Source organism: Numida meleagris, chromosome 19 (genome assembly GCF_002078875.1).
Source record: "Numida meleagris isolate 19003 breed g44 Domestic line chromosome 19, NumMel1.0, whole genome shotgun sequence".
Classification (NCBI taxonomy): Eukaryota; Metazoa; Chordata; class Aves; order Galliformes; family Numididae; genus Numida; species Numida meleagris.
Window position 1 is genome coordinate 4,322,272 of NC_034427.1, and position 72,089 is coordinate 4,394,360.

Here is a 72,089-nt window from a genome sequence, read left to right on the forward strand (position 1 = left end):
TGTTGGAGCCCGTGCTCCATCCTCCAGATCAAGTTAGGACAGAGGAAAATACTCTATTTTTTCAATGAAGAGCCTTCTTGTCAGACATGGCCAAATGCCTGCACAGGGCCAACGCTCAAAGACCTTGCAGAGGTCAGAAGAGCAAAAAGCAGCACTGATGGTGGTGTGGCTCCAGGATGTGCTCAGGCAGCCCTGGTTCCCATGTAATAAGCAGAGCATCTGTTGTGGTCTAAGTAAAGAGATACCCCGCAGAATAAATAATAGATAAAAGTAATAAAATTGCATATTTCTATATCTAATAGCATGGAGAACTCTAATTGATTTTTAACTGCATTGAGAAATCTCCCTGGCTGTAGTGCTGTAAAGCCGAGTGCTGTAACTTGTACCTGACAAACTGAGGACCAAATACTGCTCTTCATAAACAGCTGAAAACTTCCTAATGACTAAAAGCAGAAGGGCTCAGGCCCCCTGTAACTAAAATAAAGTTGCATAAGAACCTCATTAGAAGAGTCAGCCTGACGCAGGAACTGGACACAAGATCTGGAGAACACGCAGCACGTATGCCAGCCGCTGGCTTTGTTTATCTTGGTTTCAGCAGTTTGCTTTTTCATTCCAACTGGAACACATATATATTTTATATACACAGAAAATATAGCTTTCAAAACGATCTGGAGCACCATGATTAGCGTCTGCCCAGGTCCAGCGTGCCAGTGTCTGCCAGGCTCCTCCTTTCATGGTTTCTTGGAGCCAGCGACCTATGGGTGGGCAAGGAAAAGAGGTGGAGGGAGCGGGGCAGCAAACAGACAACGGCATTTCCTCCCACCCCCAGTTTCATTTGTTCATTTTACATTTGTTATTATACAAATTCATTTTGACCTCCCAAAGTTGTTGGTACTGAGTTTAGCGACAGCCCTACCTTCCTTCTTTGGAAAAGCTGGAAGGTTGGTTCTGGGCTTTTTTATGCTGATTTTATTATTACTTTGCTTTAAAAGACTCTTTTCTAGGACACGTACCTCATGTTTGGAGGCATAATTGTTCCAGATGTGCTTGAGATAAAACCCCGGGCCTAAATTAGTCTGAAACTTGGAGAATTTGAGATGTCACTTTGCAACCTGTCTCTGAAGAGTCTTTTTTCCCCCAAAAGGAGAAGCTGTTTTCCAGATTCACTTCTGCCTGATCAATCTCTTAGTCTTAGAGATGACCCAGGTCAATATGGATAATAAAGTCACCAGACGCTTTCTAAGCCAAGCTTAGACCCCAGCTAGCTGAATACACAAGAGCTGGACAGAGAGAGGTTAAAGGATTAAGGAGGTTAAAGGGTTTGTCCTGTCCTAAGGGGAAATGGGCACAATCAAAAAGACATTAATGTCTTGGGTATTATGACCTACAGCCCAGTGGTCTCCGTGTGCTGTTTCCGACCCAAACAGTCATTTTACATCACTGGCAGCCAGAATGTCCCAGTAGATCCCATCTCTCCCAGGGCACCACTGTAAATAACTCTCAGTTAGCACTCAAACACTGAAATTGCGGGGGTAAAACTGAGGTCAGAATGTGGGCCGCACTTTCAATATTATCCTAAACTGGACATCTGTATACTGAAGGACGAGAGTGTACAAGCTCTCTGTTCTGTAATATGTGGATACTTTCTGCTTTAAAATTAGGAGTCCTTGTGTTGACGGATTCTTGGATCTTCACCGCACATGTGATTCACATGTTCCCATGTAACAGGAAAAAAACTCAAGATTAATTCATTTAAGAAAATAAAGCACACAATAACGGCATGAATGAAGGGGACGTAGCATTGCTTGCAGATGACTAAGAGTCTATAGTTAATTAGTGGTGGTTTACACAGCCCCCAAAAATAATACCTACTGCCTCCCACAGAGAGAGACAATAGATGTGTGGTCTGCACCCTGACCAGCAGGAGATGGGTTCCCACAGTGTCCAATGCTTTTCTCTGCAAGGGGAAGCAGATCCAGTGGCTATGTCTTCTCTGAGGTGGGGATGCAAAATTTGTGTCAAATAACACTTCCTGCGTGTCCATGCTCCTAGGAGTGGCAGAAGTGTTCTCTGGTGGGATGGGATGCAAAGGGGTGGGGTGGAATAAGCAGTGGCGGGCAATTGTGCTGGCATCTGATGGGCTGTGTTAAGGTCAGGTGTAGCTTGTCACAGTGACAAGCCCCATGGTTACAGGACAAGCAGCATCCACTCAGGGCAGCACACAAAGTACCACTGAGCTTCATGCCATCCTTCAGGCAAGCTTTGGGGAGCTACGGTCTCAACAGCTAGTTAACAACTAGTTAAAAGGAACAATGCTGTTCCTTCAACTTCCCCTTGAGAACAGTGTTAAATGCGGACAAATGACCCAGCAACATGCTCAGAGACATGGGATACCACCAAGAAGGGCTGGTTGTGTGTCCTTCCTGCTCTGACAGACTGCGGTGCCTGTGGCTCTGGGGGCTTATATTTTCATTCCAGGTATTTGTGTTTACTTTTTATTTGCTCTTTAAATCACTTGGGGAGCCTTTTGTGGGGCTGCAATAACATCACATCAGACCTTCTCACGGTTCTCCAGTTCCCCGGGAGTCAAAACATGGTGGAAAGACCAGATCTCACGTTATTTTTGACCACACAAATTGCACCCAGGGGAAGGAAGACTAGAAGACTATTAAAAAACATAATCGTAAATAATGGAATATTGAGGTTTGGGGGAGTTTCTGTGGAGCCTGAGTGTACAGGTTAAGGATCAAAGGTTGATTACAATTACTTTCCTGGTTCTATACATCCTACCTGCTGTTCCTCAGGCATTGTACTGTGTAGCTAAGATCATGCTCCACCTCAAAACAAAACCCCACCAACACAAAGCCAGATCCCACTTACGCGTTAACCCATGTGAAGCTGTGTCACTGGGTGGCTCTAGGATATGTCCCAGCTGTTAGAAAAATACAGGCTCACAGCTGACCTCATCCTTCCATTATTCACATGCGTGTATAACATCACTGGCAGTAGCCAGACTGGTGTTCTCTCCTACAGAAGAGTGAACCACTGTGCTGGGTACATCCAGAGAAAGTCTCCAAAATCCAGCGGCTTTTCACTTAAAGATCTTATACCCACACCCTGAGGGATATCTTTCTGTGTCCAAGCTAGCGTCCTTCTAAGCGTAGTTGGGGTACAGTACATCCCATTAAGCTTCAGATATGTGAAGATGAGATAATTGCCCTGGGCACCATTATAACTCAAGGGAGAAAGATGAGCGTTTCTGGGATTACCAAAGCTTTTGTCCCTCAGGGAGGTCAGAAGAGCCATTCTTCAACACTACTCTCCTCTGCCCACTAATAACAAAGCCACACCAGCCGCCTAGCTCAGGTGTCACATCTACGCAGAGGCTAACTTAAGTTGCTCAGACACAGAGATACCTAAAGCCACGACAGATATTTCCCATACCATATGACCAAGCACACAACATGCTTAAAACCATGGTTAGCTTGCAGTGTGGCCATGCCCCAAGCAGTCCATTCCTTTCTGCTCGCTCCTGGCCCCAACACCGGTGTCCCTGTCCCTCTCAGGCATTCCAGTTGGTACATGAGGGCTGGGAGAAGCACAGGCACAGCCTGGTTCCTCTTTTCCACATCCCTGTTAGGAGCTCACTGAGTGCAGAACTGACCTCTAAATATGGCAGTGCTATTTTGGACAAGCCATGTGACCCAGGAGGCAGCTCCTGCACAGCATTCAGCATGGGTGCAAGCGCTCATCATTCATGCTGAATTCCCATTTAGAGCAGGGATACTCATAAAACAGAAGCCAGAGAGAGTATTTTTGCTCGTGTAGGCCTTGTACCTTCAACATCCCGAGCTTCATTAACATTGTTTACACCCCAAAAGCACATTGAAAGGTGTTAATTGAGTAATGTACTTCCACTAAAAGCATACATGCAGGAAAGATGTGATGAAACCCTATAGCTGACAGGACTGCTAAAGAGCAGCCTTAATGTAGATTTCTAGGAAAAGCCATTATTTGTTCATCTTAGCTTAAAAGGAGAGCTGCAATGGTGTCTAACTTCTGCTAAAAGAAATGAGCTTGCTTTGTCTCCAGTCCTTCCAGGGTTCTGTTGCTGGATAAATACAGGCGAGGCTGTGAGAGGATTCTGCTTTTCTGGTGCATCCTTGGTTGTGCAAACCCTAAAATAAATGGGGGGAGCGGAAAAAGAGTGTAACACAATGGAAAGCACATCAATGACAGCAGAGCAGCGAAGTCCTAGGCTACAGCAAGTGAGGATTTGCTGAAATGCAACAGCCATAAGCATAGAAATAAAGGAAAGAAGCTACTTGCTTTTAGAAGGCCTCAGGTATGCAGGAATAACCAGCAAGATCTCCTTGCTTCCCCTGCCAACCCTTAAATGAGTTCTGAGAAGGGTGGCTCCTGGCTCTACCCCTCCTGATCACTCAGGTACATTGCATGCACCTGAGCTGCCCTGGCTTGGCCCTGCCTTCCCACCAGGTGCTCCATCACTGGTTCAAGCCATGACTTAGCATTTCTGCTACAGAGGGTTTCCAAGTAATGTTAAGGGCCATATGCACAGATCTATCGCACTAGAGAAAAGGGTAGGGAAGCAGAGGCTGAAGCAGAACAGAACACTTCGAGCAGTGGTGTCCCCAAACATCTCCTGAAATGGAGCAGCTGGAGCAGAAATAGGTGATGGAAGAGGCAAATAGGGAACAAAGGAAAAGAAAAAGAGAGAGCTATTATAATATCAAAAAAATCAGCCATGGAGATACTGGAATTAAAAATGTTTGTGATTTAGGTGCTTTTACACAAAGTGAGTGAATAGGAAATTTTAAAAAGCACACGGAAGTAAATATTATGAAGAGATTGATGATACAAGCTTGGAGGAAATCATGGAAGGGAAAGGAAGGTGGGGGTGTTTCAGCCTGCAGAAAGCTACAACTTGGAATCAAAGGTAATTAATGGTGAGGACCCTTCAGTTTTAAACTGCTCCTTCTCAGAGAGATGCCACTAAATTCTGTGACAGTCAGCCAGGTCCAAACCTTCAGTCATGGCACGTTCATTTTTTCAAATTCCATTATTCTTAAAGGCTTTGGTAGCCAAAACTGGAAAGCTTTTGAATGTTTTGTCAGTTCTGCTGTTGTCATTGAAGGTGTGAGTTAGTTCAGGAGTGCTCCTGTTTATGAAGAGTTTTCCTTGACTTTTCCTGGGGCCAAAAGCACTGCAGCTCTTAAGGGACTCCCACTCGGATTTGCCCTTGGGTTTTGTAAGCAAGGTAGCAATTGAAGCTGCTCACTTGGAAGGCACTTTTTCAGGACATGAACTGAAGCCATAAATTGTTTCCTCTCAGCCCACTGAGGAGACATCTTCAAATGGCTTTTGACCTCTGGTGACCTGTGGCTGCAGGCTGAGAAGAGGTCTGACTGGTGTTTGGATCGTGCTGTGAAGCCACCCAATTCTCACTTCTTAGCATTGTGACATTGCAAGCCACTAACTCTTTACAACACTGCCATAAGAAACAAAAAGCAAAAGCACCACAGAAGCTAAAAAATATCTGGTCTCAAAAACTTCTACTGCTGGGCAGCAATCCCCTCTGCCCTCGTGCTATGGTCTCCACAGAGAGCCCAAAGCCATGCCAAGCCAATTAGCGATGTGATGGAATCAAACCTGGGGTGAAACTGCTACGGCTGGGAACCTGAGTGATTTCAGTCAAAAGGGAATTGTGATCAAAAGTAAAATGCCAATGCATCTGTTGTATTGAGAGCTGGTTAAGAATATGACCCAAATAAGGTTAGAAAAGGAAGGGCTCCTATTAAGAAATACACAGAAGTCTGATCTGGCTTCCATACCTAATGAAAAAAGCCGCCTTCTTTAAATTACAAAGGTGTGTTTGTGACACAGCCTCATTCAGCACATTCAGGTTATGAATATAAGTGTGAATAATCATCCGAGTCATGCTGACATGACCTTGACTATATTCTTCACATGCAGAAATGATTGTTTCACGGCCCCATTCAAACTATGAATACACCCTTGGCGAATAACTGTTAGCTGAGTTGTTTTCCTAGCAATAAATAGAAAATAGTTTGGTCTCTTCCCTGCTTACTGAAACAAGTATTTCCATGGGCAAGAGAACTGATGAATTTTGGTTTCTCATGATTTGTAACATGCAGCTTCCTGACTTACTTGAAATCTAGGAGAGCTGCAGCATTGATGCTTTCCTCATTAAGCGTGTATGTAAGAAGGAGAGAATTTTAAAGCCCTTTAAACATAGGAGATAAGCCTTTGGATACCTGTCAGGGATAGAAACCTTCTCTAAGGAGAGGAGTTCCAGTTGTCTAGGATTAAGACTGAACCAAGATCGAGGCTCTTGACATCAGCATAGGCACTATGAGTTTTTATCCTTCCTCTACCCTCTCCCCACATTTTTACAAAAACCGTGCAAACTTGAATCTTTTTAGATCTCTACTGTTTTATCTAAGTCAGTTCCAATACACCAATAAGTTCAAAAGTCATTAAAGACGGCTGACAAATGGGTACAAGTACAGAGCAAAGACTGCACGAGCTTCATATCCTTAGGGATGCGGGCAGCAAATAAGCCTGATGTTTTCAGACATCTGGTGGGAGCTAGATTCCCTTTTCCTGGAGAAATAAGCCCTTAACTCACTTTGAACAACTTTAGAGATTCCAGCTGGAGTACGGCAGCCATCCTGCTGCACAGAAGCAACACATTTGCCCCTCTGTCTGCCCATTGCCATGGCACCAAAAATGGAAATTCTTTGCTATAGCCTCATGTGTTGTTACACACTCAGCGCAGCAGCAAAGTGTTAGCAATGCCTTCTCAGATATGTGGATCAAAGCTGAAGGTCAGTGCGGTCAGCGAGCAGCCTTGGTTACCACCACACCCAGCCCAAGCATTCTTCCTTCTCCTCTGCTGACAGCCAGGGCTGACTCCCCGCATGTGACTCCCCCACCATCCCCTCCCCGCCGCAGGTTTCTGGTCTTGCACAACTGAGACTACATATTGCATGGGCAAATTTGTCACACTGCAGGCCGAGAGTGCCAGGCCACATTTCCCCTTTTCCCCATCCTCTCTCCGCCTCTCCCCCCAGCACACACACGCACCCAGCCCACTCCACTCTGCGTTGATTCCAGGAGCTTTCCTCCGGCTTGCGTCCTCCAGAGCTGCGTGCTAAGAGAGAATTTGCAAAGTTCAGGGGGTGAAGGATGCCCTCCTAGACTTGTCATAAGCAAAGAAATGCATTTCTCCGGGACACCTTGAAAGCTGTGATGAGATTATATATCATTTAAAGAAAAAGAAACTCGGTGAGAAGCAAATAGCTCTTTGGAAAATCCTCAAAACGCAATGGATCTCAACAGAATGTTTCTACCACTCTCAGGAAGTACTGCCAGCCCACATCTTTCTGCTAACTCCTAATGGGTCCATTAACTACTCCTAAATAATGATGGAAACCATATGGGTGCACAGGTGGTCTCTCAATAAATACCAAATGAATTCAGTATGATCACCATTAACACAATTAATACCCAGCCAATCTACAATGATGGAACTATTAAAATTAAGCGCTACTATATTTCCTCAGTCCCGTGGCAATTTTACAATGGAAACAAACAAAAGCTTAGAATTAACTTTTTTTTTTATTTTTATTGCAGTTATTTGATTTTATTTACTTACAGGCAGGTTTCAGGCTTCTGTGTACTTTGCAGTGTCTTTGCTCTGCTCTGTGCATCTTGAGGTAGATTTTGACACTGAGAAGAAATAATTTGGAGAAAAATAATTAAAAACATCAAACTAAAACAAATGTTTTTTACTTGGGGGAGTGAAATGTATGAATCTGGGTGTGGAAGCTCCCTGCTTTCTACAGAAGGCTGTAAACTTGAGCAGTGAATATGAGATTGCCACAGCTGCTCTTTTTATCATCTACACCATGAGTTCATCTCTGTTCCCTGATGGAACTATTAGCATGGTTGGGGTTTCATTTTAATTTTTTTTTAGATCAGTACTGTTCCAACTTATATGGTGGTCCATCCAATTGTCAAAGGAAGAGGAACACATTCATAAGCGACCTTCTGTAATGAAATGCCTGACATCACCCCAGCTTTAGCCCACACGGTTGATACGATATTTTGGCTTTCAAACCAGAAAGAATTAAGTTTTTAGTTTGTAGAACCAGACCAGTGATCTAGGTTCAGGTTCAGTTTCCATTTTCATGTTTCCCTTGAAATCAATAGCAAAGCTCCCCTGAGGTGTATGAAGCAGTATCAGTTCCAAAGTCTGTGTGGTCGAGAGTAGGTCAAACTGAAGGTCCTGGCTTTTATCCATCTTCTCAGCAGATGAAAAAGGGGTGCTTTAAATTTTGCATAATGTTGTCCATTTTGCTCCAGAGGCTACTTAATATGAATCACTGCAGTCTTGACTGTGAGAGATTTGGAGATAAAGATCTGGGACCCTTTAAGCCCTAACAAAGTTGGTCCTGCTCTGCAGGTCACTGGGGTCAGAGGGACACTGTTGATGCAGCAGAAACTGAGTATGGCAAAAGCATTACTTGAAATCAGTGCATTTCACCACTGGGGCTTTGGTTGGAAAACTCGTGTCTCATCAGTTTCACAGGGTACTTGCTTGGATTAATGGCAGTTTTAGGCTTGCTGCAGCTCATGCCAAGTTAAGGGAGAAATTTCTCAACACATGAGTGCAAGCTATGTTCTGAAAAACACAGAAAACTCTTCTTTGAGACTGCAATGAATGAGATGCATCCTTTATTTTATGGCTGGAGAGATCCCAGTGCATCTTGAGTTTCAGGACAAACTTTTGGATCTGCTCCTTTCTGCTGGACCAGGATTTCAGCCTCCAGCTGCCCCTGTAATTGTTGATTTTCACAGCTTCTCAGATTGAACCTATCTGGCAAAACCAAAAAGACACGTGCAGCCTGGAACTGACCACAATTATATTGTGTTTCATATCATTCGTGTCCTTAAAAAATACACTTCTTTCTGCCCATTACACCAGCTTTATACCCAATAAATGTGTTACTGAGAACAATCTGTATGAGGTTTGGGTAGCGTTGCATTTGAAAGTTCCCTAAACTGTGGTTCTATGAAACATGTTGCATGTGGAGCACAAAGCTCATTTCACAATTCCTTGCTAACTTTTTGTGTCAGCTGCCTTGCACATAGATTGCTCTCAAGTGTTTCTGATTATCTCCAAGTATCAATGCTCTTGAATAGAAGTCTGTGTTCCTAATTTTAATAACGTAATTTTGCAGTGTGCTAAGGTAAACAGGGACAATGCACTCTTGTTTCAGAACTCAAATGCCCATGAAGTTATTCATCAATCTCTTTTTCATTTAAATTCACGCTTTACCTTAATTTGTGTTTCAAATGCAGATGAGGCCTTAATTAAATAAAAATTCAGCAGATGGTTTCACATTCTCTGTTCAATTTACATTTCTTGTACCTTTCTAAATGCTGGACTTTATCTCCAGATACAGAAGTATTACCATTAGACCTCTTCTTTTAAACAAATACGTAATAATTGGTAGGCTGAAGCAGGCTACACAAGAATAAATTAAATATTGATTACCAAATCTTAAAAGCCTCAAGTTTGTGCGCACATTTGGATAAATATCCAAAGCCTTGCATGAACCTTCAGAAATGAATCCAAATTCACGTATGTACCAGAGGTTTCATTTTCTTTCAGTTTAACTACAACAAAAAGAGCTGACAAGAGGAGGCAGCCTTTCCTCTTATGTTTCTTGACATCTTTGTTCCATCACCCAGGGGTCTGAGAGGTTAATTTGACACAAACGCCAAATGGGGGGAAAATTTCACTAATCGTTGGTGATCTACAGGAAAATCTAGAGTGTAGTTGTACTCGAACTCAGAGCAGGAGCTGAGGGGCTCCGAGTGTCTTTTGTTCCACCTGATGTTGGTCATAGTCACGAGCTGTTATGCAGCAAGTGAGAGTGATGAGCAAAATGACAAGAAAAAAAACACAGACTGTTTTCTACTATCTCTGATTCAGGACTCTAACTAGTAGATGAATAAATATATCCCACCTTTCTCTGAGGAAACATTAGGAGAAAACATTTTCTGTACTGGTTACCTCCATCAGAGGACATTAAGAAGCAAAGAAGGACCCTGCTTGTCCATTTCTGTTCCGTTTGAGGCATATTCCACGTGCACAGAGTACAAAAAGCAGCCTCGCTTCCCTCATTCCCTTCATGCTATCCATCCACTATTGCCCACATCCTTACGGGGTACACACTGATAAAATTAGGCTGCCTCTCTTCTGCTCATATTAGTTTGCTATTCAGCATTGATTTATAAGCCCAAGTAAATCTACTCTGTCCTACAGGCTCTTCTACCTTTGCATTGCTAACCATATCACTGCATTACTCACAGCAAACTCATAAATTGTTTCCTTTCAACTTCCTTCCTTTGTGTGTTGTGCAAGTGGAGTGGCCCCGCAGCATGTTGCTGGATGGGGATTCCAATTTTACACCCCACAGCTGTAGGTCTCCATCACCTCCCAGTCTGCCTGGGGGGTTTGCTTATTTATTTGGAAGTAGCCTCAGCAAATGTGACAATATTGGTGTATTTCAGCAGCCTGAGGGAAAATAAATCTATTCAGCTTCTCCTTTTAAAGAGATATTCCCTTCTGGCTAATAAAAACTTTAATAAAAATTCTGTTGATGCTTTGCAGATGTCCCCAAGAGCTGAACACCGGGTGGGCATGGCGCAGCTAGCAGGTACAGAGAGACAAAATTTGGGCCCAAGAAGTGGTTGCATGGCTGCTAGAATTGATGGTGAGTGAGAAGGGTGGCAGGCGGATCCAGGTGGGGTGTGAGGTCAGGAAAGATGCAGCTCTTCAGTGAGGGGCTGATGCAGAGCTGTGGCTTACACTTGCAGTTACAGAAATGTCCTTATTTGTTCTGACTGCAGAAGTATTCCTTCTGAACAGTGGAAATGTTATCAGCTTGGTCATCCTCGTGAGATCTCTAGTATCTGCGGGGACATGCAAGAAAACACTTCACAGAGCAAGTTCCTCTTTGGGCATCATGGGATTCGAAGCGCCTTCTGGGGCTCTTGATGTTCACATCTGTTGGTTGTATGTTTGAAGTTCCAGTTTGGACCTGCTCTTGGCTCAGAAAAAAGAGGAAGAACACGATATTGTCCTAAAGGAGGGTGCTGGCATGAAGCCTTGAGCGGTCACTTGTGACAGGGAGCTTTGCTTTGCCCCTGTCTGAAATGGGAGGAGGAGGACAGCACCACTGGGGAGCTGCAGGACTCCAAGTTGCTCAGACGACTGCTTCCCAAGCCACAGTGCACAGAACAGTATCACCACCGGTTTGGTGATGGAGGTGGGTGATATCAGCTCTTGGTAGCACATTGATAAATATGCATTAAACTGCACAACCTCAAAATCCTCCTCTCTCCAGCACATTTCTGTTGGGTTTGTGCTATTTTGGAGCTGAAATGTTTTCTCCCTCAGTTAGGGCTGTAAGATCCCTACTCAAAGTCTGGTGCTTTGCTCCCTGGGCTGAGCCCCCCTGCACAGCAGTGCAGCTGCTCACCCAGCAGCCACATTCGCTGGGCTCAGGCGCAGCCTCATTCCTTCTGCCTTCACAGTGAAAAAAGGATAGGGAAAAGCTGAGCGTAAACTGACTGATATTTTTGCCCAGTACAGGCTGGCTTAATTTTGGAAACAGGGACACAACAGAACTTGTGATGTCAAGAAAGCCTTTCTGAAGTGAAAGTACATCCTTTATTTTTCCACCATTTTTTTTCCATGCTCCCTCCGCAGATGAAAATGTCAGCGTTAAATAAAAATGAGAGCAAGTCACTTGATTGACTCTTAAAGATGCCATCAGTGCAGACACAGTTAGGTTTGCAGGACAGTAAGAGAATTCAGGAGAGCCATTGATCCATCAAAAGGGGGAAGTAAGGGTATTCACTGCTGGACAAAAATAAGCTACTTGAGCAAGAGATGGCACAAGCTGTTGTGGTTTGCTTTCACGTGACACCTTGAAGAGGAAATAGAGGAGATGACTTAGATGAGGCAAGGTAGGGCAATGCCCCTCAGAATGATTCATATAACTTCAAAGCAACCTCTCTTTCTCACATGCAAATTTTCCACTTGGCACTGTTGACATGGGTATAGAGGAAGAAAGGGACCATCCTTGTGCAGTTCTCCTGTGTGTAGTAACAAAGATTAAAAAAAATGGGTTTCCCTCTGATTTCACCCAGCCACCCTGAAGTATTACCTTGGGCTGATTAAAATATTAACCCAGAGTCCCCACAAGATATATAGATATAAGTACACAAAACTCTTACCCACCATCCCCTTACTGCTCACAGCCACACATGAAAGAGGGAGGTTCTGGATGTGGATTCAATGGGGTGGAAATGTAAAGCTATCCAGATTTAAGGAAATAAGAAGTAAAGGGAACAGAGAGATGAGAAGATAAAAGTAGCACTCAGAGAGATTAAACTTGAGTGCCCACACCTGGAAGCCAAACTCCAGCTAACAGTGCAGAGCAGATGGGTCCTAAGCTGGTATAAGAGCATCTCAGTAAGGTTCAAGTATTCCTTGTCTTCTACCAGGGCATCCTCAGAAGTATTTCAGATTTCTGAATTTTTGTTTTTTGTTCTCCCTCCCACCCTCCCCCACTTTCAACCAGGCAGGAGGAGCGTATTCTCTTTGAAAGTGTTTTTCAAACAGACTTAGTCCAGCGAGTGATTAGTCCACATGTCTGTGGTTTGTGTGTGTGTGCGTGTGAGCATTCAAATACACAGGAGGTAGAGAAGAAAAGAGGACTGGAGGCAAAGTGGATCCAAAGTATGAGCTGTCTCCTTATTAAAGACATACCACAGCCTGCCTGTAACTCCCAATGAATCCTTAGATCACCGCATGACCTATTTATCTCCATTAGAAACGACAAGATGTAACCCGGTGCCCTTATCCTGATCCCATGAACTCAGAAGCTCATAGTGGTTCCCAGCAAACTGCTGCCTTCAGAAGGGAAGGGCGGCATACCCAAGGCTTTGCCTGGACAGGGAGCATCTTCTCCATGGCTCTCCTGACTCTGAGTCAGCCTTCCTGCAGGGCTGTCAGCCTGGCATTCATGAGGAGGCCTGCAAATGATATTGCCTAAAAGTCAGAAGGCAAATCCAAGATGGCAGACGGAGTGGTTTGCTGGGTGAACAATGCTCATCGCAAAGTTGCTGGTTAAACAATTTGATGGTGGCCTGCTGTTTTCAATATCCCATTCATCCCTTGGAGGGCTGTTTGCTGCCTTCCCGTGGGCATGCTGTTATGCTCAGCTACATCCATGCTGGCCCGCTGAAGAAATGAGAATGAGATTTGACGCTGTAGGCCTTGTTTTGTGCCTCTTTACTTTGGAAAGCAGTATCAGCCCCAACCTTTCAAATATCACAAGATAATGAGACTGGTTTCAAAAATACAGAAGATTTTTCTTCTCCAGTTTAAAAAAAAAATAAAGGAAAAGATGTTCCGTTTATTTGCTTATCGTTTTTGGAATCCACGCAATGAGTATTTTGAAGTTCCTCTCTGTAGCCAAAACACACTCCTAACTTAATTGTTGAAATTAATGAACACTGAGCTTCCTGTGGGGCTGCAGGAGCTGGGGACAATCTAAAATTGCACCAAACCACCCGGCTACCCCAATCCCCACTCTACTGACTCCCAGGTGTCACTCTCAAATTGCTCTGCACCAGTGCAATTCCTCGTGCTGGTGCTGGTCTGCACACAGCAGTGCTGCAAATTGTCTTCACCCTCATCCCTTCTTCTTCCTTTTTTTTTCTCCCCCACAAAGAAAAACTTGCCAGGTCTGCATCTTTTTCCCTCAAATGTTTCCTCTTTTTAATGTTAAAAGCATATGCTGTACAGCCTATTTTCATGCTGAGATGTTAACTGTTTTTCAATATTGGTTTCTGTGCAGCTGTGTTCAGTGGTGGCAACAGCCCAAAGGGCACCATGGGGCTTTGTGGCATGGAAAGTGCGTCTGCAAGGAGCAGGACAGCGCTGCTCTTACCAGCTGAAACCTGAGGCTACATTGCAAATTCTCCCAGATAGCCCAGCATAAACTAAGCTGCAGGAAAAGTCACAGCACAAGTTCCCTCTGCACAGGTTAATGCATCCTTTAGCATGAGCTAAACACAGTTGCAATTGCACCTCTCACTATATTTATTTATGGCCAACATATTTGCAGTGGCACCCATCACCCAGTTGGCTGGGCTGGAGCTGGGCACAGGTGACGTTATCTACAGGCTTCCCACAAGGAGTGATCCACCTTTAGGAGAAGCACTAAAGCTATACTGGAAATAGCTTTTCTTTCTCAAATAGAAGCTTGAAGATATTATTTTTTTTTCACCTAAACTGAGATGAAAAGAAAAAGGTTGAAATTCCTTTGCAGACCTATGCTTTAAATATAAGGGCCAATGGGTAATTGGGATGATTTTTTTCATGTCGACCCTTTCTTTTTAAATGACTGTAGACTAATGTGAATTTCAAACACAAGACTCATTGACTCATTTCATACAGAAAATGGGAATTTTGCTTTTTGAAACTATAAAAACCACACCTATTGTTTTCTTCTAAAAATCTTTCTAAGGCAGGAATCAGAAATGAGCCATTTCCCACAAAAAGGTCTTATTTTCACCGAATTTGCATTTTTGACTGAAAGCCTTGTTTCAAAGCCTTGAAACTAGATCACTGTGCAGCAGCTTTTACATCTAATTGGCCTCAAGGAAGAAGCAAACTCTGTGGGTGGGATTCATCTCGCCTACTTATAGGTGTTTAGTCTAAATTAGTCACCGGTAGTCAATGGCACCTCCAAGGGGCTCTTCTCACTATGTCAGTCATAGAACGCCTATAGCAGTAGCTTGCACTTGACACCCACTTTCTGGTGGCTAAAATTAGGAGGGAGAACTCCTGTCCTTTCAGCTCACACCGCTGGCAGGGAAGAGAAGCAGAGCATCCTGGCTCTGTTGGTTTCAAGCTGAGGCTTGCTGGAAGGAAGAAAAGGAGCCCGGCTCTTCATCAGCTGGGCAAAAAGAGTAACATATTTTTAGGTGACAGAAAAAAAAAAGAACAGTTCTAAGGGGAAGGGATCAGCTGAAGGAAGGCTGGTTGTTTCCATTGTTTCCATGCCCAGGTAAAATGCAAACAGTGTAATTTTTCTTTTTTCCATCTCAATAAATGTGTGCTTTTTGTTTGTTTGTTTGCAATTAATTTACAATTAATTTGCAGTTTATTTTTGGTTACAGAAGGATTCTGTCTCCTTTTCAGAGCAATATCTGCTTTTGTAACTGAGCTGAGCCCTTTCCCCTTTTATTCCCAGCAAAATAGTCGTAATGCTATATGTAAGGCAGGTAACAAGGGCTGTAAAATCCTCCACTAATAGCCAGAGCTGTAAGTGTGATTGAAGTAACTTGGTATGGAAATCAAAAATGAGCCCAACTGTGCACATGTTTTGTGTTTTTTTTTTTAACTGTTACTTAAAGGAATATTCTTTTTATTGTGGTTATGCTCATCCCTTTTTGCAGGAGGATTTGGCTCTTGCAGTATTTGTGCTCACAGAGTAATTCGCAAGGGGTAGAGCTGTAAAGCTATTAGTCCTTTAATTTGAGATACTAGTCCAATTTAGAAGCAAAAATCTGCAGATTTCATTTTCAAACCACTGCACTGGACGAGACTGTGGCCTTTCACTGGAACATTATGGAAAGCGTATGTAGAAAGTGAACACAGCAGACTGTGCGAGGAGCAGGCATCGCTTCGTGTGACAACACTTCATAGTCACCGAGTATAAAGATGAAAACACACAGAAAGAGCCCGCTCACCAACCCCTGATTACTCTGATGAGCAATTTTCCTTTGAAATTTGTAGGGATAAGTACACAAAGAACAATGTTATGTGACAGCTTTTGCACACATTTGACCAAATAAGTAGCTGGTGAAAATAAATGTGATGCTACAGGGCTTTCTGTATGGTGAGAGTATAATGCGAACAACTTTGGGGATTCCTTTTGCATAATTAGGGTCTATTTTTCATTAAGAATTTGTATGTTGTTAAGAGTTTCCGTAGGAAAAAAAAAAAGCCATCAGCAAACTACGGAAGTTGGAGAAGTTTCTGTTTTTGTTCTTTCTCTCAGAGAAAAGAAGATGGGAGTTCCTCTATGCCTTGAAAAGCAAAGAATGTTTTTTTTTTTTTCTGTAAATGTATCTGGTGAAATGAGCGGGGTTTCTCACTGTATTTATTTGGACTGCTCTTGTCTTGCATCACCAGCACTTTGTTCACAAGTCCTCCAGCTGCTTAGCTTCTGCAGGCAGATTTCAGGCCCCTGGAGCAGCTGCATCGTGCCTGCACTCTCTCTCAAAGTGCAGAGATGCCCAGAAGACAGCCCAGGTTGGGTCATCTGGTCTCAGGTTTGGCTTTCGTAAAGGATGCAGCATACAGCATTGCAATTCCTACTTAAATATAGGGAAGATCTCCCAAAACATTTTGATACTTAGAAGAAATCCTCTCTGTTCCATACGGCAGCGTGTAGAATTTCCTACTGCAACACCTCCAGCTGCCTTCCAGCTGCGACCTGGTCAGAGGGAAGATGTCTGGGCAGCCCATCTCATGTGCAGGAGCTGATGCAAGCATGAAAAAGATGTAAAATGAAGTTTTGCTCTGAAGGCAAAGAGATGGCAGCTCTGGGGGAGCTCTAGGGGATGTACCAGAGGGCAGGATATGGCCACAGCCCTCACCAATGCCCAGTCCGTGCCTAAGGCTGACGCTTGCCAACAGGGTTTGGAAGAAAGGATGCATGCATCTGCTGGGATGGTCCAAAAAAATTAGAGCTGCAGCTTAGTAGGTCTTGTCATAGTACTGGAGATCAATGCATGGACAAGAGCGCACAGGATCAAGATTATGGGATTGAACTGAGTTATACTGATATGTTTTCTGGGCAGATTATTTTTGAGAGTGCCTCGCTGCGGCAAGGAGGCAAATATTTTGTTTCTTGGAAAAAGCCTAATGTCAGTTCTGTTTTAGGTCAGAATCATAATACCCATTAACATTAATGGGAAAAAATCCCACAGTTCAAGGGAATCATAGTTCAATTAGAAACCTAGAATATTGTTTTAGACCTCTTGATCTCCTAGAGAGTAGGTCAGTAGGGAGCCAGTTGATGTCATGGCAGCTTGCTGCATGTTTATTAGTTCTCTGACTGCCGTAGTCTTAGTCATAGAGTCATAGACTTTGCCGTGGTCTTAGTCTGTGGTGGGGTTTGACATTGTTTTGTACCAACCTGTGAGAGGGTTGGTTAGTTTTCTTCCATAAAGATGCCTCAGTGAGCAGGAACTTGAGGGATCAAATCTGCTGAAACCAGGGCTGCCTCCTAGAGGAGAGCCTAATTGAGGATAAAGGGAAAGTTACTTGAGTTTGAGACCTGGCATGACCTACTTACCAGGCAGAGTTATGAGAATCCATGCTAGGACAGTTTGTTTTTCAGCCTGGTTTCTCATGGGAACGAGGCTTATGCAATCTGTGTCCGTGCATTTCTGTCTACATCCTCCTCCCCTCCTCAATAACTTTTCAACTCATTGCTCAATTTCAACCTACTTTGACAGGGGCGCAGAAGTTCCAGGGATGGTCCTGTTCCTACCAGCGTTATAAGAATCAGTAGAGGAGATTTGGTCTATGGGTGTCTATCCACCAGGAGCTGCAGCAGCATGGGATATAGATAGAGGTTACCAGGGGATGAGAAGCAGAGGGACAGAGCAGAGGTTTCCTCTGCCATGAGTACAAGTGGTGTGACGCTGCTGACTTAGAATATAGAATCATAGCATATTCCCAGTTGGAAGGGACCCATTAGGATCATGGATTCCAACTCCTGGCTCCTCAGCTGTGCCGTCACAGTAGCACAAACCCAGCACAGCCAGACCTCAGGTACTAGCATAAACAAGGGCCTCATGCAGACCTGGTATGGGCTCTTTTTACCTCCCTGCCTTCTAGAAGACACTTTACCAGAGCTGCCATATGAACTCAGTTAATTACAGGGGAGGAAATTACGGCCCCATAGACTTCACAGAGAATATACAGTATCAGTAAGGCATTTAACGATATGCAATTAAAACACCATATATCCAGCTCCTAAGAAATGGTGGGTTTAGAGAGGTACTACTTGGAGTGAGCAGGTGATAATGAACTCCCCAGGTTGCAAAGGCACTGTTTCAAAAATAGAGAGCAAACTTATTACACACACTGTGGTAGACAAATGTTATTATATGAATATACCAGGAAAGACAGTAGATCAGGAAAATCCCTTGGATTTCTGGTTGCATGTTGTGCACATAACAGCTCTTTTTGGCTCATAAGTAACAACAGAAGAACACACATTAATACTATGAGCCATTTGTGATCTCATGCCCATAAATTCTCATTTTGGGGAAAAATGTCTCACATGACTGCTAAACAGATGAACAGACAGAGTGTTTCCACTTATTTCATTAGAGTTCACCAAAAAAAAAAAAAACAGCATGAGGAACTAGTGTTTTAAACATCATATATCTAGATAAAGCATAATCAATTAGTGGGTTCTTTGGAGTTAGTCAGAGAAGAAAAGACCAGTCTAGGACATAATCTAGGACATTGCTGATTCCTATGAAGTTGGGAGTCAGCACAGTTTGGGAAAGGACGATCTCAGATTGCTATTTTCTTCTGCAGCAGATTTTGGACTGTGAGGGTTTTCAGAAAAAGAATACTTGCATCTCCCAGGTCTCTCTGCCATACATGTCTGTGTCTTTCTAGCTTCAGAAATTGCAGCTAAAGGTTCGGTCTCATCCCCTTTGGGATGATGAGTGCCTTGGTGGAAGCTACATCACCTGTAGATGCTTCTCCCCTTTGCTTAAAACTGTTTTATAATAAAAATATTCCCTCTTCGGAGAGGTGATAGAGTTGTATTAGCGGCTCTCTCCGCCTTCTAAGTTCTGCAGATTGGTACAGTGCACTCCAGACTGTTTGCTCTCCTTCTCAATTGGTGCATCTCCTTTGAAGTCAAAGGAGCTACTGTGATTTTAGACCCATTGAGACTCTTGCTGTGGAAGAAGTATATAAAAGAGTACTGCTCACAGGGTGGGAGCTGCTGGTTTCCAGTTTCTCATTAATTTTTCACTTGTCTTTTATTTCAGTGGGTCTATACTATGCTCCACCTTTGGCACAGACACAAATGCTATTTTTTATGTGGTTCAGTGGGAGGAATGGTTTTGATCATTAAAAGCAAAGCAAAAATTATTTTAAGCAAAATTCCAGAACCTCTTCTGCATCCATTTATCTTTCCATGGCTTCCTTAAAGCATTGCCTATTTACTCTCTGGGGATACGTGCTCCAACTGTGTTTCACCACATTTATAGGAGCAGTCACATATGACCAAGACTAAAATTTTACCTTAATTGCCCACAGGCTACTTCCATTGAACCCTGGTGGCATGTATGAATTTCAGAGTGTTGAAATGAGCCCTGTAAAAAAAAAAAACCAGCAAGACAAAAACATATTTAGTTGTGAACTATCTTTAAAAATATTAGTTTGCTAAAATGTAAGAGATGAAGGCTCATATCTCTTGAAGGAATGTGTAATTTCCTGTAGTCATCTCCTTAAAATATTCCTGATTGGGACTTTGAAGCAGTCAAAGAGAGTGTTCTCTGGAGATACCACCACTGCTCCTTGCTGAGGCAGAGCTTTGGAAAGTGAATCACTGTTGTGTGACTGGATCCTTGCCATATGCAAAGGATCAATAAAGTTTTATGTACCTTACTCGCAAGCCTCAGGTTTTTGATTCCAGGTGTTCACATTAATCTGGGACAAAACAGAAGGAAGAAGTTGCTATGGTTGCATGGAGATGGCAGCACAATCTGGACCGACTGCAGTCAGCAAGTGCAAGGAGCTTAATTATCTAAAATAACTGCACTCCTTGAAGCCTTTTTTTGCTTTTTGCTTAAATCCACTATCATTGATACTATATCATTTCTCTAGACACCTGAGAGTCTGTCACCTTCAATGGTCATGGACTTTTTGTCCCAGAAGGAACTCTTTGTGACTTGCCCCACTATCCCACCATCAGGCAACTGGTAACAGTCAATGAAATGAACCACCTGGTTACAGAACTGTTAAGGGGATGCATGAGAGCTCATAGTACGTATGAATTTTAGAAGTGTATAACTATGAAGAATGAACTATCCCTCAAGCTCTTCAGAACAAATCCTCCAAAGGACGGAAGAGTTTCCATGCTCTTTCAGGCTTATGGCACTGTTTTACCCCCCAGCTTCTGGAAATTCTCCTTAAGGGCACCTGCAACCATTAGAAGTGATTACAGCCTTCAGACTGTTCTAAGTGGGGACCACAGTTTGTGCTGCAAGCTTTGCTCCGTGGAGCTGCACATCCCAACCAGAACTCTTCTGTCAAAGGTTACCCAGAGCCACCTCCCATCTCCCTGTTAATTTCCCTCTCTGTAATGCATCCCTTTTTTGTTTCATCTGACATTTCTATCACCTTTAAGAAGCCTCATAGGGATGAGGCCATGAGGTTTGGATGTAATTGGCATATGGATGGAGCTTAGGTTTTTTAATACACAGTTTTTATAAGACTGCTTTTATGTTTGCCTTTGCTCTTTGATCTCCACTTGAAAAACGTTTTTCATGGAGTTTGTTTGAAAGCACAAATAATCACTTACCACAACTAAGGGCTAGCAAATAGTTCTAGAAAAGAAAGTAAACCAAAGAGAATCCATGAGCTGACGGAGATGCCTTGAAAGATGTTTTAGAAACAGCTTGTAACGGCACATTTGCAGGACTGTTCATCAAGTTAATTCTCCTGTTGCATTGGCATTCTTGGATATGGTAATAAGAACAAGGAAGCATGTAATGGATTTCTAAAATGGGAGTGTTTTAATAGATTTTAGTAAATTACATCGTATTCAATATTGCAGTGTTGTGACACAGCACACTACAATGAAAGATAAAGTCACTCGCGGACATAATCCGCGGTTCAAGAATAAATATGATGATACCCATGAATGATGAGATTTAACTAATTATGGCCCTGGGAAGGAAGAAGCCCTGAAAGCAGTAAAGAAAAGCCATTCTTGTCTGATACAAAATGGGAGCAGCGCAGTGACACAGTAGATGGAGAGGACTGTTTGAGCTCTTTGCAGGGTGCTTGTGGCAAAAGCTGCTCTAGCCATTTGATAAGAAAATAAATCGAGATACTCTAATGAAGAAAAGTCGAGTTGGGGTGACTCAGCATGACTCCAGGTCTCAGATGCCTTGAAGCCATCCACACGTGGGGGTACAGCTGTCCTGACTGCCTCGTGTTGATCCTGTGGATCTCCACAACAACCACGCAGGGCGCAGGTGTATGAGTAAGAAAACATTTCAAACCGGCACTGAGATAGGATTTCTTCCCTGCAATCTCTCTCTCTTCCCTAAGATTTCTCCCTGGCAAAGACAAACCAAAATGGAGAGTTTTTTGAAAATGTTAAAAGTCAATTCTTTCTGTCACTAGCATTAAACTACCGTAATGTAGACTGGTTAATGATGGTGCTTCATGAAATAAGACATTAATCTCCACTTGTAATGCACGAGCCATACAACTTCCTTCAGCCTTAATCTTTTATGAGTTATAGACTCTTCTGTGATTCATAAAACAAATAAATCACACCTCTAAGGCTATCATCTATTTATTACTGCTTTTTAAACGTTCAAGTTCGCATAAAAAGGGTCTCTCTTGCTTGCCAAAGACTGTCAGCTACAGAGAAAGTCTGGATTCTGCATGCAGCTGGACATAGGTTTGTCTTTATTGCTGAGGACAGCCAGCTCCACAGAAGTGCACACAGGGTGCAGACTCCAACCCATGCCTTCAGGCTATGGCTTGAGTGCAGGAGCCAGCAGAAAGTCCCTGGCCTTCCTACCTGGAGAGAAGCAACGACAATAAAATTAAAAATGGAAATCCGTAAAGAGGTTTTGTCAGGTTGTGAAACTTCATGGGAAGGGTAAGGGAAACGAATAATGTGCAAGAGCAAAGAATTAGAGAACAAATAATCAAATTACTGGGAGATCTTTTCAAGCCAGAAATCACCTTTTCACTGGCACTTCAAAGTCACCCGTAACATACTCTGTGCTCAGTTTTCATGTTATTCTCTTAGTGGTAGAAAAGTCATAAGCCCAGAGTCTGCATAAGAAAGCAGTCAGCTCAGCAGGCATAAGAGGGTTTGTATGCAAGCTGGCAAAAACAAAAGTGTATCCCACGTTTATGGTGAAAGGGAAAAAAAGGCAAAATCATCTGGTTTTACAAAACTTTAGCAATTCGATTTTTGTGGGGAGTCCGGGTCGATTCCCAACCTGCAACAGGAGGCTGCAGGCGGGCTGGCTCGACTGATCCCAGCCCCTGCTGGGGCTGCTGGGGGGGGGGGTCATTCTCCCCACCTTCTGCTTACAGACATCCCAGCAGCTCCATCACATTTATCTTGTCCATGATTTGTCTGAAGGAATTGTACAAACGCAGATCTCCCCGGGCATGTCTTGTAAGCTGCAGTAACAGCCTGGTTTGTTCTAGCTACAACTCCTGTATGGATGGTGTGACTTCAAACCTCACTCTGCAGACTCGAGGAGTGCAGTAATTGCATGCTCTTCCCAAGAATATTAAAACCCATATAAATACTAACCAAGTGCCAGCCAGTGTTGTTTCTCTCATCATATGCCACGTATTCTATTAGACATCATGCAGGTCTTGCGTCTTGTTCAGATGGTTTCTTTCCACAAAAGGCAGGTGGAACTGGGAAACTGGAGGTCAGGTAACCAGACAATGTAAATAATATTTTTTTCTCCTTTTTTTGGAAATAAGGGTTTTTCTATATAAGAGAATGCTATAGTAAAAGAAAATCGAGGCACACTTGTAAGCTGTTCTTTAAGAAAATAAGTGCTTTCCCATCCCAAGAGGAAAACAGGATTTGGCAGTGTAATAAACGCTGATAAATCTCAGGTTGAGTAACTGACTGTCACTAATTAATTATTTTTTTAAAGAATTGAATGTACTCATATGTAGTGGTGTAATAGTGATTGAAATCTTAATTCCAATTAGTTTTTCCCTTAGAGATGGTTCCTGATTCCAAGTAGGGATGAAGCTATCTGGGGGAAATTTCCATTGTAGGTGCTTCTGAGATGTGTTCACAGAATTAACAACAGTAAGCAGTGCTCAAATTAAAGCAGCTATATAGATTCTAAAGTTTCAGGATTAGAAGAGGAATAATAGTGCAGCTTCTTGTTTTCGAAGGAGCAAAATGAACAAGTGGAAAAAATCTGGTCTTTAATGACAGCAAAGCTTCCTATGAATGATCACTGTAGCATACCTCAGGTTTCTAAAGCAGCTGTTGATAAATGACACCAGAAGGTGTCTTTTGGCTAGGAAAGCTGCCCGTTTTCATAAAGATTATGTTCTGAAACCCCTGCAATTATATTATACTGCTCTTGCACCACTCTGTGGAATTTTGCTTTTTATTTCCTACAGCTTCATGCAGACTCAAGCAGTTTGGCCTCTTTATTAAACATAAGCATCAGTCTGTTAAAAGCCCCTTGATTGTCTAGACAAGTAGTTGTGAAAGTCAGCTTTGTTTCGTTGACTCTGAGTCCCTGGGGATACGGACACTGCTCCTTCTGTTCTCGTCTGTCAATACTTCAGGGCCAGAATTTTGGATCTCTTTTTCTTTTTTTTTTTTTCTTTTTCCCCAGTATCTGCCAATTATTCTTGTTTTGGAGTCCAACAGAAAAATGTTTCAGTGCTATTTCTTAATACTTTTTCTTTTTTTAATAAATAAATGCCAGCAGCCTGGAGCTTATGAACAGTTCTACAGTAATAAAAGGATGTACACAGCAGGCAGTACTCAATTTGCAAAAGAAAAACAGATTAACATTTCAGGTTTCTGAGGGCTTTTTGTCAACAACAGTGCATTTAAAAACATCAATCTTGTAGTAATTGCATTATCAGTGCATTCTCGGCTGATTCTTTGGCTGATTCCCTTAATATCATGGAATGGAAAAGTAGCTCTGGGAAGGCTTTTTAATATATATAAGAAGTGATAGCCTTGTAACAGGATCATGTTGATTTGACTGTTGACCGTTTCTGGGACTGGAAAGAAGTGAACACACAGGTAATGGCATGGGACTGAGCACCCCCAGCTGCAAAAACAGCTACCAAGATAGATAACTGGCAGAGATGCCTGGGTCTGCTTCTCCCTTTGCAGAGGCTTCATTTGCTACAAATACGCCTTCTGAATTACATGGGAATGCAGAGAGGCTGGTGCCACACCAGGCTGGGCAAAGAGTTGGATATTTCCTCACTTCCTTCTCAGACAGTTTCCTCCTCTGCTGGATTTTTAACTCTGCTCATTCTCCTCTCAGCTTTCTCCTACCTGATGAAGAATAGATGCTTCTTTTTAACATTTCAGCTACTTTTGTACTATAGGAGAATAAGCTTGGGCCTGATTTTATGCTAATTCACATAGACACTTCTGATAATTTTGTCAAGTATATTTATTAGGATTTTTTTTCTTCTAACATCATTGGATTTATTTGAACACAAAGGTCAGTTCCTACACCAGTATAAATCAATGAAACTACATTGATTTCAAGGATTGCAGCATCTTTCATTAATTCCTATTGCCAGGGATACTGCAGTTGTCTCTCAGGAAGAAAATATATATATATACATTTTTATTTAAATCACAAAGAAAAAGAATGCAAAGAATTTTATTCTGTAGCATGCTATTAAGCATGCAGTTAAGTCCTACTGGTGCTAAATGATGGGTAGAACACAATCTCAGCCAACTATCTCCAAAGATGGCTTGAATTCCTTCCCCTATGCAGTTCCCACTCAATATAAAGGAGAGCCCTGGTTCTTGCCCAGGAGACCCAAACATCATCAAGTAAAACCTCCCAAATGAGTGCCTTACTCATTCAGCTTCAGGCACTCCAAAATAAATTCCAAATGCTCATCTGATTGTATTTCTCTATTTCTATTGCTCTGTTCGTGACAAGGGTGGTTGCATGCTTTCTCTGAGCTGTAAATTTATATGGAGGAGAAAGAGCATTAAAATAATGCATAGTGTTACAACATTAAATGGGAAATTATGTCTTTGAAAACCATTCCTGGCCCAAAGGTGTATCTGTGGTTGTACATGGACATCTTTTCCCACTTTTCAAGTAGTTCCCAGCATGTGCAGTTCCGTGCATGCAAAAAGCAGCTTCACGTGAAACTGATCATTCTCTCCAGGGAAAGAGAAGCATTGCCTTTAGCCAAAATGGGATTTATTAAAAACAGAATCTCCCTTGTCAGGCCGCATCGCTCCTGCTGGACTTGAGGGATGCCAAACAATGATGTCAGGGTTGCCACATGCTGATAATGACATCCACGTCTGGTGAACAGATAGAGCAGTGAGAGCACCTGGTTGGTGTCTTTGTCCACAAACCAACAGTTTTGCTTGGTTTTGTGTGATAAGGAGGCATCCGTTTGGGTGGTTGAAAAATGCTGAGAGAAATAATGTGCCACACTTGATAACAACAGCCAGTCACAGGTCTGCAGGCTGAGTGTGGTGGAGAGGAAGTTCAGAACCTTAAGAAATGTTCTAGACACTTCTAAAATACTAGATGTACATATGTGCTCTTCCTCTTACCATAGCAATTGACTTTTGGTGCAGGTTCCAGCTGAGACTGGGACTCCATTGGCTGGGAGTCTCCTAACACATCCCTCTCGTTGCAGTAAGTAGATGGGTTTGCAACTGCATCCTGGAGTAGGTCCAGCCTTTGATTCTCCTGATTTCTGTTCCACTGCCCACAGCCCTTTTGTAGCTATGCATGGCTGCAGCACTTTGTAACCATTGGCACTAACCGACTGCAGTGCCTACAGGTCCCACGCAGCACTAGCAGCATCACCTCTCCGCCAGAGGGAAATACCTGTGTGCCATGCCTGGAGCAGTGACTACAACACCTGAGCTCAGCACTCAGTGAGCTCTTTCCCTGCTTAGCACACTTATTTTTCTTTGTTGCAAACAACACTGGAATCATGAGACATAACAAGAGACCAATGTAAAGAATCCCAGACCACTACAGAGCAAAATGCATTGGACTCTCTGGTTTAGTGGAGCATTTTCCAACATTTTTCTAGCCAGCGTCTGTGACAATCCCACATACAGAGGCATTACTGTCCCTTGAATTCAAAGAATCAGCCTTACTTAAGACAATTTTTTCTGATCTGGTTTGCTCAGTCCCCAAAGCCAGTGTGTAAGGTAGTTGTCTGTGGGGGGAAGAAGCAGGCTCATCAGAAAGTCATCTCCAATGCTTGCTTTAAGAAGAGAGGGTCTGTCATTCCAGGAGCACGGAGGAGAGCAAATCATTGGGTTAAAGTTACACATCAAACAGTCAACACCAAGAACCCAAGCTGGTATTTTTTTTTTCTTTAGTGCCTTCAACCTCCAGATCATAATTAGAACCGTAATGTGGACATTAACTGTCACAACACACATAAAGTTCTAAATAGCCCCATTAAGCAGATGCATTTTACAGCACGCCTTGTACCAGTGCTGAAGGAAGGGTAGCAGGGCAGCTCCCCAGGCATTCTGCACTTGCCACCTGATGTTTCCCCACCCCTGTGCTGGGTATTTTCGGAGTCCCCTGGCAACTTGTTAATCTTTACAGGTGCTATTACTGAGGTGTCAGTTGTAATGGAGAACAAGATAATATTTCATGACATAAGAATACCCCATAATCATCTCAGATGGCTGATAATATTGCTGCTAGGCATAGCTGAACTCTTCTTCATATCACTGCAGACTGAGGCTTTCCCTCTGCACCATGCAGCCCCGATCTAATCCCCTCTGATTAGAGCCTTTTCTCTTTGATGCTCCCCTTTGTCATCCACACACTGGGAAAATTGCTCAGTATTGAGTTACACGCTTTGTGCGGGCTGCGTGGTTGTCTTCTTTAACCTGGAAACAGAGCTGTCTGTGCCTGAGCAGTGATCAGATTCTGACTTCTAGTAAATCTTTGATTAATGAAGCTCAGGTAAACAGATTAGTCATTAACCTTTGCTTCCCATGTTAAGATTACTTATTGATGTGGAGTAGTTGTACTGCTCCCATGCTGCCAGGGATGGGGATCTTGCCTTCCTTCAGACTTCAGGAAACTTCCCATCATCTAACGAGTCCTCCCTTTTAGCTCTGGAGTTCTGAAAGCTGCTGCTCACGCAGGGAGCCATGTGTTTCCTATGGGATCTCACTGCATCCAGGGCTTTTGATTGCAAATGTCAATAGGCAGGGCCCAGCAGTAGCCAGTGTGATACTCACATCTCCCGCTCTGCACAGTTGCTAAACAGCAGTCACTGAGGACAACTCAGCTGAGGCAGAGGGAAAACAAACACAAAGCCAGCCAAATTTCCCAAATCGTTGTACACTATGCAGCCACTGCTGTGCAATATGTTGGTGGGACAATTGCCTCACCCCTTGACAAAGGCCAAACCTTTGGTGACAGACCAGGAGCTCCCAGAATAATACCCATGCCTGGAAACAGACAGAAGGCTGCTTCAAATCCATTTAAAACTGGCTTAATTCTGGGCTTTCAAATTAGACGCTGGTCTAATTCTTCCATCTCTAATACAGTGGATGCTTTTTTAAATCTGCAGACATTTGCACCACAGTTTTGAAAGCAGAGTTACAAAAGGAACAGAGAGGTGAAGCCTCATGTTTTCTCACAAGCTGAGCTTCATATGTGCTGAGTTAGATTTGCATCTTTACACCCCGTCTTTGCTCCTGTTTCCAGCCCCATGATCCCCTGTGCACACAGCTATTAGCAGATGGAAATCTAGCAACCTGATCCATAGGCTCAGTTGGGTAATCAAACATTTAATTGCTAACAATTATCCATTAACGCTTATAAATTAGGTTGCCAAACTACTTCTCCAGACTACAAATATTTGCATCCAGGCTTGTCTGTAAAAATGGAAGATGTATGTAAAAAGCTATAGCGCGATGACCAGTGCTGACACTTTCATCTAAAAGAGAAAATGCAAACATTTGCAGCATCAGAAAAGTAACTAGAAAATTAAAAGATGAATTTGAGGGAACCATGAAAATGCAGTCTTAAATCAAATCCTAAGCTCGATTGCTTTCCTCCCTCCTTCAGCCTCTTTCTCCTTTTCACCCTTCTGTCTTGCTTCTTCCTCTGGACTGCCTTGCACCTTGATCAAACATTTGCCTAATCCTAGGAATGTATATTGGTTAAGAGGGCTTATCTTACTCTGAATTACTTCCTGGTATTAATCATGATATTTTATGACCTGCCATGCATCTAGGAATGCTTGCTTGTTAGAATAAAGTATAACAACATGATTTCAGTTAACAGTTCAGAGATAAATATATGCTTTCTACTAACATTCCCAACTGGAGAGACTATAATCCTCTCCAGCAAGAACAAACTGCTGTGTTATGTAGAAAATGTAAACCTATTTTATAGAAGGGTTCCAGTTACCATCCCGTTAAGTAAGTTTTGCCTTTTTATAATTGCTTGCTTTTTACAGACTACTTTATTAAATTGATGTGGTTATGCCCATGTGACCTCTCTATTTGCTCGCAAAGGAAATGTTGGAGTGGCATTCCAGACACAGGGATTTCAAGGCTACATTTAAGTTAGTAAATTCAAACCTATCTGGAAGCATTCCCAGGACTGGAACAAAACTGTTTATACAGCGAATGCTAAGCTGCTCCCTGGCACGAGTTTGGCCCACTTCATCTCCTTCTCTCCCTGCACGGTCCTTGGGCACAGCATGGCTGGGGACTGGTCCTGTGGGCAATGCACAGCCAACTCCCACTTCTCTGGAGGATAAATGAACTTACTCTCAAACATACTGGCTATTCTCCATCAGCTGGATTTGGTACTCATTCCTGAGTGCATTTTATTTACTTGATGAGGCAGAACTTGACCTTAGTGCCCAAGCAAGCGACTTTCTATGCAGAACCACATAGATTTGAGGAAAATATCACAGATAACAGGGGCTGGAATTAGCCACTGTCCAGTATAGTAAAAAGCAATGAATATGCCACCTTAAGCTCCCATTCACAATCCTATCTATGTACCTGTTGGGTACAAATGGTGTGAAGTGTAGCCCAGGCAGAGGAAGCAAGGTCCACAGCTGAGAACTAATGTCTCTTGTTGCTCTGTCAGGCTCAGATACTGCCAGAGGAACTGCAGAAAGAGGAGGTGTGCCAGTTTAAGGAGGTTTTAGTAAAATATGATATATGTTTTTTAATTTCCCTGAGTGTTTTATTCTAAGTAACTCTGAAGGGATCATCTAATTCTAAAGATAAGCCATGTTTAGTCACCAGCCCAACACACTTGCCAAATTAATAGAAATAGCTGCTGAATACAACACTGAGAACAGGCGGGGGGGGGTCCTCTTCCCCCTCTTTTTCATCTTTTTTTCTCCTCTTCCTTGATGCCCAGGATGGTTCCATTAGTCCTGCAAATATTAATTCTCTGTGCAAACAGTCACGTAGAGGAAGATGTAAGTGGAAAATTAATTGAGAAGCAACATGTAGACTCGTGTTACAGTGTCCTCTAGCAGAAGCAAGTCATTGACTTGTTGCCCCTCAAAAGCCCTCCTACACACCAAACATAGTGCTGGACTGCTGGAGACAGAAGCTGTGCTCACCAGCTCTTTGAGCTGTACCTAATAATCAATTATTCTCTTTCTATTTTTCTTATTGCAGGTTTGCTGTTACAGAGTGGGTTCCCTGGTGGGTTGGTCTGCGATGGCAATTACTTCTGCTGTGAGTGGAACATGAACATATATGTGCATATGAACAGTACACTGTTCATTTAAACCAGCAGGTATTCTCCCTATGTTCTTCCTAAGGGGAAAGGTGAGCAGACCAAGGCAGAACTGGTGAAATACCCCTCTTTCATGCTAAACAAACTGGTTTATATGTATATCTGAATACCTCTGAGGGAAAGTCACACAACCGCACAGCTTCATTGAGTGGGAAAGAAATTGAAGAGAGGCGGGATGCAGGGCCTGGGAGATCTCCTGTCCCAGTGAAAAACTCCAGCAGCACACTCTCACCAGGCCACAAACCCACTGACACAGTCACCACAAGCACAGAATGACTTCAGGCATGGCCAGAGCAGAGCCATTGCCCTCAGTTTGCTCACAGCCTGACCCACATCCCTCCAAGGAGAACCAGGGAGCAGGGCCTGCTCACTGCCTGCATTATAAAGCAAGTGGAAGCGGACACCCACTCCCCTGTAGGCCACCATTCCTAATGTAAAGATCAGGCTTTCCTCAGCTGGAAAGTTGTTTTTAACCCATTCTGGTTCCCAGTGGTCAAAAAAACCTGATTGACTGCCATTTATTGTGGAAGGTGATGGTGGTGGTTTTGGAGTTCCTTGCCAGCCTTTGGTAACACAGAGCATACCTGTTGGTCAGCAAATCTTACTGCTCTGTCTGTTTCAGAAATTGCCTACAGATCATGTTACCATTCAAGTAATTCTCTGGAGATGTGCTTTTTGGAAAAAAAGAAATGTCTTGAGTAGTTCATATCAATTGTATGTAATCTGTGTTATTTTGATTACACTTTGTTGATGACATAGTGGTGTGGCATTGGTTTGTTGGTTTTTTTTTTACTCACTGTTAGAAGAGTTTTAGATTTCCGCATTATTATATTCGTAGGTAAGAATTTAGAGTTTGGTTTCAGCTAACAGACTTTCAGTCCAGAAGAGAGAACAGATCACTCAGTCTGCCTCATTAAACGGCACAGGCCAGAGGTTTCGGGCAGCTCTTCCCCCATGCTGTGCTGCATGAGTATTTGACAAAGCACTATCTCCTAGAAAATTATTCCATCTTTTTCAAACCATACAGAATTCTCTTGCTTTCAATAAAAGCAAAAAAGAATAAAAAACCCAGATGTTCCCATGACTTTCACTGAAATAATTTGCTACAGTATTCCTGGGAAACTAATAGAAGGAGCTGAGAACAAGAGCAGAATTTGCAATGAATTTTGATGTACCTTTTAATATTTTCCCAGCAAATGTTTCAAGCTTACCAGAGAACATTTGGGTTGCTGCTACCCACCTGTAGCAGGATCTGTTCTATCTGGCTTGATGGCATCATCAGTCTAAATAGTTTCTTAATTAATGGACAAAAATAAGCTATCCCAGGTGGACTGCATTTCCCAGGACTGGTCACTCTCCTGACTGTAACTGAGGAATAAAAGACAACTAATGTTCACCCCAATTATCTCAATTAGATTTTTAAACCTAACTGGGAAATATCCTGGACTTACTTGTTTACTCACAGGTTCTCAGAGAGAAGAAACGAGGCACAGTGCTGGAACCATGCAAGTGAAATTTGTCCCCCTTGTATCCAAGCAGTACTTACTGGTCTCTTCTGAGAGCCCCAAGGTTTATTTTGAAGAACACATCAGGTTCAGGCTTGTTTCCACTCCTCTTGAAATGATGCTAACTCTCCTTCTTAGCCTTATCATCAGCACCCTGATTCTTTTTTGATTCACCAGAGAAAGGAAGAGGCTGTGTCTATGATAAACATAATACTAATTTTCTAAATCCTACTGTAATGCTATAACAGTATTGAAGGTATTGCAATAATAGTGGGATAGCAAAGTCTTTGGCTACAGCAAATGAGAATGAGCCCAAATGCAGCACCCGCACACACGAAGGAAAAAAGCCACTTACCTTTGGAAGGCCTCAAGTAGGCAGAAATCTCCAGCAAGAGATACCCTCACCTCCACTGCCAACCTTTAAATGAGGTCTGGGAAGGGGTGAATCCTGGCTCTACCCCTCCAGTCACTCAGGTACATTGCATGCACCTGAGCTCCCCTGGGTTGGCCCTGCCTTCCCACCAGGTGCTCCATCACTGCTTCAGGCCATGATTTAGCTTTTCCACTACACCTATATTATTTCAGGATTTATTTGACAAGATCAGCAATTTTTTCCTATTTATTTTGGACACATTCAGAGATCGTGGCTATAGAAGTTCTGGAGAAAAACCAGCTGATTAGAAGGACCTTGCTTTTTTCTCTCAATTTCCCTACCCATCGCCAACAGTCTTTCTTAGATGACTACTCTTGCTTCCCCTGAACACAATCTCTCCACACTCAGCAGCCTGCAAGCACTGCTGTAAAGTCTTCCAGTAAATGTCTCATTTGAAGAGCGAGGAAGCCTGAATTAAACAGGGCAGGGACTCTTGCTGGCCTGAGCTAATGGAGATGTCTTTTAGTGAGATGTCAGCTCTGGGCAGCTCAGCTGTGCTGGCATCGTGACAAATCTTCCCCCACAATTTAACTGTGTGTGAGTGGTGATCAAAAGCTCAGTGATGGCCTTTGAGATCAGCCATGGCTCATTTCTAGATGTTTTTTTTTCTCAATGCTGGGCCACAGTTATGACTTCACATAGGTGAATGGGAACAGCAAGGAAACACAGTCCTGGAATGTGGAGTGGCTCAAAAAGCCCAAAGCAGACTAGAAACCCTATCTGCTTGGTCCAACCTTGTTAATAAATCATGTTAAATCCCATAACCATTGGAAAATATTAATGTGTCTGCATGATAGCTGTGGAAGACAATTTGGTGTCTGAAATGTGAAATAATTCCAACTGATGTAACTGAAGTCTGATTTTGGTACGCTGTTTTCCAGTAGGAAATTTCATTATCATAATACTGGTCCTCTCTAGTCTTTAGAGAAAAGCATCTAGAAGTGGAAGATGATGTGCTGGTAGTGACGCATTGCAGTTAGAATGTTGGAGCTTTTAAAAAGGAGCACTGGTCTTGGAGATTCCAGAAGAGGTGCCAGCTTTTACATGGAGTGGTCATTATGGGAATGAGCAATTTCTCTCGGGTGGTGTCTGTCGTCATGAGACAATCTTGTAAATCCAAGGCTTCTTTTCTGAAGTGCATACTCAAGTTATCAGCATGCACTAAAAGCATCACTGCTAACGCTACTTTGGTGCAGCAAGCCTTCTTATCTTTTTACACATACACCCAACAATTTTGTTCCACGTTTTGTTCTTTACCTTGCATTCTTGGGGCCAGGTTAGAATTTCATTGCTGCTTTGCAGGAAAGGAGAAAGGGCAGTCGTGCAGCCACTTCCCACTGCATGATATGGAGCAATGGCCAAAGTGCAGAGCTGATGGGGAAGCAGCAGTGCCCTTTGCTTCCCTGCCCCTGCCCTCCACTTCTCCCTTCCTCCCTGGCTCTGAACTCTTGCACCAGGAAACCTGCAGATTGCTCTGCTTCTAAACAAACAAACAAACAAACAAACAGAAACTCCCATCTGGGCATTAATGTATAACTAGAAGGCTCAGGAAAACGAGGGATAGTGTAAGCAAGGGCAAGAGCATGTTTGCTGTGCACTCAGGATGGATTGCCCAACACTAAGGGAAGTAAAACATGAAAGTTACTCTTCCTCCAAACAACATGGGTGACAAAAAGAGGTTTAAAGGCGACACTTGCCCTCCCTCACCTGCCTCTCTGTTTTCCCCTGGCTGCTTTCCTCTGGTCCAGTAGTAGGTTACAGTTAAATCTCCCAAAGTAGGAAAAGACTGCTGCATTTCTACATTTATCAAAAAAGAAGAAAAGAATTGCCAAGTGAAAAATGAGAATGGCATTGCAAAGGATATGTGCAGAGGTGAAAGGGCTTTCCAGCCAGGGCTGGGCATGGGGTTGGCCCCAGTCCATATGCCACCACCTGCAGATGGTCTGGGAGTTTACTCCTGGAGGCAATGGCTCACCCTGCACAGAGCACTGGGTAATGTAACGCTCAGGATCTACCTCAGCAGGCTTCATTGGAGAAGCTGGATTAACGCACATCACCATTCATCACCGTGTTCCTGAAAAGAGTGGGTTAATAGTTCAGAAAAATCAATAAACAATTCCTGTGATGGGACAGCAATCCTGGAATAACAGAATGTATTTTTCCTGCCAGCAATACTCTCACATTTACTGGGAGAGCAAAAACTGCAATATCTAATTCTGACACGAAACTCAACATTCTCCACCTCCTCTGCTAGTTACCAAGTGCTTGATTTTCTATTGAGGGTGCAGCTGATAGTGATGCTGAAGCAAACAGCGAGGGTTGGGCTGATGTCCTGGGCAGCGCTTGCAGCAGGGTTTGTGCTCATGGGCTGAATGTCCCATCCACAGCCCTGCAGCTTCTTGCTGCAGAGCCCAGGGGGGTGAAACACAGTGAGTGTCCCAGGGCTGCCCCCTTCCACAACCTGGCTTGTCTCTCCTCATCTTCTCCTGCCCATTTTTCCCCTCTCATTGTCTTACCAGAATATACAGTGACCAATACTCTTGGGATCTATTAAGAGCGCTGTAGAAATGGTTTATATCCTCACTTCCCTGCTTAGGAAACTGATAGGACCTGATTTGTAGGGCTCTCAGTGCAGTGTCTCACAGGCGGCCAGGAGGCAGAACTCCTGGAGATCGGTCGGTCACATGGGAACTCCATGAGCTTTTGCACTTAGAGCAAAGAACATTACTAAGGCAAGAAGGAAGGATCAAGATCCAACATTTTGCTCTAAGGTCGACCCAGACACACCTACATAGGATCACTGCCTGTGATCCCTCCCAGCCCTCAGTTCCAGCCCTGCTTGCTCCAGTGCACACAGTGCCTTCACTCATGGACAGTAATCACTAAAACATTATGTCTCATTAGTGGTGATGCACTGGCACAGGCTGCCTGGGAGGTGGTGGGGTCACTGTCCCTGGAGGTGTTCAAGAACCATGGGGAAGTGGCACTGATGGACATGGTCAGTGGGCATGGTGGGGTGGGATGGGGTTGGACTTGGGGATCTTAGTGGTCTTTTCCAACCCGAATGATTCTGTGATTCTATGATTAACACCACATATGGAAATATATCATTTGGGCTACCCTGCTCTGTCGGTCCATTTTTACCATAGAATTAATCTTGTCAACTTTTGCATTAAAAATGCATTTTAATTGACTCACTATCAAAACATTAGACTTAGATAGTTTGATCATTTATAACTTTATTTTCCTGAATGAAAACAATGCTGGCCAAATTTTCTGTACACCATCACCTTAATTACCTGTCCCAGACAACCCCTTTCCTACTTAGTTGCAGTTTATCACGGTACAACACAAAAACTCTTCCTCTAAAAAAAAACTTTAAATGCTTCAGAGATTCAAACTGTAGATTGCTTGTGCAGCTATAATCTTAAAAAACATCTGCTACATTTGTGTGGTAAAGGAAGTCTCTTTAGAATACAGCCTTTGATTTCTATAAAAGACAAATCAGGCCACATGTTTTTGTTTTGAATGCTTCTCATCACAAGAGGAAATTTTCTGCAGCTTGGAATTTTGAAGGCAAGAAAAATGTATTTATTTTTTTAAACAAAGAGCGTACATAAGAACATCAACAAAACTCCTCGGAAGTGTTAAAAACCGTTCCTCTATCATCTTTAAAGAAACACTGACGGCTGCCCCACATTTTGATCTACCTTTCTGAATTCAATTTATCTGGGTCATATCATGTCCTTGATCCAGGCACGTAACTCCCACTGACATCGCAGACCTTTGGAGGTTCACCCATCATTAGCTCTCAAGCCGGTAACAGCACAGAGCTGGAGGTTTCACTGGGCTTTTCTTTATTTGCCTCTTAGAGAAAGTGTGTTGATAGCAGTGGTTTGACAAACTGGGTTTGACACCGGTGAGAATTGAAGGTAGGAATCAATGCCTCATGGCCCGCTGAGTCCAGAGCAGGATTTTTGCCTGATTTCTGAAATAGCTATTTTTTTAGATACTATTAAAAAGTGGAAGCTGCCACTTTTTCATGGGGAATACTTTGTTTTGGATTTTAAAACTGTACTTTGTTCTTCCACCTGTATCTCCTCTCTGCTCTTCACCGAGATACCAGAATTAACTTTGCCAATCCTTCTTCAAAACCAATTGAATCTTCTTTTATACTCATCAGTCACCCCAATGCTTCGTGCTCTGGATCTCTCCTCTTCTTCCTTCCCCCCTCCCAGAAACCTATGGAAAGCTTTCAGCCAAAATGGCTTCTGTTTATCCTTCTTCTACCCAACCACAGCAAACTAGAGACCAAATCCCACTCAGTGCAGCCTTACACCTCAGTGCAGCTGCACAGGGGTCAGTGCTTCCCTTGTTCATGGCACAGCTGGGGCAGGAGGCTGCAGGAGCCCAGCAGCAGAGGTTAGCCCAAATCAGGATGCAGAATGAGAGATACAAACCTCTAACCACACCTGTAATGCTTCCAGTTAAATCTGTAGCACGCAGATCTGGAGCACAATATGAATTGTCTTTTCCTGATGGAATATGAGCCAAACAAGCCATCAGTATCTCTCCTTTAATGAACTTTTTCTGTTTGCATTCTAGAAACATATTTTTACCATGGTTTGAAATGCAAGAGCTGGTGTTCTCCAAAATGATATAGGTAAATAACTATGATTAAATTTTAATAACTCGAATCACCAACCTCATAGCAAATCCTTACATTTTTTTAGGTTTGTCAAGCAGGTCTGACTCAAAAGTGTCCTGCTGATAGCAGCTGTGACCTGGAGCTCATCCTTACAAGTGATAACTGTCAGAGTGAGGAGAGAAGCAAAGAGAGCAGAAAGGCACTTCAGCCTTCTAAAAGGACAGGAGGCTCTGGTTCATCTAAAGGTTTACTATGGCAGGGGATTATCATCCTTTTGTGCGTAGAATGAAAAGAGTCCAGTTACACTTTGGAAGGTGGGGAAGCTCTGTCATGCGTTCAGTCATGCGTGGTTCTGACATTGGCACCAGCCTCTGGGCAGAGGGTACAGTGGGTCAGAGCCCTCCCTGAACTCCCTGCACCCTGTTTTCCCTGTAGAAACTGCTTATCCAACAGACCAAGTTCCTCCACTCCGTGTTCCCCATGCATCTGTAAGAGAGAGAGCGCAGTGCAAATGCACGTTGCAGTCTGTGGGTAAAGAATGGCAGATGCTTTTCATTACAGCAAAGGAGCCTCTTGTGCAATTAGAGAGAGATTAAAAAAAAAAAATGCACGGAATCACTGTGTATTTACATAGTTGTGAAATTGCTTTTCTGATAAAGAATCAGATTTGCAAGATGCCTGGTGCAGGTTTTTTTCTGTAATCATGTCTTCCCCTTGCTCCCAGTTGCAGTATTCCCTGTACACAACCACTCCTCTCCTCAGTACCCTCATCTGTGTCATGCACAGAGAAGAGATCCTGGACGTCTCATTCGAGCCCTTGTCTGAAGTCTATGGGAATGCATGGAAGGAGCCCCAAAGACTTCCGTGTGTTTTGGACTGGGTACCTAGCTCTGGGTGCACTGCGGAATTCTCTACTTTGCCAGGTTTTATCTTCAAGTAATGAATGTGCAATTTAGCAAAGATTCACTAAACCTTTCGAGGGCTCCAGGTCCCATTTCTGACCAAAGTTTGTGTTGTGTCTCCCAGATTTCTGTAGAAACACCACATCAGTAAGATTTGCAGCTCTCCTTTTCAGTTACAACGCTGACTTATACGGTATTTCTCCTTTCTTGAATATAAATAATCTTGTTTCTCAACCATAAAGCACATGCATGTGAGGGTGAGTTGACTGCCCGGATATTTTGGCCTGCTTAAAAAGAAGGAGGAAGGTTTCCACTGTCCCCTACGTCGGATGAAGTTCTGACTTTTGCCTCCTACATTCAGAGATGGAGAGGACAAGAGCAGCTCCCTTCCAAGGAGCTCAGCACCCAGCAGTTCCATTGCAACACCGTGACTCAGCACCTGACATGTGATCTCTGTCCCTGACACAAGCAGAGTGAAGAAAAAATGAAATATCCAATGACCCCTTGAGCAACGTGTCCTGCTGACAGTTAATCTGCCAACAGCGCTCTGTGGTTTTGTATATTAATTAAGTAGTGAATTAATTCATTAATGTTGTTGACTCACGGAGAGCAAAACGTACCTTCATTTTGTAACATCTCACTCCATTATCAACCAGCCAAATTCAACCCACAGCTTACCTACATGATAATACTGCTGATGAACACAGACACCGTACAAAGAAGACGTAGGGGCACTTTGGGGCTGGCTGTGTTTCACTGTGCTGCAGGCAGCCACGGGGCCTTTCCATTCCTGTAAGCAAATTTTCCTTCAGAAACTCAGCAGAGTGAAACTCAGACACTTTGGGGCTCTTTGCCGGAGTTGAGAATAAGGAGCTCAGAAAAGTGTTCATTTTTCTCACCAGCTACATGTCTGATTGACACGAAGGGCTGGTCCTAGTAAGCTGAGATCTGGCTTGAGTTCAGCACATTTGGAAGCCTGGTTACAAATGCATTAAAACAACTTTAACAGAGATTTTGTCAATCTACCAAAGACAAATCAAGAATGATTTCCCCGACGCCTCTGCTGAATTGGGTAAATTTCATTTATTGACTTCAAGTGCTGCGTGCTGGTAATTTTTCTCTCTGTCTTTTCCTCCAGAGGAATTTGACACAATCAGATCCACTCTGATGTTCCATAATCACATTTTCTTTCCTCTTCCTCTCTCTTCCTTTGCATGGTGCTTTGAGCATTGCTACCGGGTATGCACTATGCGTATGTGTGCGTATGCCAGAGGCAAAAGATGGGCCAGATGCAGAAACGCACTTAATTGAGGACAGCCTCCTTCATTTTAGCTCATCCTGCTCTTTCTTTGGTGCGTGTCACAAGTCCCCCTGAGCAGCATTGCCTGGATGAAACAAGCTATTAAGCATGGCTTTTAGTGGGACCTGGAAGGACTAAACCTGTTCAGCTTGATGCGCAGCAAGTTCATGGGAAGGAGAGGAAAAGGATGTGATCTTGAGCACGGCATGGCAGGAGGTGTTGTTATAAATGTCCCTTTCAGGCAGTGATCATCAGCTCTTAGGGGGAAACCTCTGCAAGCACAAAAGCCTACCAAACATCTTTGATCAGTTTGCTGGGGCTTGCAGGGGTAAGGCTCAGCATGACTGACACAGCTTGGCACATTCCTTGGAGTTTGCAGTCGTATTTGCAAGAGTTTTGAGTGAAGCCACGCAAGCCTTGCTGGTTTCCACTCCCAGTGCAACCTTCAGCCTGTAATGCTGAAAGAGACAATTGTCCCACACAGTGCAGTGCAACTAAATTTTTAAAGCCAGCAGCAATCACTTTTAAGGGTAGAAACAGACAGAACCCTTCTGTACAGCCCTTTCTGACCTATAAGCTCCTCCTGCACGTGCAGCACAGAAGCACATGTCCTGGCAGCTGCAAAGGGACAACAGGTTCAAAGTGCCCGAGGGCACGCCAGGCTGCAAACTGGTGCCACCCTCGCAAGCATCAGTGACCTGGAATGCGGTGCTGCCTTGGGTGTCCTCAGAGAGCATCCTGCTGACTGCACATCCCTGTTGCTGAGCCTGTGTGTCTGCGTGGAGCGGGGACAGCCGAGCGCTGGCTGTCCCTTTGCAGCTGCCAAGGGACGGTGCCTCCTTTGGCTCTGCTTCGGGCAAGCCCGGTGCACACGTACTCTGTTATCTCCCCTTCCTGGAGGAGAAACTCAAAGCTAAGCAAGATTAAAGTGCTGTGCTCAAAGTCAGACTGTGATTCAGTGATCAGCTGAGAGCAGACGTGCTGGGCTAGCCACTGTTCCTGTTCCTCCCGAGTTAAAATGGATGGATTTATTCAATGAGTACTGATTTTGGGGTTTCTTTTTCATTACTTTTCCTCAGTCCCCTGACTTGTAGAACCAGGCAAAATCATGGAGCAAGGCGTGTTTTCGCCATGCAGATTCTCTCTGAACTAACCCTCACCCTCCTTCATCCAGAGCTCTGCATGGAGAGGATCGATTCTGACCTTGCCAAGTGACTTAATCACAAGAAATATTCTGATTTTCTTTGGATCCCACTGAGAATATCTCATGCACTTGAGATACCTGCTGATTTTTTTTCCTCCCCGTTTCCTTACATACCACATAGCGAAGCAGCATGGGAATGAGGAGACACTGCTTCTGGATCCAGACAACATGAGCTGCTTTGTCCTTTGCTTTCTGCCTTTTCCTCAGTGCATGCCAGCACAAATGTTCCCTGATCAGAGCAGGGTATGTAGGATGCCGAGATTCTCACAATGTCAGAATGTAGCATGCTGGCCTGGAGCAACTCTTCAATTTTTCACATTTATGTGACACTCTGAAAGTAAGTAAGAGCCATGATTTTATCTTGTGCCCTAGCAGCTAGCATTTACATAAACTTATAGAGGTCTTGAAATCACAAATGCAAAGTGAAGCACTGCATGTCATTAAAATAAATCACTGTCACAGAAGCCTAAAACTTAAATAAAAGCTGGCTTTTTAGCATCAGTCTCCACATGCAATGTAACCAACAAACAGTTTTGCATTGCATATTCTATACATCATGTAAGTTACATCAACCTCTATTTTTATTCTACAGTATCATGTTTAATATCAGAGTCGCCTCCCCTAACTATGTTTAATTTGGCTTTGTTTGTTTATTTTCCCTGTCGTGTCATCTTTTCGTCTTGTTGTTAGTTTTGTTTGGCACTTGTATAATAACACTTCAGAAACATTAACTAATTAACCTTCCTAATACTCCTGGGAGGTACTGCAGGCTACGTAAGCCTTATCCTTCCTCCCACTTTGTGATGAAATAAGCAGGAGTTGTCTGATTTGCATAAGGATGAACAGAAGATCTGTGCCTGAGCCAAGATTCAAATCTGCGGATCCCAGTTTGGATTTGTGCCTATCTCTTTTACACTGGGACTGTTTGACAACTAATTGTTAGTTCAGATAAATCAGGGGAATGGACAAACCAAGGGGTTGTTCCCCCTTCCCTGTCAGTGCTAGCTCCTTAACCGCTTGGTGCAGACATTTGGGGTGCCCCGTAGTGAACACGCAGGCTGCTGCTCCCACCCAGCATCATTGCTCTTGCACCAGGGCCAAAGCTAACACCTGTGGGGCCAATCCTTTGGCATTTGTGTAACCACAGTGTCCAGAGATGCAAAAGAAAGCAAGTCCCTTTTAGTTGGACACTGTGCAAACCTCTATGAAAAGGGGTTCTTCTCTTCAGCAGCTCACTAGATCTTCCAAAGGTGGCTGGGTTTTGAAGCCACTTCTAACCAATGGAGAGTGATGATTCACATAGAGCTTGCACAGAGAGACCGAATTAGAAAAGTAGTCTCTCCAGAGGAAGGCTGGAAAGGTGACTGCCTTTGTAATTCATATCTTGGCTGTGCATGAGATAGGCAAGTGTTATCAGAGGGAGGGGTAAGAGCAGGGTTAGGTAAGTCAGCTCAGCCCTGGGGATGAAGGTTGCCCCAGGAAACCTGCTCCCGTGAAGCAGGAAGGCTGGGGGATGCCTTGGGAAGGTGGGGGGATGGCTTGTGCAACAGGGAGTGGGAGAGCGGTGAGAAGACAGAAGCCAGGGGAGGCCCCCCAAGGCCTCAAGTACCCTGAGCCTCTCCTGAGGATGGCCTTCCTCCTTTGCAAAGCCTCCCAGTGAGCCTGTGTGTGAGCATGCACGGGTGTTTCAGGAGCACCCCTTCGCCACCAAGCCCTCAGGTCTGGGGGTCCTCCTCAACCAACCCTTCTGCTGGCGGTGCCTCAGAGCAGGCAGCGAGAAACCTGAGTGCCCTCATGCACTGCTACACTCAGGCACGGCCTGGGGAGGTCACGGCTGAGAGCAGGAAGGTTGAGAGGAGCAGCAGCACGGATTCAGCACATTACTGAGGCCGGGATGGCCCCTCCAGCAATGAGTCATGGCAATAACCCCACGTGTGCTCAAGCACTGCTGCCTCCTGTGCCAGCACGCACTTCTCAACCGATTGCAGGGATGAACTGGGGAGAGCAGAGGATGAGAAGGGTTTTTATGGAATATGCACTTGTGTTTAAGGGGAACATGCAGCTGTATCATGGAAAAGCAGGGTTAGTGCAATAGGCCGGTGGTGGGCTGACATGTCAGCACTTCTCTCCATTTTATGTGGTAGTAGAATGAGATTAAATTTTTCTTAAATGCCGTAGTGGCTTCTGCCTTATTACAGTAATCTCTCATAACATTTTTAAAGCATTGTGTGGAATCCACTCCAACGAATCCCCATGAAATGAAGAAACCTGTTGGAATAATCATGCTGCTGAGCAGGCTTTGCTGTGCACAGCAAGGTCTCTCCGTGTGCTGTGAAGGCAGAGCAGGCACTGGCTGCCCAGCTATTCAAATTTAAGTATCTCACAAGGTATCGAGACTCTTACAACAGTATTGTATCATACTGGTAATTCAGCAAGGAGCGAAGGGGCTTTAAATAATTAAAATCAATTAAAAGGTTAAAGGATGGGGATTCGTCTTGTCTTCTGAGAACATTTTGCAGCAGTGGGTAAATGTTTTCTTGCCATCCCAAGTAGCTCTCCCTCAGCACACCTACACACACAGTGTGCAGGCACAGCCTCAGCTCACGTAGGCTGCAGGGTATGAGGACTGCTCGGCTCCAGCCAGGGCACTGCTGTGGTCTGAGATTGGCTCTCATAGCTCTGTGTGTTAAAGTCCTGGACACATGTGGTTGCTAGCGGGACTGGGCTGAAAGTATCAAATAAAAATGTTTAAATCCTAATGTATTGGTTAAACACCAAGTTTCAGCACTTTCTGTGTATGTGTGCATCTGCTTGAGCTTCGCAAGCTGGGAACAGCACGGTACAAGAGCACTTTCATCTTGCCAAGACAAAGCTTAGGAGATTAATGTCCATCTTTTTGCAAGAAAAAAAAAAAAAGGCACAACAACACGAAGTCCTCGAGCTGCTCCTCCAGCTGATGCCTTCTGTGACTCAGGGTATCTCCACCTGAACGCCCACTGATTGCTGCTGTTCCTGGTAGTGATGCAGTGCTGTGGAGCAACGCGCTCATTGCATCACGTTCTGAGGTGGCCCCACGAGAGGTGATGCAAGCAGCGTAAGTGCTGAGAAGCTTTCTGCCTCTTCATCACCATCCGCACGCTGCTCTCCTGCAGCTCCCGATACCCCAACTGGTCATTTTTCTCTGCAAATATTTGGGTTTGGGTCAGCTTCAGTGAAAAGGAGAACAGATATCTGTACATTGACAAAAAGCATGCGGCAGGGTTTGTTTTGCAGTGAGGAATGCACTCGGCTTTGGAAAAGCCATCTTCTGCCTTGGCACTGCCCAAGGGGAAGAGCAGCCCTGCCCCATCATCCGACTTCCCCAGAAAAGTATTACAGGGCTTTAACTGTGAGCTTGTGACAGCTCCTGTTCCCTGTCAGAGCCCTCTTGCCTCATGGCCCCCTCCACTGATCAAACAGCCTAATTGAAATAAAGGGAATTTCTTCTCTGAAAGAGTGGTGATGCATTGGCACAGGCTGCCCAGGGAGTTGGGGGAATCACCATCCCAGGAGGCGTTCAAGAACTGCAGAGATATGGTACTGACGGACGTCATCAGTGGGCAGTACTGGTGGTGGGTGAACAGCTGGACTTGGTGATCTTAGAGGTCTTTCCCAACCTCAATGATTCTATGACATATTTTTGATACGTATGTTGGCTAAAATGAAATCTTTTGCCATTTTTTTTTTCATCCCGTAAGCTGAAATCTAAAGATACGTAGGAGAGAAATCACAAGCGGAGGGTTTGGGCTCAGGCTGACTTGGAGGACTGCACACGAGCACGGCGAAAGCCAGATTGCTGTGCATGGCAGCCACAGCTCACCCAAAGACACAATGTCAGCAGGAGCTGGCAGACTGCTTCCTGCACTACCCTATCGAAGACCTTTCAGCACATGACCCAGCATTGCCCCGCGTGCTGTTGTTCTTTTGGAAGCACATCTGCACTCTCTTTTGCTGATATTTTTAGCTCAGCTCCCTTAAGAAACAACGAGCGATGCCATCTCCCTCCTCTCTGGGTTCTTGGATAGCAACAGCGCAGAGGAGTTTTCTGTGGTTCAGATGTGTTTCAAACATGGGACAACTGCCAGAATTTCATTAAGCGAACAACATGTGAATATAACCACATAGAGCTCTGCTTATACACATATAGCGCAGAGCGCCTTTGCATGAAAGCAGATGTTATGGAAACAGCCCAAGTCAAATAAGCAAGGGAAGATTACCTTCGTAATGAGCTAAAAATTAGTTCCGTGCCCTCTTCAAGGGATGGCAAAAAAGCACCCATGTTTTCGTAAAATAAACCGAGCAGCAGCAGCACAGACAGGTACCAGCAGGTGCCAAGTGTTTGCTCTCTCAGCACCCATCCATGAGCACTTTAAGGACAAATTCAGATGCAAGCCTAAATATATCCAAGTGAATCTGAATGGATATAAATTACTTCTCCCAGCATACGAATCGGACTGAATAGAAATTTCTCAGATTTCTTTGCTTCTTAGACCCTGATTTATTATCTGGCTACAGGGAAGCGCTGTCATCGCTGCGATGTTTGGGCAGATTAACGGAAACTAATTGCAGCCTATAAAACGATTAAGGTTGAAATATCATTATTTTACATATTTGTTATTTTTAACAAATCTTTGAGATACACATAGCACGGGGTATTCCCTCGGGTTTTAGCAGGGAAATCTTGCCTACACAGGGTATTCCTTCCAGTTTTAATAGGGAAACCACCCCAGCACACAGCTTTCCCTTCCCTCTGCCTTGCAGCTCATCACTGGGCGCAGTGCAGTGGGCGATCCCTCTCTGTGCATCGCTCCAAACCGGGCGGTGCTGCTCTGCTTGCTGCCGCTGCTGATGGGAACGGTTCCGTTTCTTCAGTGGGGAAAATGAAGAGGTTTGTTTGGGAGAAGAGCAGCCAAAACCAGAGTCAGTGTTGCTGGGCAAGAAGCACGGGGCTTCCCCCGCTTTCTCCCATGCTGAGAGCTGTGCAATGCCCTCGTCCTGCACACCCCAGCAGCGCTCCCCACTCCTTCTGCTTCCCCTTTTTTCTCCCGGGAGGAGAGAGGGGCGGAAATGAAGAACCTGAGCAAAGAGGTTTTTTTATAGCTCTTTGTTACTTAAAATGAGCGCTTTTCTTTCAAATTTCAGCATATTTTTACCTTTTTTTTTTTTTTTTTTTTTTTTTAACGAGACGTTGAATGAAAGGAGCACTTTACCCATTTCTTGTCTAAGGAGTTTTGAGGGCGGGGGCATCATTAAAACTCTCTGACGGGATGTGTGAATCTTCCGATTCTGCAATTTTGCTTACATTGAGTAATAGTTATTTGTCTGCATCAAATTAATGTTGATGGATTTCTTTCAGAGTTGTTCCTCGCTCTGAATAAGATTCACTGAATGCAGCTTTTAAACGTCATTACATGCGAGGAGCTAATTCACATCTGCATTTTTGTGCTGGGAGGGGTAACCTATTTTCTGCTCCCACTCTCCCCAACAGGGCTGGCATCTTCCAGGGGCTACCGCTGCCATTCTCTGCTTTCAAAGAGCCCTGATTGGCTTCAGTGGGAGTTAAAAGCACTTCAGGGCTTTAAGAAAGAGGTCTGATCAGTTTTGAAAGTATTCAGAGCTGAATGGATTCAACTATTATCTGCGAGTTGTCAGAAGTTTCCTTCGGTGACAATACAATCCTTGGTGCACTTAGTACGGTGTTGTTTTTTTTAATTTTTTTTTTTTTTTTTAAGCAGATTTAGTATATTGTGACTATACCCACAGAGAAAATGCTGCCTTTAAGGAGATAAAATCAGTTGTTCCTGCATCAGGCGGTCACGGTCCATCGATCCGACAGGATGTGACACCTGGGGACAGCCAGGCGGGCCGGCTCGTGGGCACTGCTCACAAACCCTAACAACAAATGGATGTCTGCTCCAAGCACGCCTTCCCCAGGGAGCAGCGTGGCCCTTGGAGGCAGCGCTGAATGCAGCAACCCGGCCAAAACGCTCGGAAGATAGGAAGGATGCCCAGCAAAGCGCTGCAGATTTAGTTGATGTCATTATTTTGTTGTTATATTTTATTTTATGGGGTTTTTTTTTATTCTGTTATCCTCTTTTATTTTATCCTCTTCTCTTTTTATTCTGATTTTATTTTGCTGCGTTGCCTTTGGGAAGCCCAAGCTCTCCCATGTCCCTGCAGAGCCCATGCGATGCAGCGCAGCACCGCGCACAGTGTCAGCACCCACACAAGGCACAGAACACGGCCAAGGGCTCAGTAGGAATGGGGCAACCAGAGGAGGAAAAGTGCATTGAGTCCAACACGTAGCTAATAGAACTGGGGCAAAGCCACTGATGACAAGGCACTGTCACAAGGCACAAGGTCCTAATTAACCCCAGCAGAGAGCTGGCGGTTTGCAACCCTATCCCAGAACTCAGCAGTCCGAACTCTGATGGTGCAAATCCTTTCAGCTTTGTCATTCTCCTCACCATAGGAAAGTGCTCATAAAGGGAAGCACTCAATACTGTGACTTGCATATGCTCTGATCTAAAATATAGATATTTATCAAGTTTACGTTCAGCTTTTCACTAAGTCTTGCTGCTTTGTTTTGTTTTCTTTTGTTTTTCTTGAGAATATTATTGTCCATCAGCTTTGAGAAAAAAAAAAAGCCTAGCCATGTTGATTTGTGGCAGCATTATGCCGGTGGGGGGGTTGCACGTGAGGCTGATTGATACGTGTCATTAGTGCCTACATGCATAATTGTAATGGTTCTTTTTTGGTAGAGCTTGCTTTGTGTTTTAGTTTGAGCTTGCTAATGAGAGATAGCTATTTATTCAGAGGTCAGCGTTCGGCTTGTTGTGATGAAATATGTATTTTGCTTTCTTTGTTCTTGATAAGAATAATGCATGTGCGTTTCTCACGTCGGCAGAGTAAGATTTAAGATACCCACTGCTGTTAACGCCTTGGCTTTGCCGTGCTCAGATTTTTGTAAGTGGTCTGCGAGGCAGACACGCCGTTGTTGCTCAATTGAGATTTTTCAAGGAAGTACGGAAGCTTTGGAATGTTCTAGGTGGTTTTTCAGCACTTCGCTCCGTGCTTATTTTCCGTCTCCCTCTATTTGTTGTGAGGAGCTTTCCCCCTTTTATTCATGGACGGAAAGCAGCAGAGCTGACAGGTGCACAGTTACAGCCGGTGCTAACACCTCACCCGGCCCTGATTTTTCCCCAGCAGTGTCAGCAAAGCTTTTACAAGAAAATCACGCCGTCCTCTTGCAACAGCCTTCTTGCAGGCTTTCAACAGCACATCAACCCACAGCAAAGTTTGCTTGGGCCCAGCACAGCTCTGCTCCCACCCGGCCCCCGGGGTGATGCCCACTGCAGCTGCACGTCCCCTGCGATTTGTGCTCGTGCCATCAACACTTCTTGTGATTTTCTGTATATTTCCTTCTTTTTTTCTTTCTTACGCATAAATTCAGTGGCAGCTCTTGGGCCCCAAGTGCCTTTGAAAACCCACTGTTAATTGTTAGGTTTAGGGACCTTCTAGGTTCTCTGGTTTGCTCTTAAGGAAGTAGCAACAACGAAATGATAAATGAACAACCCGCTCTGCTCCCATCTTAGCGCTGAAATTTATTTTCTTTTATAATTTCCATAATTGCCTGAGTACTCAGGTGCTACCCATGAGATCACACCCTGTCATTATAGCTATGATCCTCCAGCAATTATCCATCGAGTTCTTCCTCGAGCTCTTTGTGGGGGCATAATGTTCAGGCAGTGGTAGGCTGTATCACTTTAATCCCTGTGCCTTTTGCTTTCGTGCTTCGGTGCATTCAGTACTTTTGTCAAGTGTAATTACACCTGGATAATGAGGAGATGAGTTCTGAGCCCAAGTTAAATAGTTACAAGGTGTGTGAGCCTGTCCCACACACAGAGGCAGGAATTACAGGCTGGGAATAAAGCGTTTCTCCCTGTCAGTGTGATGGGAGAGGTGTCAGAGGAGCAGCCACCAGGCACAGAGGCCGGGGCTGGTTCCTCCGCAGGCAGATGGCAGAAACTGCCCAGATCCCAACATCGGCTTAGAAGAAAGATTAAAAAAAAAAGAAAGGAAAAAAAAAAGAAAGAAGCAATAAAACAAGTATATTCGTAGAGTCATAGAATCGGAAAGGTTGGAAAAGATCTAAGATTACCAGATCCAACCCCAGGACCTCAATGTCTTTCTTGTAGCGTGGGGCCCATTCATATATCTAGCAAAGCCCCAACTTAGTGAATATCATCTACATCCAGTTTACCAAGGAATGCCCGCAAGCTCAGCGGGGGCTCAACCCATCTCTTGTCTGAGTGCCACAGTTGCCCCCTCTCTCCTCAGAAGTGCCCCCAGATCTCCAGCCCCGCACCGTGGCCGTGTCCTCCCCTTGCAGGGCTGCACTGTGAGCACAAGGCTGGCTTTATCACCGCTGTTCTTTTTTAATCCCCTGGTTTTGTGTGAGTTCTGCTGAAGGGGAAAGGGTGTGGAGGAGTCAGCGTCGAGCTCCTAAAGGTGTAGCATCCTACAGCTGCTCAGGAAATCTCTGAAATCCCCACATTACCGCACTGGGAAGGACAGGGGAGAGAAGGGAAGTACAAAAGCCGCTACCTATTCACTGCGGCCAAAGGTGTTTCCTTTCACTCCTCTCCACTGAACAAGGGGGGGAAAGAGGTGGAGGAGCAGCACAGAGAAGCCAAAAAACCCGAGCAGGCAGAGCAATGCTAATGTAAAGAGAAAAGAGCATTAAGCCTTGGGCTGGCGGGGTGCATGCAGACAACCACAGTGACTGTGGGGATTGCAACATCTCTGATGCTGAGGGGGACACACAGCTCTGTCCTGCTCAAGCCTTCCACCCTGAGGGTCAGCAGGAGTCCAGGCACTGCAGCTGTGCATATTTCAATATTCTGCATGGATGTTCACTGGAAATTTCGTTCCATATCCACCTGATTTCAAAGAAGCATTGAATTTCTCTCAAATCCTCCCTGCACCAGAAAAATCCCAGTCCCTTTTGACTCCTCTTATCTTGACTGGGATAACTTTGGGAGATTAGGTCATTAGGTGGTCCCTTGCTCACGTTAGTAATCTCTCTGAGTTGCCCAGGGTGTGTGGAAACATGTGGGTGCTGAGGTGGAAGAAAGCTTTATGAAAATATTGTTTTTCCCAGCTGGCTTCACCAGAGCTGGGCAGAGCTCCTCGCTGACACCCCTTGGCTTTCTGCCTGTAAAAAGGCTCCAGAACTTCCCTGGGTGGGGACCGGGGGCTTTTCCTTCCCACCACGGCCCCACCGTGGCAGATCCCAGCTGCCTTTAACTCTGAAGGCACTCCAGCTGATGACATAAGGACCGTGGGAGTGATGCCATGCAGGGCACCTGGTGACATGGTCCTTGGGGATCCTGCCAGCACCAGGCACGTCCCCAGCTCTGCTCCCTGCTCTGTGCTGCAAACACACCCACCCATTCCCCATTTCCTGCCCTACACAGCTGGCAGTTCTGGCTGCTTCTCTGTGTTTCTACCAGGATGCATCGCTGGGAAGCTTTGCAGCAGGGTGTGCTGAGGTCATCAGCAGCACTGCCTGAGCCTGCATGTGGGGCTGCTGAGGTCTGGGGTCTGGGGTGGGTGGTTTGCTCCTGTTTGGTTCTGCAGGGATGTCTTACAGCTGGTCCAGGAGGCAGTGCTGGGCTGAGAAAGCAGCTTGAGCTGCTGTAGCCTGGATGTGCTTGTTAATGTGCCAGGGACATCTCTGGTGCCTGCATGACAGAATGACACTGCCTGGTGCATGCTGCTCCCATAAGGATCAGGTTGGGTGGGGCAGAGAGGGGCATCCTGGCCCTCCTGCTCCAAGGTGGCATTGAGCTTCAGTGCAGGATGCTATATCCTCCTTATATCACTTAGTTGGAAATGTTTCTGGGAACGTTTGAGGTAAGGACAGCCCTCCAGACATGGGGTGTTGCTTTCTGTCTCATGGGCCCAAGGCTTGAAGCAAACTGGATGAGGATGTAAAAAAAATGGAGTGAGAAAGTATCTTAACAGCTTCAGTAAACATAAATATCCTTCAGTTGGCCTCAAAAGTTTGCAGTGCTGGTCAGGCTCAATAAACCCCTCGAGACACAGGGGTGCAGTAAAAGCACCCCAGAAACACCAGTACATACCTGCAGCTCCAACACCGCCAAGTGTCATGGTCATCTCACACACCTTGCACCACGAGAAGATGCTGGAGAACACACACAGCATAACTGTGCCCATTGATGAGCATGCTGGCAGCTTTTTGTCATGCTCTGAATGACAAACATTCATTAAAACAGGTTATGTTTCAATGGTACTGAGACTCTGAGAGCCTGAGAAGGGATTTCTGCATGGCCAGAGTGCTTCACTTCAGTACCTCCCACCGCTTCTTCTTCCTTCCTCTGCAGCCTCATGTACAAGTTCTAGGCCTCTCCATCATGGGTGTGTTGCTCACTCCTTGCATCACTGCCTGTTCTCTGTCCACCCCCGGCCATCAGAAATAAAGGACAGACAGTTTATATAGGAATACAGGGTTCAAGAAGGATGCTGGCCCCATTCCCAGGTGTGATGAAGCCGGGGAGGTCACCTCCCATCCCTGTACTGTGTTTGGTAAGAGCCTGGATGAGCACAGGCTGCAGCGTGCTCCCGCCTGCTCACTGCCCACTCCAACTCAGCAGCGAGGTGATGCAGGGGAGGGAGGATGTGGGAGAGGATGTGACAGTCATTTTGCCTCTTGGCATCCTGCTTAAAAAGAGGAGAATAAAAAAAATAGAACCACCAGAACCAGCATTCTTAGGACAAACTGCCTGACAACAGCTCTAAAGAGGAAGGGAAAACCCAAATGGCTCATTAATTAAAAAAATTTGAAATCACATCAAAAGAGCCAGTGAGAACTCAATCCCAGGTTGGACCAATGGCATGGCCCGTTCCTCCAGAGGAACAAACCCAGAATAATGCTGAAGCACAGGGAGCAGCATGCAGATTCTGGATGGGGCAAGAGGGGTACTTGGGTGTCTGCAGGAAGCAGCTCTTCTGGGAGGGGCTGGGGACCATGGGCTCAGCCCAGGGCATGCATGAGCACCTCTGAGACCCCATGCTGCTCCTCTTCCTCCTCACTGAGCACCCAAGGAGTACCCATGGCTTCCCAGAGTGCTCAGAAACCAATGCAGTGCCCACATCACAGCAACTGCACCGGAACCTTTTAAGGGCAGTCAGTGCAAAACCCACTCATTTTGGGGCTAGACATGAGAGTCTTTTTGCTTTATCTTTTTGCTTTCAACTGCAGAAGCCAAAAGCATTAGTAACCTGCAGCAAAGTGCAGGGCAAGCTCCTTCTTGGGCAAATGCTGATGTCTGAGCTTGCACAGTCTGTCTCACCCAGATAGCAAAGAAGTCAGGCAATCCTGCATCAAAACACCACAAAGCAACAAAATCGTTCGCTGGTGCTTTGCATGTGAACTACAGGTAAACAGCAATGCTCCTAGTCAGGATGGGTAGTCCTGTATAGTGAGATCTGACTGGGAGATTAAAACATGTCATACTGCCTGTCGTGTTGATATCAAAACGTGGTGGAAATGGAAATCGTTGGCCTACTGGTTGTAAAAGCCTTTAGAAAATAGTGGCAAAACAATGAAAGAAATGTTGAAAAAAAGAATTTCAGTGTGAGGTCTATGACATAGTCAAAACTGTTGGTTAATATTATGCTAATCAAACTATCACAGAGAGTCGCCATTTCATACAGAGACACAGCAGGGAAAACACACTTAACTGAATAAGGACCAGCAAGCGTTAGTGAGAGTCAAAGACAAATCCTGAAGTGTCTGAATGAGCAAAGAACAATTGTTTCCACTACTGCTAAAGTGTGAAGAAAGCACATCTCCCAAACAGTGAGGTTTCATCATCATGGCTTCTTTGAAGTCTTGTTTTCCAGGGATTATGCAGGGTAAGTTGGTCCTAAGAGTACAGGGCACTGAATTCAAGGTGTAAGGGCATACTGAAATTCACAGAATCGTAGAATCCTTTGAGCTGGAAGAGACCCATACGGGACATGAGGTCCAACTCCCCTCCAGTGAACAGGGACATGTACAGCTCAATCAGGTGCCCAGAGCCCCATCCAGACTGACCTTGAATGTTTCCAAGGATGGAGCATTCTGAGTGTTTCTATTCTTTAGACTGCAAAGCCTCTATGTGACACTTTGGGGAGGATTCCTAATGTGTCCCCAGCAGTAGTATCGTGGCATTGCAGTTTTGGCTGGAGTTACAGCCCCCAGGAAACCCTCTGTGGATTGCTCCAGCATTCTGCTGCTGATGCTTGGCAGCACCAAGAGACCCACCTGATTTCTCCCAGGATCTGAGACCTGCAAGGAGAGGGCATTCCCAAGGGCTTCATCATCCTGTGGCTGAATGGAACCCCTCTGGGGACACTCATAAACTTCTCATAACTGGACTGGGAAATGTGCAAGCCCACCATTTGTCCCATCAACCCTCCCATGTCTCTCGTCATTTAGCCATGGTGCTGCTGGGGAGTCCTGGCAAGCCCACGAGACGTCTGGAGGCTCGCAGGGAGCAGGATTGTGTAATGTAATAAAAGCCGTCCTAGAACAGCGTATGTCCAATCCGCCTGGATTGGTTTGCAAAACAGGTGTGTCTTCGGCTGGGCAGGGTGGATCTGGGTGTTCCGAGCACATCGGGTGGCATCAAAGGAGGCCCAGGGTTGGAAGTGGGTGAAGGAGACAAAAGGCAGGGCTGGGAGAGAAGCTTGGGTGGAGAAGGAGAAGCGGGAGAGGTGGTGGGTAAGAGGCTGCAGTGTGGGCAGCAGTAGATTTACACCGTGCTCTGACTGAGGAATTAGCTCAAGTGCGCATGGAGAAAAGACAAAAGCTGTGCCAAAACAGAAGCCCTTATCAGCTGCACCAACATGCCATCTGTGTGCTGGGTACGCTCAGGCACCAGGGAGTACCTGCACCCAAAGCCTGCCTGGCTCCTCCAACCACATACCCTTCCCAAAACCTCATTTTCCACCTTTCTTCCCCAGGTTCATTTTCCTTGGCAACGCTCTTTGGGAAAGGCAGTATCACTCTGCCCTACCCGAGGTGACGGGCATCCTGAGCAGGCAGGGGCACGGGGGGGGAGGGGGGTGCCAGGGCTGGCAGGATGCACACAGAGCTGCCCAAGGGCTGGCACTGCCTGCTCCCACCCAGAGCCGAATCAGCTCCTCCGTGCAGCCGTCACCGACTTGTCTGGGCCAGTCGGCCGCTTGTCTGCAGCAATTAAACTTCACCAAAATGGTAAAGCCAGTGTCTATAAATCCAGATCCAAACCAAGTATTTTTTATGATAGAGGCCACAGCTTAATGTAATTAGCTGTGACTTACACGCTGGTTACTCTGGTGTGATGTCAGCTTCTCCACACTGTTTATTTTAATTAAAACAGAAATTGTAGGTCTTGAGTGCTGGTAATTACAGCTCGTGGACTCAATTTGCCAAAGCCCCTAATTAACCTGCTATGTGTCTACCTGACTTGAGGTGTTAGCTGAAACATGACTGGTGCAGTGGCATTATGTTGTCTGCAGTGATGGAAATACAGTAGGAAGACATGACAGGCTCTGTGATGGAGGATCCATATTTTAAGCTATTCTGCATGACATCCTTTTCACTTTTATGTAGATTATCAGTTTCCTACCTGAGATTCTGTAAGTGATAGACTAGCTGGGAAAATGGATTTGATGAGAAGTGTCCCCTTTTCAGAATAATTGCCTCCTGTCTGTGCTCAGCAGGGTTTGGAATTCTGGTGCCTCTATGGCAGCAGACCACAGCAGGTGGACAGGTTGCTCTCCCATTAGGATGTCTCTGCCGCTGGAGAAAAGCTGCCAGCTCCCCACTAACACTTCTGCCCAAGCAGGGCATTGCCCCGCTCCCACTGCCTCCAGGCACAGTACAATGTGAGCACTTCTCTCCCAGTTCTGCCACAAACTCACGTCATTTTAGTCCCATCCCTGCTATCACGTTTCAAATACTCCTTCCGCTATGTACTCTTGTTCCTTTATCTCCATAGCTACCCCAGTTTCTCAGTTCTTTGTGCCAGATATCCCACCATCAAAGTAATAGGAGATTTTCTACTGCCTGTGGTGGCCCCCACCTGGGCCCTCACCTGGAGATGGACACATTGCCTTGCTTTTTCCATAGCTGAAAAACCACAGCCCTGATAAAATCATAGAATCATTGAAGTTGGAAAAGATCACTAAGATCACCAAGTCCAACCACCAACCCATCTTCACCATGTCCTCAGTGCCCTCCATCAGGTTGGAGCTGCACTGACAACAAAGAGCATTAATCAAACCTGTAAAATAGATGCTTCCAAAATGGAGCTGCTTTTCACAGATCACCATCTGCACAATCTGAACCTGTTGCCTCTTATCCTGTCTCTGGGCACCACTGAAGAGACTCTGTGTGGTAACTTACTGTATGGGCTGTGTGCTTGAGAAGATACTCTCCATCCACTCTGTACTAGAGAGGAAGATATGAGGTGGTTTCCACAGGCTGCTCTTCTTTTTGTTTAGAAGTAGATAATGTAGGGCAGTTATGCTCCCTTTAACCACCCAAAGCACTCTATTTCCCATTGATCCCGCCTTCATTTTTTGGAGAGAAGGAATTTTTTTCTCTCATCTCATCATCATTCAAGTAAGTTAACCAGAGAGAAATATTCCCTAAGAAGGGCAAAGAGGCAGGAGCGCAAGGAGCAAGCTTCCCCCAGGTGGGACAGATCCCCCCTGTCCCATGCAAATTGCCACCATTTCCCTGTGTGCCACTAAGACTGCAAATGACAGGGTTTTCCTAAATCCATCCTAAGGAGCGTCTCACACAATGCTGGTGAGGAAAGAGCAAAGAGAAAAATGGGTGTGGAGCTTTCTGGGGCTGGAGGAACAAGCCATGACAGCGCGTTGCCTGGCGTGATCTTGTGCTCGCTTTCTCTCTTCCTCTCTTCCAGAGGTCAGATGCCAGTGACCTCATATCACCCAGCAAACACCCGGTGCCACAGATGTCCACACTGATTTTGGAAGACACTAGGCACCATCTGCTTCCCCAGCACTGGGGCTGTTTGAAGGGCAGGGACTGGTTTGGAACTCACTGTCCCCATGCCCTCCCTCTCCACCAGCCTCACCTCCGTCTGACTCTTGACTTACCCAAGCAATGGCAAAAGTAGAACTGCCAATTCTGCAGCGGGACTCCCAGAGCCCAGTGGGAGGCTGCACCAGCACATCTGAGCAAAGCCTGGGCTGCTCGTCCTGTGCTCTGCCACATGGAGTCTGAGCCACCAGCAAGGGCAGCCTCATCCAGAGGGAAAACCCAGAGTTAGAGGGAGGTGAAGCTTGTGTCAGCAACAAACTCTGGACTGTTTGGAATGGGGATGAGTCTTCTCATGCAGGAGTGGAGTCTTCTTTTTTCCTCTGGGAGAGTGACCAAGTTCCCACCCAGTTCCTCCAGGATTTAGGCCTTAACTCTTTCATGCTTTAGAAATGAATTTGGGTAATTATATTGCTGTTAAATCAAGGGATAGATAGAAATGCTAACACTAAGGATTTTTGTCATTATTATCCCTGACAATATCAAGGTTTCCATTAGAACAGGAAGCTCACAGAGCCTTACACTGACATAAACGGAAGAAAAATCCACAGGCTCCCAGCTTTATGGCTTGAAGAAGTATCCAGGAAAGCAAGCAACACAATTATCAGGATGCTGTTAAACCACTTATGACAGAAAGCCCCCCAGATTTGTTAAACCAACCAGTTCCAACTGTTCGCAATGCATAGGGTTAATGGAAAGATTTCTCCTGCAGTGCTCTGAGAGGCTGCTTGACAGAATGGTATGTTAATCTTCACATAATATGCATGGAAATCACTGGGCAGGTCTTCATGAACTGGATCAATCAGAGCAGCATCGGAGCTGGCTGCCTGATTTGGCTGCCATTCATATCTATGCATGCCAGGGAGAAATTACTTTGTCCTAAGCTATGTATCAATGCATCGACTTGTAGACATGTGCTAGACAGCTTGAGGTAGAGACTGCCATGAATCAACCGTATAAAAGAGTTTGTTTTCTAAATGGAGGCAGACTGCTCCAGACTCAGATTTGAGCCTCAGGTTCCTGCTGATGAAAAAAAATTTTCCCATGTATCTGCAAGACCCAGTTCTTTCCCACAGATCTCCCCACCTGCGCATGCAAGTACCTCTGCTGGCACCTCCTCCTGGTTGGGCAATTTGGGTCAGTAGCACCATTGCTCAACTGCAGAGCCCCACTGCACTCTGACATAGAGCTGTGTGAGCACTGGGATCCCCAGAGTCAGGAGGCTGAAGCACCTCTGGGTTACAGGGCAGGAGTCAGCACACCGGTATATTGAGGTTGTAAGCTCCTAGCAGCAGGGACCGTTGCTTTGTTCTGTGTTTGGATAGTGTCCTGCCTGTGGGGTTGTGCCTCCCAGTTAGGGCCCTTCAATGCCACACTAGTACAGAGAAATTAAATAATAAAATAGCAGCAATAACCGTAGTAATTAGCACTTGCTTTGACTTGCTACCACAGACCCACCAACCACAAACATTAGTCAGGGTTTATGATCACGTCTTCCAAACTGCAAATGCTTGCAAAACACCTACTGTCTCTTCACACATGGAGAAGGGGGAAAAGGCACAGCACCAATTGCCTACAACAGAGCTCGTCAGGCAGATTCCTCTGCATTGCCAGAATTTTCCTCCAGTTCCCTACTCCAGCTCCACCAGGTGCATAGGCACTCCTCCCCATCAGGTAAGGTCCTACAGTGCATCTCCAGTGGGGAAGCAAAGGAGGGATGATGCTCAGCTGGATTCCTTCTGTCTGTCATTGAGTATCAGCCACAGCATGAGTTAAAATAGGGGCATAATAGGATAAATGAAAGGGAGTGATTGAGAAGATGTGGGCGACGTGACAGACAAGCAGGCTCCTTGCATGTTGATGAGAATGGCATTATCCAGATGATGGCTGATTTCTTTTTGTGTCTTGTTTAAAGGGGCAGCATCTCCGAGCAGCCTGGGATGCCTGAAGGATAATAGTTACATTGCAGAAAAATCCCATGTCTTCCCCGTGAATCAGTTCTACATTCATTTAACCCAAAAAGCCCACAAAGCAAATTAAAACAAACAATTTCAAACACAATTCAGCATGGGACAGGAACCTCTGAATGAGTTGTCAGCCTCACAGCTTAACACACAAAGAATGGGTCTGTGAATAATGGTAACCCATTGTGAAACAAGCTGATATTTGAGTGAGTATTTAATAAACCAGAGCATCAAAACAATAGAAAGTCTGCCAGCACTCACAGACTACATGTGTGAAAGCCTCTTGCTGCCTGTGTTCATCCTTAAAGAGATGCTTGCTAACACAGTCACACGACTCTACTCTTATTTTATATGCTTTATATGATACACGTATTATTCTAAGGCATTTAGCAAGGCCCTGCAATTTGGAGGAGTACAGAACATGGAGCTCTGCAGAAGGAAAATGCGTAGATGGATTCGAAAGCAGTTCTTGCTGAAGGAGCCTTAAGGCCAAGGTGTGTTTACAACTTTGACAAAGTTACAGAAAGATGAAAGAGAAGGGGCAGGAAAACATATAATTAAGGTAGCGTAATGTCTCTGTGTGCTTATAAACACAGAATGAATATGGAGTACTTCTATCACGAGAGATGCTGCTCTGCTGTCGCTGACGTTCAGATAGAGGGATGGTTCTGGCACACAGAGCCGAAATCAGACATCACAATTGCTTCTGTGCATGGCACATCCTGAAGAGGAACCCCAAGGAATCCAGCAAGCAGAGAAAGGTAGTTTGGAAAGAGCAGCAAGAACAAACAGTTTGGCTGTGAAACAGAACACTCTGGAGGCAGTTTGAAGAGGCAGTCCAGATCAGAGCTGTTGTGATGGGAGAGAACTTTTTAATTCCTCAGGGTATAAGGGTACCCAATGTTCTTTGTGAATTAGGAGTTACTGCCAGCTGGAGACGGGCCAGCTTGGGATCCGCAAACAGATACAGAGGCAAATTCAAATTGCAGGAGAGGATATGAATTGGTAACTGGAATCAGACTTCTCATGCAGTTTATCTGTTATCTTAATAGTGACAGCAACTCAAACCAGTTAACTCTGAGGTAGACGTAAGAAGCCATTCCGTGGACGTTTGGGGTTAATTCCTCGATCTGAGGTTCTAAGTGTGAATTGTAGAGACAATCAGTGAGAGGAAACAATGTTATCAGAGTGATGTTCACAATGTTGTACTGTCACATATAGCTCCTGCTAACATTGTGACAGATTGTTTTGCGGTGTGCTCCTTCCCAAAGGAGCCCAGAACATCTCTGGTGTACTCCAGTGGGACTGCTGGGAGTTGGCTCTCATAAGCCAAGAGCAGCAATGGGGCAGCACAGTGCCTATGTGGAAGGAAAGGAAGATTGTTCATCCTGACATCAGTGTGTGCCAGCCCCATTTCTGCCCTCCCAGCTCCCCGCCTGATGGCCATGCGCAGACACCCCGAGCTGTGCTGCCCCGCGCAGCCCATGCCCTAACAGAGCACACTTCCTCACGCCAAAGCCCTCACCCAGAGCCCCACTGCCCCGGCAGCTACTGGGAGCCAGCTGCCTTTGCCGGCTGTTAGCTTTCCCTGTGTAAGTTCTTGACCCAGAATGACACTCAGGATGGTTCCCAGCAGAGACAGCAAACCACTGAGCCTCATGTGATTGACCAGTGAAAGTCCCTGGCTTAGTTCTCAGCTGCAGCACTTCCACCCCAGCAGCCCTGCCATGTGCCTCCTCAGCCAGCCTCAGCCACCGCTGCAGCACAGGGCCCTGGGGTCAGCCATGGGGACATCACTGCAGCCCAGCACAAGGGAGTGATGTGCTCCACAGCACAGAGAATCTAGATGCTCTTATGGTCATGTCCATGTGCACATCAAAGGCCAGCGGTGTGGAGACTCTGGGAATTAGGGCTCCAAGGAACGCTTTGCAGAACAGCCACCACAATGAGCTTGAGAGATGCTAGGAGTTTTGCAGGATGCCCAGACCCTAAAGAGATGCTCACACGGGACAAAGTGACAGTTGAAAGAAAGAAATAGATGAGACAAAATGGAGAAGGAAAGCCGAGGCTGAGGGATGGCAGTGCAGCTTCCTGGAGGCACAGAAGGGCAACAGCGGGACCAGGAACCAGAACCTCAGCCTCCACCCAGCGCTGGCTCAGACCTCTGCTGAGAGGCTTCTTGTCCATACCAATGGCCTCATTCATGCCCTAAATTACACAGTGATTTCCTGTGTCTGTGGAGGTTCTGATGGTATCTTTTTGGCTAGGTGGAGCCCAGGGTATTCTCTTGTCTCAGATGCCATCCAGAAACATCAAGGGGTAAGAGCGATGCCGCTGCTGAGCGGCCTTAGCTGTCATCAGTGATGCTATGACTGTTCCCTGTGTGAGCAGGTTACAGCTAAGGCAAGGTGAGGTGTGAGACCTGTGTTTATTTCACTGTATTTTAATGAAGAAATTGGAGCTGCTGTCATCATTACCTGTGGGTGCACCAGATACAAACCAACACTTAAATAAATGAACTAAATGACATGAAGTCAGCCTCTTATACACAGAAAACTACTTGGTCAGAACACGGACCGAGCACTTTGCAATGCTAAGCCCATCTCCAAAATAACCCTTCAGGTAAAAGCCTGGAAGTAGGCATCCTTTTCTGAAAGATAAGGAGCTCAGGGGACACAAATGCTAATACTTAGTAACTCCAAAACTGACCAACATTGGGGATATCTATGAAAATCTAAATCCAGCATTCCTTCTGTTCACCTTGGCGGTATGGGAGCTGCCCTGGTGCAGGCTGTGCCCGTGCCCAGGGTCCAACCCAAGGGGACCCCAGCAGTGGGAGGGATGGATGGGCACCGGTCCCGGTGCAGGAGCAGGCAGGGGGAGGTGGTGACTCAGGAGCCTCGAGTCCTCCCAGTGCTGAGAAGTGACAGCCGGTGCCGTCACAGCGCGCAGGTGACTAAGGCACTGACGTAGGTGCCTGTGAGAAGCGCTGCAGGCGCTTGGCTCCCATCACCACCCCCTGCGCATGCTGGGATGGGTCAATCTCTCAAGCAATGCTGAGTGTCCTAACTTCTCTACCAAGGGACAGAGGGGCAGTTTTTCCCCAAGCACCACGAGTGCTGGCTCTGTCACCTCAGTGCACCAGGCTTTGCCACTTGGCTAGGAGTATAATTTCTCCTGGGCCTTTCCCATATCTCAGCTGTGCATTGCTTCCCAGCCATGCGATGAAGATACCCTACTTCTCACTGCCCTCCCATGCCTCTCATGGAGCCTGATGGTCTCACAAAGCACCACAACTTGTTGTGCAGGTTCCTAGCTATGAAACACTGTGTTGGCTGGAAGTTTTCTGCTGAGCAGTAGCAAATTTTCACTAAAAATAACACTAATTTTGCCTCTTTGGCCTTCAGTTTAACCACTCATGTTGCTTTTTAGGGAGGTGACAGATGCTTTGATCTGCTTCAGTAAAGGTGGATAGAAAGCTTGAAGCTTGCAGCGGGGCAGCTGCCTTCTGGCAAAGTCTTGTGGGTAGGAGAAGCACTAAAACACAGGTGACGCTTCACAGGATATTAATTAGTAGAGGGAAACACCTTGATTGGTGTATTCTTTGACTGTCTCAGCCAGTTAATATCACATCTGTCTTTTCACACAGCTTCTTCACAGCCATCAATGCAACTGTCTGACTGTGCCCACTTCCAATTCGCTGGGGTCTGGAAAAAGCCAAGTAGGGGTCTGGTCTGGGTGGCAAAGGGCTGAAAAATATACGACCCTTCAGCTGCATCCACATGTGATGAGGAGCCTGCTGAATTTTCACTGTCCCTTTGGTTTCTACAGCCCCTAAACAAAAAGAAGAGGACCTCCATGGAGGAGCCCCATGGAGTTTGGGTAACACTGCCAGCTGTAATTAAGTGCTACTTGGCTAAATGAATTTGTGCAATGTGTATGCGATATTTTCCTAGAAGGCTATTAAATGCATGCTGTTTTCCTAAGATAGAATCCTAGAATCATTAAGACTGGCAAAGACTGCTAAGATCACCAAGTCCAACCATCAGCCCGTCCCCATCATGGCCAGTACCACATCTCCATGGTTCTCAAACTCCTCTGGAGACGGTGACTCCACCACCTCCCTGGGCAGCCCATGCCAATGCATTACCACTGTTTTGGAGAATAAATTTTTCTTACTATCCAATCTGAACCTCTCCTGGTGCAACTGGAGGCCACTACCTCTCATCCTATTAAAGACAGAGAATTTTGAAGCTATTCTACACTCTCGTATGCATTCACATGGTTGCAATACATAGGAGGGTGAACACTTCTGTGAGTGCCATGTGAGGCCATCAGAGGCAGATGGAGAGTTCTCAGCACTGCTAGTTGTGGTGGCCAGGTTTGTTCCTCTTACACAGATTCTGCAGAAGTCCAATGGCTTATGATAGAGCCTTGTGCAAAATTGCTCTAAGTAACACAAACCCTTAGCATCGGGCAATCAGGGGTTTTCCACAAGTCCATGTGACATGAGAAATGTTGTTCCGAGATGTCCCCTCTTCCTCTTACACAGTCTGTCTGTAGTGTCTTTAGTTATCGCACACTCCTCATTGAAAGCGAGTTTTTTCCCCAGGCCATCCGTGTAAATGCACGCTCAGATGAGGAATGCTCAGGAACTTCGTGGCTCTAAGGAGAGCCCAAGGCATCAGTAGGACCAGTGGTGGGCAGGCTGAGCTACCCACAGGTGTCCTCTGTTGAAGATTTCCCCAGCTCTTACAATACTTACAGCACAGGTAAGCATCAACCAGACACAGAAGAGCGAATCATCAAGATGGAGAGCAGCGGATCAGGGTGCTGCAGCTGTTCTTCTGGAGAAATTAGTAAAGAAATTGGAAAAGACAAAGGCCAAAGCTGAAGCAATCAGTTACTGCAAGAAGTAAAGGAGCCATCGAGTGATGCCAGCCAGGCTTACTTTCTCAGAGTAGAACTCGAAGCTCTCTTGCATATTTAGAGATTGAGGGAGCAGCTTCCAGAGGAATTTGCAGCCCAGATGATTTCTCTGTGCAAAAACAAAAATGGTACAGGTTTGAACCATTAAATGCAGCTTGAAAACAGTGATGGACTCTGAGGACTAAAACGCATGTGAAATGGGTCTAAGGCTCTGAAGCATGCACATAACTGATCACCAGGCATCCCTCTATTTTGTTGTGGGAAGAGCTGGTTCTGAAACCTACACAAAGTCCACAGTGATTTTTCTTATAATTATCTGAAAGCCGCCTCATTTGTAGCCCACACATCCCCAGCTTAGGGATGCTTTTACATGAGGGTCTGTCACCAAGCATTGAGGAGGGATTGGACAACTCAGGAGGAGCCCTGTTAGGACTGGCATGTTGCCATCTCTTTTGCCAGCACTCAGATTACTGCAGATTCTCACATGCATGGCCGTAGTTCAGACTTGCCCTGCGCAGTGACACCCAACCGCAGGTAATTCCTGTGCATACCATCTCCCTTTGCCAGCCGCCTTTCTGATGCTTTTTTCCTTGTTCTTAACAAACACAATTCTAAATTCAGCCCCTGAGTTTCCATTAAGGATGAGCAAAGCAGAGCTTCGAAGCTGTTTTAACCCGTTTGCTCCTGCATCAAAAAAACTTCCCTGGTTTGTTCCAAAGGTTCAGCACAGAAATCTTAAAATTAAAGAAGAAAAATATTTAAAGAGGGAATTATTTTTACTACGGTGGAGCAGTGTTTCTCTCTGGTGTGGTTTTACTGGCAGAGACTGGAGTTAAAGGAGTGATGGTGAATACAATCTTAAGAACTGATCAGAGCCTTCTGTGCATATTCCTTTGTAGAGCACACTGGCATATTCGGGTCTGTACTTGTGGTTGGTGGTTCAAGGTCACATTAAACAGACTGACAGCACGGCACAGATCCTGCAGCACCTGCTCATAGCGCTGATCATCCTTCAGCAGAAAACAAAAATTTACATAAGTAACTGTAGAAAAAAGGTTTCCTGAGAGTCCACGTGGTTTAGTTTGGGTATTGCTGCTCATGATAAGAAATGGGCACCAGCGTGCAGGCTGAGTGCACCACACAGCACCAATGGAGCTGATCAGGATCCCCTCTGCTGTAGCCAAGCACACACATTGTCCATGATCAGAGTGTCTGCACTGTCCGTAATCAGAGCACCTGCACTCTCATGACCACAGGGCTGTGCCAAACATGCTGCTCTTCCTGTGGCCATGGCCGACGTGCCCCAGGCTGTGCTCACAAAGATCCTGCACGCTGGTTGGTTTGGTGTTTGAAAACACAGAGCTCGCCCATCAGTTTTTCCTAGCCCCTACAGCATCTCAGTGCATTCAGTGCTTTTTGAGAGCTCCGACATAAGTGCCTGTTTTCTAGGATTTAAAATTGCTCTGGAAGAAAGAATTCAATGGGCTGACACTTGGCAGCTCAAGGCCTGTCTGAGGAGTCGGTTCCTCTGATTGTGCCAAGTTCTGGCATCTTCAAAGGGAGAATTTCTATTTCCTTGTGGCAGAAACTGGTAAGAGTCATTGGCAGAAAGGATGAAAAAATCCAAGTGTGAATTTCAGATCGGGCTTGTTTTAAATTGAGCAATAGCGCTTTGTGTATACATAAAGGAAATATGCATTTCCACAACTGAGAATTAGTTATTGATAAATCCACAGTGTCGTGTAGCAATATCTTTTAATGTTCTGTACGATAAGAGCAAGTATTTAATCAGCAGGGAGAATGAGATGAAGTGGATACTATATAATGAGCATTATTCTTGTAGAGGTGCCAGATCCAACCCAGCAATTTCCAGCTGGAGCTTTGCTGGTGGCTCATCACCTGTGGTGGGGCCCTGCATGCTCTGCTCCTGCTCCTCCAGCCCAGGTGTTCCCAGTGCTCACCTCCACCTGGGGACAGGCCCTGTGAACACACCTATGCCTTGGACTGGCAAGTGGGAGATGTGGTAGCACCTTTTGATCTTTTGATCGCAGCCTTTTGAAGAAACGATCCACTGAGACAAGAACTGCCTGTCCTGTCAAGAATTTGCTTCTCTCCTGCAACAAGAAATGTCTCAAAGGCCTGCCCAAAGTTTGCTCTGCTGCAATTATACTAATGCGTAAGTTTTGCTGAAGCTCTGAAAAGTGCTGGTGCTGGCAAGGTCCGAGGTACCTGGGTTCAGACCAACAAAAAGCATGGGGAAAGCAGAATCTTTTGCTGCACAAACACAGCATCTAGAGTCAGGGTTTGCACCTGTGCAATTACTTTGATGTAGTTACACTGGAGCAAAGAGACAAAAAAAGCAATGTAGACGAAGCTTTCAGCTGACAGAGAAAAATAAAAACACAGCTTGTGGTTGTGTGAACTGATTTGTGATAAAAATGTTTGCATAAAATTACATGCAAATGACTGGGAAGTACAAACATACCCACAAGAAAGTCTGCTCCAGTTGGGACCAGAAGCAGAAGTGCTGGAAATATAGGAAGCAGACTTGACCTCAAGAAAGTTACAGCATGAGGGTGTGAGCCGCTTTCAGCTGAAATTGGTGATAAAGCTCCCAGTTATCTCTCTGGGCATGGGATCACCCCCTGGTTTTGCAAACAAAGGAATTCTATCTAGTTCAGATAAGATTTCGGTAAGCACCCAAATTGCTGTTGTTTTACAGATCTTACAGGTAGAGAAGAAATGCGTTTCGTGGGGCGTATTACAATGGACCCCATCTGCCTTTTGGAGGGTGTTGGTTGGGATGGACACCCAAGGTGGAGCAGAGGAGGCATTTCCAGTCCTCTGTCCCTTGTCACGTTGCCATGTTTTCTGGGACTCAGAAATCATAACTCCTCTGGGGCACAGTGCAACCTCAGTTCCTATTAATGTAAGTTCCCTATCAGTTTTCTCCCAGAGACGGTCACTCATTGGCATTTCTTGAAGGAATCATTGAATCATTAAGGTTGGAAAAGACCACTGAAATCATCCAGTCCAACCCCAGGCCATCCCCACCGTGCCCACTGACCATGTCCCTCAGTGCCACATCCCCACGGTTTTTGAACACCTCCAGGATGGTGACCCCACCACCTCCCTGGGCAGCCTGTGCCAATGCATCACCACTCTTTCTGAGAAGAAATCTTTCTCTTTCTGAGAATAATATTTTCCTAATATCCAACCTGAGTCTTTGCCTTTCCAGCTGCTCCACTCCAGCATCTTTTGTCTGGGCCCAAATCGCTGCAGGTAGGTTTCCTGGATGGTGAAGGTTCCATCATGTGTGCTGCACCACCTGACAGAGGCAGCAGTCTGACTGGGGTCCTCCTGACATACCCTATACGTAGACACATAATTTCTGAAGGCTGTGATAGATCAAAGATATACAAGTATACAAGTGTAAGTGTGTGTAAATAAAAAATGAGTTTTCACCATCACTTTAACCAAAGATAGGAAAAGTAATAATTATGACTTAAGTATCACAGATGCAAAATCACAACAGTGTTTTGCTTATCTGATCCTATCTTCCCTTTGATGGTCGGGGTTGCACAATGATTACAGCTAACTCTACAGAGGCTGAGAGATAGTGTAACATTGCTCACATAGATCATCACGTTGCTGCTTCTCATCACCGTCGTGTTGCTGCTAATAACCCAGGCTTGAGTTTAAACAGGAATGCTTATCTTTAATATACTTCCCGCTCCCATATATTTCAGGGAGAAGTATTGGATTTACTGGACGAACACGGAGTCTCCCGAGATGCCAAGCACATATAAAAATGCAGATGTTTCCAGCACCAGCCCTTATTTTTTTCCTTTCTTTTGGTCTGCTTTCCTGCCAGGCCTACAGGAAAGCACACACAACGGTAGCTCTGAGGAGTGATCTCTACAAATGAGAAAAAACAAACACATCCAAAATCAAACCTTTTCCTCCTTTGTTGTTTTGCAGCCGTGGGTGCCCGGCTCGTACCTGTTTGAGTATTTTTCCTCTTTCTTCCAAATCCCTGCTTGTGTGACCTGGGGTCTCCTGAGGCAGGAACTGGGGGGACATGGGTGTCTCTGCTGACAGATCCTTCCTGCAGGACGGAGCAGCGATGACCGTGTATTGATCGCGGACTGCGGGTGGCGGTGCAGATAAAGCCCTGTTTGTTGTCCGCCCACCATGGCCGCGACCTCCTTATCTCTGCTGCAAATCGGGGGCGATCCAGCCCCAGCGGGTTCTAGGGGAGTGAAAAGGCCTTGTGCTAACGGCTAAGGAATTTCCCTTAATATCTGCTTAATCTCTAGGACTTCCCTGCCTTCCTTCCCCTCGTCTGACGATCGCGGTGCGCATTGGCCTGGAGGACTCCTGGGAGTTCGAAGGACGCGCTGATTTATTCATGGTCTTAGTGCTGTATTAATGAAGGGCACTGAGCCTTCCAACCTGGTGGCTTCACCAGACATGATGAAACTTGCATGAAAACGCAGGGAGGATTCCTCTCCCGTGCTTCTGCTACTCTACTTCATCAAATAGTTGCTGCATTAGCTGCTCAGCGGAATATTAGTGCAATTAGTGATTTACATTTATAACAATTTGATAGTGAGCTGTGATAAGAGAATGATACCGTAACACCTTGCTGATGCCACTTTTCTTCTCAGAGTGTTATTTCCCAATATCTTATTCCATCCTGACCCAGCAGTAATGAAAAATTTCCTTTAGATGTGAGAGGGAGCAGGAAAAAACTCACCCTTAGATTCTTTAGGCTACCTGGCTCTCATTAAAATGGCTGGAAGTAAATATTTGTGTCCAGCTGGTATAGAGAAATTATGTTGATTGTCCCTTCTGGCTGTAACAACAACAAAAAAAACAGTAAGCAAAATAATTCAGGAAAAAGAGCACAGGTCCAACAAAGAATATTTTTCCAGTGTAGTAAGGAAGTACCGTGTACTCCACAGTTGTGCTTGCTGCTCACTAGGTAAACTCATTTTCAATGGAGGATAGCAGAGTTAATCCAATTCTGTGTTCTTCTGCTTACTAAGAGAGCTGAAAGACAAGCACTTATTAATTGCATGTACAGCAATGTGCAGGCAGGGTTCAGTTTGATCCTCAAATTTACACAGATTCCAAGGAAACTGTTTAAAATTAAGGCGAGAGAGAGGAAAGGGAAAGCTCCCTTGTTCTTTTCTTCTTTTATTTTCTTGAATATTTTTCAGACTGTGGTGGAAAATCTGAATTTTGCCAATTCTCCTTCAGTTACCTTACGTAAATCTGGGAATTCCTCCTGTGCTGAGCTGCTCTGCCCCACCACCTGCACTAGCAGCACCTCCCAGGACCTGGCTGCTCAGCCGAGATTCTTCTGGAATAGCCCGGTCCGGTTGTCTTCACATCTCTGGCTGCTTCTCAGCCAGAGAAAAGCAGTGGTTGCTTTGTGTGACAAAATGCAGTCATCTTGCCAAGAGGATTTGTCTGGCCCTCATGGCAAACACCACGGTTTGCTCCCTGTGCAGTCGCTGGACGCAAGAACAAACCTCTGTGTTCCTGTTATCGCTCTGTCTGAGCGCAGCAATTCACAGACAACCAGCAAACTTGAGATCTGCAAAGCAGAGGATTTTCACAGAAAGCTCCAAACCAGCAGCTAAGGAAAGGCATTTGCCAGCCCTGAGTCACCCTCTGCTCGGCAGCTACTGGCAGGTGCTGCTGCGTGCTCTGCCCCTCAGATTAGCTCCTGAGCTGCTGCAAGCAGAGTGGCTGGCCACCTTAGTCACCCCCAGTTAAAGTCCTGCTCCCACGTCATCGCTGAAAGACTTGATCCTTTGCCTTTTTTACAACAGGAACACCTCTCTCATCACTTCCCAACATGCTGCAGCAGAACTGAGCTATGACCCATCCACTCATATTTGCACTTCTGAGGCACAGAAGGCTTTTTCAAAGTCCCTCTTGGGATTTCCTTCCTAAAACACTCCATCCAAGAGCAATCTCTTGTACTCTCTTTGCTGACTCATAACAGGGCAGAGTAAATCTCTCTTCTCTCAGCCATGGGAACACAGGACCTGCATCTTCCCTGATCATCATCCCTTGTGGATGAGTCTCAGAAATCTCAACCAACTGCATGACATCTCCTTCTTGTTTTTAAGAGGAACAGGTGTGCTAGCATGCTCAGAGACACTGACAGGCACTGACTCATTTCAAGAGTCAACCTATGGTATTCTGGGATGGCTGGTAGTGGTTACTGAGGCACAGACTGTCAGAACGTTGGTGAGATCACCAGGAACTAGACTGGAACGAACAAAGTTCTGATTAACTGGAAGATTCCTGGAGAACAAGAAACTGCTGGTATCTTACTGAAGATTTCCCTTTGAGGAAAGGAAAGCATGTAACTATTTTGGGTGCTTAATTTCTGACTGACATAAACATGCAAAAGAAGCAGCATCCACAGAGGCTGGAACTCAACCTCATTAAGCATTTACCACTACAGTTAAACTGAAGAGAACAACTCAAGAGACTGGCATCTGTATGTGCAGTGAAGTTGCTGGTGGACATACTTTCATTAAGCAGTGCATGCCTTCATGGCTGGACAGACTCCTTTTTCCATCCTCTGACTTAGATATTTTTTGCCCAGCTCAGAAAAGCTCTTTGCTCAGTCCTGAGATGTGGAAGTGGAGGACGTAAACCCACTGCCATTCTATACATCTTGCTGGAGCTCCCCCGGGGACCAATTTCTGTCTTCTCCTCATTGCCAAGAAATTCTGAACAGAAAAATGAGTTGCCCACTCGTTTGGCTGACCAAGACTTAGCTCGTCCACAGAGGCAGCAGCCATGATTAGCTGGATATGAGAAAGAGAATAACACCTCCCACACACCCAGAGACCACACTCTGACCTGGTGAGAGAACAGCAAATAAGGGCACTAGGGAGAGCTGTATGGGACCACCTCAGCCAGAGGCAGAATGAGAGCCACACCGTGGGTGGGAGCAGGAACACAAAACAGAGGGGGAGGGAGAAGAACACAGCGGGAATAGGGTGTGAAAGGTTCATAAAATCATTAAAGAAGCCTTCTTATTCTCTTCTTGTTGACTGCTAGGGCTGTAGACTGGATGCAGGCAACTGTCCAGGCTGTGCTTCTGGGATGCACGCAACTGGGATCTACACCATGCATTGCACACACTGCGGTTCTTCCACCCACAAAACATCTCCAAGGCTCTCTTTGCATTTATTTCAGCTTGGAAAACCACCACACCTCTGATATCATCTCCCAGTGGGGCCCGAATTCATTTCAAGTTGACTGATCCAATCCCAAAACTTCCCTTTGTATATACAAGGTATATCAATGGTTCATAAAACAATACACAGGACTGAAGTGGCATGAGACTAAGTGATAAACCAACGCCAACTATTCATACAGTTGGTTCAGAAAAAGGATTTTATTGATTGAACGCATCATTTTTTCCCACTATACTTTTGGGGCTACTTAAATCAACTCTGCTCCGTAGAGTGAGGCTCCACACATTGCACGGAACTCAAGCATGCAGACTGGAAAGAAAACTAAGTTAACCAAGCTAATTAATAGATACAGTCTCATTTTTATTAGATGTCTTTTGAAACTACTGCTTGTTACCTTTAGAAAGAGACTCAAGGCTCAGTCATACAAACCCTCCATCTGCAAACCTGCTCACACTCACAGACTAGTAGTGACTTATTACCTTTACGTGCATGAAAACTCTGCGGACACATTTGCTTCATGGAGGTTGATGAAACATTTCAGCATCTCTATTTTATCATCAAATAGAAAGAATCTGAGAACACTTTAATGCCCACAGGAGCCTTTGTCAATGAGAAGTGAATGTTTTGTCCCAGCAATGATCAAGACCTCCTGTATAGCTCTGGTCTTGGACTGGGCTTTGAACTTTAAAAGTAACCAGTGCAGATAAACAGGAAACAATAGATTACGGTTTATAACTCGCATGAAATTGTTCTCTTGGCTTTTTGTTGTTTTTATGTTTCAAGCAGGGACAAATAAAATGTTTCATCAAAGATGAGCTCACAATTTAATTATTTATTGGGGGTTTGTTGCACTTTGCATTGCAAACTGCTGCAACTAAAAGAAACGTGTGCTGGCACAAAAAGGGGAGGAGGAGTGAACACTATAATGGAAGAAATGTTACCCAATAATTAAAATTCAGTGGTACTGTAAATCCTAATGGAAACAACAATGCGTCTTTGTGTACAATTAACTCTGGGCTCCAGTTCATGATAAAAATTCTAGCTTGTAAAAAGCCCTGACCTCAATACCAACAGCTCAACAGAGGTTCACAGATCTGGCTTAAAAAAAAACCAACAACTTTCACAGAGTGGGAACAAATAATGGCTGGACTCGGTCCCCTAAATATGCTCCAATTATTCAGGATGGTTGAAGATAAGCTACAGGAGAAGTAGCGAGGGGAAAATAGTCCCACAGCTCAAAGAAAAGTACAAACTGTTGTTTGATGTCTAGAGAGAAAATCTGCCCTCCCCCTCTTGTTATCCCAGTCACGCTTTCTGCGGGGCACCCTGTGTGCTAACAGCAAAGTCCTGGAACATCTTTATTATTATTAGTTTAATACTTTTTTTATTGTTAACAAAGCAGACAAAACGAGTTGTTCATTACAGTGAGTGACTGACAGGGAAACACGGAGGACTATTCATTAAGTAATTACTACTTTTAGGCAGAAAAAGTTACTGTGCTTAAAAGAGGGAAAAAACAGTACAAAATCAAATTGCCTATTCTTTTTTTTGGTGGGTGTGTGTGGAGGGAGTCATGTCTCGTGGAAAAGACAGTTCTACAAATGTCAATCAGTTTGACAAGCAATTATCAACTTTCAGATAAGGACAGAGACGGTGGGTAGAGCACCTCGGAAGAGACTGCTCAGTTACTGCTCTGTGATGGTGATGAGAGGGACCTGCCCAAGGAGTGAACCCAGGGCTCATCTGCAGACCTGGAGAGAGGAGACCAAACCTCTGCATTTCTTCCAACCAACATAATTCTAAAGAAGGAAGAAAAACGTTACTCCTCATGGAAGGCTAGTGAATTCAGAAGGGTTGTTTCGGAAATATTTCTTGCCAGAGCTCAGAACAGTTGAATGTCTGGTTGGGCTGAGAGTGGTTCTCTGTGACAGCAAATTCAGCACTTGTAGCAGATGCTTCCTCCAAAGAAGGTGAGAAATACGGTTAACAAAAGCATTTCAGTGTCTGAAGCCCTCAAATCCCAGCTGCAACATTTACTTCCTAATCCCTTAGGTTCTCCAGTAAATCCCCCCCACATACACACCTAAATTTTCTGCAAGCACTACAGTGGCCCAGGAACTCAGAAATGCCCACTTCACTTTCTTTCTTATCCTGGAAGACAGGAGGAAGGCTTTCCAGTCACCTGGCACCATGCAACAGTAGTGAAGTGCCCAGAAAAAAGAGCTGTGACTTGGTACTGAGTGCCATGGGTGCTCAGATGCTTTGATTTCAAGGATGTGTTAATACACAGTGCTCAAAATACAGATTAGGAGAGATGTGATCTCTGCACACGAGAACCTGTAGAAAGCTACAAAAAGAAGCAATTCTACATTTCAACCGCCATCTTTTGATCCTTAACCATAGGGAGGTTTAGGAAGGAACTTGTTTGTGTATGCTGCAGTGCATTAGCTCTTGGGCTCTGGGAGCCTTACAGAAGGAGCAGAGCAGCCTCTGTCAAGTGCAGCTGGTGGGGGCAAAAAGGTAAAAAGCTGAGAATGACTTTCAGCGTGAAAAAATAGCGCCCTTGTGCAATATTCCTTACGGTGAAGGACTCCACCTGCTTTGGCCCTGTGCACATCAGCCCACTTCGTGCTGCAGTGCGACATATACCCCTGCAGGTTCCCTGGAAAACTGCTTAAAAACAAAAGTTCTGTGCATATTGCTATGCATATTTTCAGTGTGTCGCATAACTCCATTCTCACACGAGCCATGAAAAGCCATGGAAAGCATGGGGATTCCTCAGGATAATCATTTCCAAGGAGCTGGCATTTGGTCCGTTTTATGCGGAACAGGGACACGTGCCCACATGTCC

The 72,089-nt window shown here is 45.1% G+C and overlaps 1 long non-coding RNA gene across 2 annotated transcripts; it reads right to left on the bottom strand.

Annotated features, from left to right (window-relative positions):
* On the bottom strand, nt 25,165-31,857 carry LOC110408434. 2 transcript variants are annotated; one of them, XR_002444340.1, is made up of 4 exons: nt 31,819-31,857; nt 31,505-31,623; nt 29,205-29,313; nt 25,165-28,123 (listed from the first exon to the last, which is right to left on the bottom strand). It is a non-coding gene; the product is annotated as an uncharacterized LOC110408434 (long non-coding RNA). The 2 variants fall into 2 exon arrangements; XR_002444341.1 differs by lacking the exon at nt 29,205-29,313.